We start from the raw sequence: 69550 nt of genomic DNA on the forward strand, positions 1-69550 counted from the left end.
CTCTACCTGATTAAATCATGTAACATTCCCTAAATTATATAGTCTGACACAATACATTTAATATTTATAGTGAAAAGTGACTTTTTTTGTTTTAAGTTGACTCAAAATTGTGTGACCTCGAGTGAATGGAAATGACTTGTTCATATTTGACTTGTATTGTAATTAAGAAGACTGCAGCACTGCAACACACTTGTTCCTGCTCCATGATTATAGCAAAGATATTTGTCAATGATCAAAGCAACAATAATATCAAAATATCAATATGCAGATATTCACAACCTCGCCATAAGCCCATAAGCCCTACTCTTCTGCTCATACGGCCAAAACTACAACATAATAGAAACTTTTTTCAAATGTCAAACATTAACAGATGTTTCCTTTACTCAAAAACACATGAAATAACACTTAATTTCAACATTTACTCTCCATTTCCAGCCGTGTGCAGAACTAACAACGGTGTCTTTAAATAAAACCACATAATTGAACTAATTCTCTTAAAATAAAAGGTAGCCTTTTTTCTTAATTGTATCAGCTTAATCAGTTCCTCAATTAAAGCCTCAAAACTGTTTGTGTCCGTAAAACAAATTAGGAAAATGTATCTCTTGGTTTTATTAATGACATCTTCTCAATATTGTGTTGATGAATCTTCTCTTCAGCAGTTTCTCACCGCAATGATGTCGAGACTTCTGGAGTTCCTCTGTGAGGAAAAACACATTCTGCTTTAATGCATCCAGTGTAAAATCTCATTTATATAATGTTCTCTGTACAGTAAATTAATGAAATATGAATAAAAGTAATATACCATTTAAAATGTTTGCTTTTCCCCCTCTTGCTGTGTTTTCTGTTTCTGGCCTTCTCTTATTCTCCCTTGTCTTGTTTTCTTGTGTTCCTCCGATCTTTCTCTTCACATTATTCCTCCTAGGATTCCCTTTAGTCTTCTGTGTGTTTCAATAAACTTCCCTGATTCTGATCGTGTTTCAACCCAATTTTGTGACAATATTGTTTTCCAGCCTTTTCAAGAATTCAGCACATCTGTCTGTTTAATGACGGATAAAACGGTAGGATAATCTAATCACACATTAACATTAAATTATGAATTTTCATGCATCATAAGTTTGCACAATAAACTGTAACGGGAGTGCTGTATTCAGGCTCTAAGAACATGACAGGAATATGTGACTATTAATGTGTGTTTACAGGACTTTCTTCCTCTGTTTGATTTAGATTGTGCCTTTGTTTTTCATCATTATCTATAATTTAGTCATTTTAAACGGTCTTTCTGCTTTATATCTGTGGACCAGCAAGCTTATATTGACCTACTTTTATATAATATAATATAACATGTAGGCCTGTTTACGGCAGCTTTTTCACACACAATGAAGGTCATAGAAGAATAAATATCATTTTTGTTTTTAATAAACTAAGGAATCTGACTGGCTGGTAATATTAGCAAAGTTTATAGGGACAGTTTCTGAAAAGTGCATTAGTTCAACATTAGGCTTCAGTAATTGGGTAATTTGCATTATTAAGACAACATTAAAAGTGAATTGTTGGATCCTTAAAACCTCGTGTCACTGATGTGTCAAAATCTCCAGCCGAACAAAGCTGGAAACACTGTTGGTTTATGAATAAAATAACTCTATCATTGTTTAATTACGTACTCCTTCATATTTATACACTCTTAGCACCTAGTAGATCTAAATACAATCTAAGATCAAGTACACTGAATGATGTTCCACAAACTAAAACAGAGTTTGGCAAAACTGCTTTTAGTTACAGTGCCCCAACTTCATAATGAGTTGCAAAATCAGCTAAAATTGCAGGTTTTAATTTCACAAATCTGAATTCAAGTCAAATTTATCAACATGTTTGCAATTGTTTTAAAATGTGATTTTCTGTTTTTATTTTGTATGTTCTGTTTGCTACTTGTTGTCTGTGTAAGTGTATCCTCTGCTCTTGCTCACTTGTAAAAGAGATTGTAATCTCAATGTGATTTTATTCTCTGGTAAAATAAAGGCCAATAGCAATAGTTTCAATAGCAAAATTATATCAATTTAAGCTCATCAATGTCTAAAGTTTGTTGTTTTAGATCGAGAAGTTTCTCAGTTTTGGTTCAGAGTTAAAGAGAAATGTTTGGTTTCACATGTAAGGCACAAAATAGTGAAACACGAGATTATGATTATTATATTTTCTGTTGTTCTTGTGAAAAGAAATGGGGCTCTCATTACACAAAGATAAATATTGTCATGGGTCAGAAAACTAGTATTTATAGTATGACTAAAACCACAAAGTCTGTGCAAATATATCAATCAAATATGATGACTATTTAAAGAATTAGTTATGAATTAGTGAGAATGAGTAACATGTGCTTTATTATTTACATTCATTAATTTAGCAGATTATTGTATCCAAAGATAATTATGAAGGAAATACAAAATGCTAGAAATACAAAGTTTCAAACATTGTCCAGAAAGGTACAAGCTAGAACAAGGAGGGAAATTAGAAATAGTGAAAACAAAATAAGTTGTTTTTAAGTCACTTGCTTTAAATGAGAAACTCATTCAGAGCTTTAACACAATCATCATTCACAAGCCGAAAACTGAGAAACAAATGACGATTTACATTTTTATTTACATGATATGATGTACATTAGCGTATGAAAACAAGTTAAAACATTAATACTGTGATCAGACGTATATATTTATGATGATGATGATGATTATAAGGCCAGAGCTGAGAGTCACAGTCAGACTCGGGATGATGTTCTTGTGCTTCAAGCGGCCCAAAACAACATCTGTATCAAAGCCTCCTCACGACCCTCACTGATGCTGATTTCATTAAAGTCTCTATCAGACTGTTAGCTGAACACACAGAGGACGCCTTCAGACTTTTACACACTTTTACAGTAAAACTTTCCATCAAATTTACACGCGGCTTTTCCCCGCGGCTGATGCTCGCCTTGGATTTGATCTGATAGAGTCGAAAGAAACATTTCCTCCTCGCGAATTTTAGTCTCTAATGAAAGTCCAGAACCTCTGCTTGCTGTTCACTTTGTTTTGACTGCGAAAAACCATTTAATCGCTCCAGTTTTAGCTCAAATGTAAGAGAAGAAAACACAAGAGTCCGCGGCTCGTGGACGCGCACAGACACAGAGCGGGCGGGTTGAGTCTACGAGGTTCTCATGTGTTGTTTAAAGGCGCAGCGCCGCGCGAGCGCTGATCATTCACTGCTGAGAGCAGACCGTGTGTGAAACACTGCAGATCATCCGATCAGAGAGAGAGAGATATGGCAGAAATCGCCCCCGCCCCGGCTGCTGCCGCCCCGGCCAAAGCGCCCAAGAAGAAGTCCGCGGCGAAAGCCAAGAAAGCAGGTCCCGGCGTCGGCGAGCTGATCGTCAAAGCGGTGTCCGCGTCCAAGGAGAGGAGCGGCGTGTCCCTCGCCGCGCTGAAGAAAGCGCTCGCTGCCAGCGGCTACGACGTGGAGAAGAACAACTCCCGCGTCAAGATCGCCATCAAGAGCCTGGTGACTAAAGGCACCCTGGTGCAGGTCAAAGGAACCGGCGCCTCGGGCTCCTTCAAGCTCAACAAGCAGCAAGCCGAGAGCAAGAAGAAGCCCGCGGCCAAGAAAGCGGCTCCTAAAGCGAAGAAGCCCGCGGCCAAGAAACCCGCCGCTGCCAAGAAGCCCAAGAGCGCCGCGGCAAAGAAGCCCGCAGCCGCTAAGAAATCGCCCAAGAAGGCCAAGAAACCCGCCGCCAAGCCCGCTAAGAAGGCGACGAAGAGCCCCAAGAAGGCGAAGAAGCCCGCAGCCGCTAAGAAAGCAGCCAAGAGCCCGAAAAAGGCCAAGGCGGCGAAACCGAAGGCGGCAAAGCCTCAAGCCGCCAAGCCTAAAAGGGGACCTCCCAAGAAGAGATAAACATCTACTCTCCCTCCACAACGGCTCTTTTAAGAGCCACCCACTAACTCTGAGTAAAGAGCAAAACTAGTGTATTATAATAATTTGAGTTTTGAAAGCAAATAGCCAAGATGTGACTTTCAGCTTCTTGGACTCATGCAATCTGAACGAACAATAGAAAACACTTTTTGTGTCTAAAATTAGTCACAAAGTTTGGAAAAACTTTAAACCATTTTGTATGCATAAAAATGGCCAAAAGCATATGAGGGTTCGTCAGTGATCAAAGTTAGAATAAGATTGTGTAACAGTACAGAATACATACACATAACACTATATTGGAGAATTGTGACAAGACAAACAACAATAAGCAGTGGTAAAACTCCAGTATTACAATAGGAACATAATTCTGTACAGTATCGGGTCAATGTGCTCAGAATATCAGAATCAAATCAAATCCCTTTATTGTCACACAACCACATACACAAGTGCAACAGAGCAGTCCTGACACGATGGGGCGTATAACAATTTACAGCAAACATCAGATTTACACAATTTACATAATTTACACATCTAATGTGCGCACAATTACTCAGTACCATATACACTAACAAAACAATACATACTATACAATATAAGTATTTATACATACAATAGGTACACATGCGATAAAAAATATATGTATGTAATATACAGTATAGGTTATGTTGTGCTGTGTTGACAATTAGATTGTTTATGGTTATTAACATAAACTATATGTAACTATATGTAATATACAGAGTGTGAAAGGTGTAACAGTTTTATCAAATCCATTTTTGTACCTATTTGAATTTTCGCCCTCAGATATTTCAATGGTTTTATTTCTTCTGTCTGTCAAATACTCGTGCATAAATATTCCCGCCAGAAAGGGGGTTGGGCTTTGGAGCGAAGTTCAGTGATTGGTTTAAATTTTAACAGACTCTAAGCCAATGAGCGACTGGCGCTCTCGCTTAAAGACAGTGTGTGGAAGCGCTGCTCTTCATTCTGTTCTCTTCCACTGTGAAGGTTGTAGAAACTGATCTATAAAATGAGCGGCAGAGGCAAAACCGGCGGCAAAGCCCGAGCGAAGGCCAAGACTCGCTCGTCCAGGGCAGGGCTGCAGTTCCCCGTCGGCCGTGTCCACAGGCTCCTCCGCAAAGGCAACTACGCCGAGCGCGTCGGTGCCGGAGCTCCTGTGTATCTGGCGGCTGTGCTCGAGTATCTGACCGCGGAGATCCTGGAGCTGGCTGGAAACGCCGCTCGGGACAACAAGAAGACCCGCATCATCCCCCGGCACCTGCAGCTGGCGGTGCGCAATGACGAGGAGCTGAACAAGCTTCTGGGCGGAGTGACCATCGCTCAGGGCGGCGTGTTGCCCAACATCCAGGCCGTGCTGCTGCCCAAGAAGACCGAGAAGCCCGCCAAGGCCAAGTAGCGCTCCGGCCCCTCACCGACGACCAACGGCTCTTTTAAGAGCCACTCATTCCGTCTGATAGAGAGCGCTTTTCTCTGTTAATAACCGTAGACCTTGTATACTCGTTAGGTTGTGGACAAAAGTACTTATTTAAGTGTAAGGGACACATATCTTCTAATATTAATGGTTCGCCATATCAACGAAAAAAACATGTTTTTTCCTGCATACAATTGGACACAAACACACTATTAATCTAAACATTTTCATTAATTGATGTAATTTTTAAGTTTGTTCCTACATTGTATCACAATGGATAATTTGAAACCTTTGACTTTTTCATTTAGAAAGTATACATTTATTGAAAACATTTTTTTTAATCAGACACTTTTATTCAGTATATAATAAAAAGTAACATTTCATATCCAGCTGTTGCTCTCAGGCAACAACCATAGAGGAGCACAATTATTACCAAACCATCATATCAAGTTATGATCTTCATCTTCACACTCACTGTCACTATATCCTCCTCTTCCTCATCAGTGTGACTCCTCGTCCTCATCAATGCAGTTTTATACCTTTTTTAGGTGCTATAAAAAATGTGCAATCATTATTTACAGAAAAATAAAACACTTTTTTCATTTTAAATTTTACTTATTAATTCTTAAAAACCATTGCTGCATGTGACAATTGACATGCTAAGTGTAAGCTAGATGTTTTTAGTTAACCAAGAGAATAGCTTAACTGAACAAAACGTCATATGACACTATGATATATTTGTCACACAATATTACATCTTTTTAATGATAAATAAATAAATGTTCAAAACACATTTAATGAATTGCATGGTGACCATTAAATCACCCATACAATAATGAATTCCTTTTCGGTTTCATACTTAATTTTACCATGTTTCACCATGTTTGCCATGCTTTTCATATTAAAAGATGATTTTGTTTGTCTGTTTGAGGCAGAAATGTCGAGTAAAGAGACAGAAATACGGGGAAAGACTCGTGCAGGAGAGAGGAGATCCCGAGGGAAAGAGGGAAACCGTACAGAGATCATGTTCACACTGAAACCTTCTATTGGAATCTGATCTAAATTATTAACTGTCCATATTGAGTATCACAGCTGTTCATATGCAGATTTGTGTCAGATTTGATATCCGACTGGAGCAAAGACCTTTACAGTGAAGGGCGGCTGTTGTTCTCCAGCACCAGTGGGTCCACAGGGGTCCATCCGGGCCCTGGCTTGTTCCATTATCACCTAAAGGATTATTAGCAACACCATACTAATACTGTGTTTCGCCTTCAGAACTGCCTTAATTCTACGTGGCATTGATTCAACAAGGTGCTGAAAGCATTCTTTAGACATGTTGGCCCATATTGATAGGATAGCATCTTGCAGTTGATGGAGATTTGTGGGATGCACATCCAGGGCACGAAGCTCCCGTTCCACCACATCCCAAAGATGCTCTATTGGGTTGAGATCTGGTGACTGTGGGGGCCATTTTAGTACAGTGAACTCATTGTCATGTTCAAGAAACCAATTTGAAATTATTGGAGCTTTGTGACATGGTGCATTATCCTGCTGGAAGTAGCCATCAGAGGATGGGTACATGGTGGCCATAAAGGGATGGACATGGTCAGAAACAATGCTTAGGTAGGCCATGGCATTTAAACGATGCCCAATTGGCACTAAGGGGCCTAAAGTGTGGCAAGAAAACATCCCCCACACCATTACACCACCACCACCAGCCTGCACAGTGGTAACAAGGCATGATGGATCCATGTTCTCATTCGGTTTACGCCAAATTCTGACTCTAACATCTGAATGTCTCAACAGAAATCGAGACTCATCAGACCAGGCAACATTTTTCCAGTTGTCAACTGTCCAATTTTGGTGAGCTCTTGCAAATTGTAGCCTCTTTTCCTATTTGTTGTGGAGATGAGTGGTACCCGGTGGAGTCTTCTGCTGTTGTAGCCCATCCGCCTCAAGGTTGTGCGCGTTGTGGCTTCACAAATTCACTCGTCTCCATACCGGCGTGATTACTTCGACTTCCAACCAGATGGAAATGGATAAATACTCTAAATGTTCCGATCCAATGTGACTTGTAATGCTGCCCGAATCATACACTGTTCGCTCGTTTGCCAGAGGAGAACTGAGTTTTTTTCTCCATTCTGTCCCTGATGGAGTTTTGGTTCCTTGCCACTGTCGCCTTGGCTTTTGGCTTGCTTAGTTGGGGACATTTAATATTCAACAATATTATTGATCTGCCTTAAGGTGAATGTTGATGCAATTTTATTCTAGAAACAAACTTTGTTGTATTATTTTCATGTTGTCACTGTGAAGCTGATTTGATACAATCTGTATTGTAAAAAGCGCTATATAAATAAAGGTGACTTGACTTGACAAATGCTTTGCTGCATACCTCGGTTGTAACGAGTGGTTATTTCAGTCAAAGTTGCTCTTCTATCAGCTTGAATCAGTCGGCCCATTCTCCTCTGACCTCTAGCATCAACAAGGCATTTTCGCCCACAGGACTGCCGCATACTGGATGTTTTTCCCTTTTCACACCATTCTTTGTAAACCCTAGAAATCCCAGTAACTGAGCAGATTGTGAAATACTCAGACCGGCCCGTCTGGCACCAACAACCATGCCACGCTCAAAATTGCTTAAATCACCTTTCTTTCCCATTCTGACATTCAGTTTGGAGTTCAGGAGATTGTCTTGACCAGGACCACACCCCTAAATGCATTGAAGCAACTGCCATGTGATTGGTTGATTAGATAATTGCATTAATGAGAAATTGAACAGGTGTTCCTAATAATCCTTTGAGTGTGCTTCCCTTGGGAATGATTAGTATCATTTTAAATATGGCATTTCTTACCATATATTTGCCTTTAAGACCTAATTGTAATGTTTCTTGTGCAACACTCTGTAGGTTTCTGGTCGTTTTTGATTGTTTTTATTTTTTATGATTGCTTTATTGGGATGTACATCACTTTAGAGTTCCTGTAGCCTATGAAGCGCTCTATAAATAAATAAATACAATATAATATGTGACCCGTGTCGTCTTCTGTAATATCTGCATTGGTTTGGGTATACGCCAAAAACAACAACAGCAACGTGGAGGGATTTGCAATAGAGATTTTCTTTGTCTTATATCAACATGAAGCTGATTCCATTTCCCTTCAAAGTCAGCTAATTCAAAATACGCCCAATGGAAACAAGTCAATTTTGCAAAAACTCCTATTGCAAAAAATAACTATATTCATAGCCTCATATATTTCAGAAGGTCTAAAACACTTGTTCACACTGTCGGTCGATCCGATGACTTCAGTGTCTTCATCATTCCCTTCTCCTCTTCCTCGATCTCTTCTCTCCACATGTTCAAACCACCTCAAATTCATCCACAAATATAAATGGTTTAATGTGAACAATTATCATACAACATTATACATGTTTGATATCATTAGAAATGTCTCCAACATTTGACTAATTATAGATTAATAATATTTTTACTGTTTAACAATCATAATTGTTGTTACAACACACACTCTCTTCTCATTTTAAAATGTTCATGTTGAATGTTCTTGACGTGAGATGTTTGATTTACTGTTTATATTTCTGAGTTTCTTAAATAACATTTTAAAAGTTTTAAAACGATGTTAGTATGTTTGATGATTTTTATTCTTATTAATGTTAACTGAATTGAAGAGATTGAATGTTGAATGCATATAAAATACACTTTTTTTTTGCATTGACAAATTGTGGTCTGCGGTTCATCATAAAGTGTGACACTGTCATTTTTCTGACAAAAAAAATCTTTTTTTTTTTTATAAATCATGAAAAAGTCACTGGAACAACAGAAGAAACATCAGCAAGAGTCACACGCATTTTGACAGATTTATAAGGGGATTTAACATAATTAATCTAAAATATCTGGAAAGGCAGAGGAGAGATGTCTTACTTTGCATAAATAATACAAAATCTTACGAATCTGCACAATTTTTTTTTTACATCTTAAGATAGTAATGATAAAGAGATGTGTGGTGTAGTTAGTAAATTAGTGAGAGTATATACCATTTTAATTTTGTATGCCTAATATATTTGAATAAAATAAATAAATAAATAAATTCCAGCCTAAATGTACCACCCGCGTGCAGAAATACAGTAGTATGTGAATTGCTATTCTTATTAGTGCATTACAAAATGCAAATATACTTAAATAACTCTTTTCCTTACAAATATAATATATCTGTATTAACCCAGTATGCCTGGTATGGCCTTATGATATAATGTTGCCTTGAGGTAACGCACAGTTTTTTGTGATTTCCTCTAAAACATTTGATGATATATAATGTTAAGCTCTTGAAAATACTTCTTTACTAACCAGTGAAGGTGACTCATATTTCTGTGGGTTATTAACTGGATGCAAATGAGTTAAAATATTGAAAATATGGAGGCGTGTGACCTGTGCACATGTGCTGAAACAAGACACAAAAGACAAAACTTTCATTGATTAGTGTTTGAGTTCTTCTCCGCTAGAGGTTTGGCCAATAAATGGGTGTCTCATTTTAATAAAAATAAACTAAAATACACTTGAGGCGACACCATACCATAGAGGAATAAAATAGTTATATGTCTACCAAGCTCTGATAATGTATTGAATATTATAATTGACTATCCAAAATATAAAGCTAAATACACATCAGCTTTAGAGGATTTCTAGTGTAACAGAAACTAATCAATGTTACTGTGGGTCTTTTGCCCTTTAGCTGCTCTACTCAACTATCCGGAGGGCAACAAGCGTGTCTTCATTTCTGGCTGCAGTGCTTTTACACAGACTGTAATGTGATTTTGTTCTGATCCGAGATCTGCACAACCACTGGGAATTAAGGAGAGTATTTCAGAACAAATAAATACAGAAATGTGAGATTTGAGAATAAAGCCTATATAGTTTAGGGTTGAGCAAAGTAGTAAACAGAACAAAGCGTCTTGAGCGGGAAACCCTCCGCTTGTTTGAAAAGAGGAAACGCGCAGTCATTGGCTAACAGTCATAAGCACACGTCACACACTAGCCAATCACAAGCCTCTGCATCATCGTGACACTCTGAGCTCGTGACGGTCCAATGCTATAAAAGCAGGAGGCGTGTAACAGAAACAGCATTTCCAGCACAAGCAGGACCGAGAGAGGAGAAACTGCAGCGATGGCAAGAACCAAGCAGACCGCTCGTAAATCCACCGGTGGCAAAGCCCCGAGGAAGCAGCTCGCGACTAAAGCAGCGCGGAAGAGCGCGCCCGCCACCGGCGGCGTCAAGAAGCCCCATCGGTACCGGCCCGGGACCGTGGCTCTGCGGGAGATCCGCCGCTATCAGAAGTCCACCGAGCTGCTGATCCGCAAACTGCCTTTCCAGCGGCTGGTGAGAGAAATCGCCCAGGACTTCAAGACGGACCTGCGCTTCCAGAGCTCCGCTGTCATGGCCCTGCAGGAGGCCAGCGAGGCTTATCTGGTGGGTCTGTTCGAGGACACCAACCTGTGCGCCATCCACGCCAAGAGAGTCACCATCATGCCCAAGGACATCCAGCTGGCGCGCCGCATCCGCGGAGAGCGCGCTTGAAACCCCCTGTGCACGCGCATCACACCCCAACGGCTCTTTTAAGAGCCACACCACTTACTAAAAACGAGACAATTTCCACTTTAACGCTGATTATAAAGCAACAAGATCCTTTGTCGTGTGTGATATGATATCAGTAAAAGTTAGGTGTGGGCAATTATACTGCTTCCTAAAACATACAACTGTCCACTTCTGTTTCATTTGATCAGAGTTTATAGCATTTGGATCAGACAGCCAGTGATAAGCACAACTAAATGATTTCAATGCGCCTATTTTCATTAAGCAGAAATGAGCACGTTATAAATGTGTTCATTATAAGTGCATAATTTGTCACTAACAAAACCAATATATGCGTGAACATGTGAGAGTGAATCTGAACTGGACAAGGATTTCAGATATTGCAGCCTGTGTGGGGACATTTGTCCTCATAATGTAGGATTCCCGTAAACATTTACATTTTCATTTCAACACACACACACACACACACACACACACACACACACACACACACACACACACACACACACACACACAGAGATGACATTAATATAATATCACAGATGTCGCTATTCACAATTTTACTATATTCAATATTGTGATTTGATGACTTGTGTCCCTCTTTGCTTACTTTGCTGAGCTTGTAGAACAGCGCTGTTCAATATTAACTACTGTAAAAAACATGATCTGATAAATTATTACTTAAATATTTAATATTTAATATAAAACAAGGGAAAGACTCCTGCAGATCGGGTGGCGGTTAAATGTTTCGCGCTCTATATTTTAGGGGAGGGGCGCGCGCATGTGACGGTGCTGGTTTCTGTCAGGTCCTATAAGCAGATGTAAAAGGTCTCCCTTCAACACTCGTCATTCATTCTTCGTCATCCTTTGACCAGTTCTACGATCTTGTAAACATGTCTGGAAGAGGCAAAGGCGGGAAAGGGCTCGGAAAAGGAGGCGCGAAGCGTCACCGTAAAGTTCTGCGCGATAACATCCAGGGAATCACCAAACCCGCCATTCGGCGTCTGGCTCGCCGCGGCGGCGTCAAGCGCATCTCCGGGCTGATCTACGAGGAGACCCGCGGTGTGTTGAAGGTGTTTCTGGAGAACGTGATCCGCGATGCCGTCACCTACACCGAGCACGCCAAGAGAAAGACCGTCACCGCCATGGATGTTGTGTACGCGCTGAAGCGACAGGGACGCACCTTGTACGGCTTCGGGGGATAAACGCCTGAAACCCGGAGAAACTGACGGACCCAACGGCTCTTTTAAGAGCCACACACTCCCGCACTGAAAGAGTCATGATTTAGCTGTGTCAATCAAATTAATTATAATAGGTTTTTAACAAAGTCATTTGACTTTATTAACGATGTTTTTAATATTTATAAATATTTTTCAGATGAGACCTAAAATATTGTGTATTACAAAATTAACAAAAAAGACAATTAGATCAAATAATTCTACAGTAAGCAGAAGTGAAAATGCTGAAAACAAAAGCATGTTTCTTTTTATTATTTAAATGGGTTTTTATGTGCTACTCCTGTAGTTTAAACAGTTCAACGGTTTCATGAATCAATGAAGTTCTGAGGAAAAGCTGTTTTTCAAGGGAGTCTGACCGTTATTGGGTCTCTTTTCTCCAAAACTCATTCTAATGTGCTTAGTTTTAATTACACGATGGTGCAAAATATGTCTAGAACCACTTATTTAATCAGAATTACCAACATCTAAAAATAAAAAGCGGGAAATGAAACAAAGGAAACCGTGTCGTTCAAACACAGGATGGTAGGCGGGGCTATCATTTAACCGCCTGTGATTGGCCCTCATTCCGCTCATGATGCTTTGAGTTGTCCAATGAAACACGAGTTTATGGGTTCGGCCAATGAAAACAGGCAATCAGAAGAACTCCGTGTCTCCTCGTAAATTAGCATAATGCAGTGAATAAAAGCCTCAGTGTCGCTCCTGAGTTCACACTGACTCGTCAGCTCTAGATCATCTCATCATGCCTGAACCAGCCAAGCCCGCGCCTAAGAAGGGCTCCAAGAAGGCCGTCACCAAGAGCGCCGCGAAGGGAGGCAAGAAGCGCCGAAAGTCCAGGAAGGAGAGCTACGCCATCTACGTCTACAAAGTGCTGAAGCAGGTTCACCCTGACACCGGCATCTCCTCCAAGGCGATGGGCATCATGAACTCTTTCGTCAACGACATCTTCGAGCGCATCGCCGGTGAGGCGTCTCGTCTCGCTCACTACAACAAGCGCTCCACCATCACGTCGAGAGAGATCCAGACCGCCGTGCGTCTGCTGCTGCCCGGAGAGCTGGCCAAACACGCCGTGTCTGAGGGCACCAAGGCCGTCACCAAGTACACCAGCTCCAAGTAGAGGCCGGAGCCGCTCACACAAAGGCTCTTTTAAGAGCCACACACTGGCCTGGAAAGAGCTGATCATGCTTGTAGAATCTATTGGAAATCTCATCATCTAAACTTAAAATGTTAACTTTAAGTGTTCAAAAGTTTATTTATAGTAATTGTTTATTTAAAACCATCTTATGATTGTTGATTGGTTACATGATTCATCCAAAGTGACCTGTTTTGCAAAAAATGAAAACTAGTTGAGGCTTTATAGATTAATTATTGGTTGGTTGGATTATTGATTTAAGTAAAATAAATGTAGATTTAAACCAGATGAACTACCACAGTCGATATGAAAATGTGTTTTAGGTGGACATATCAATACAGCGAAAAAATGTATATAAAATATATATATCACAAACGCAAAGAAATATGTATTTCATTTATTTTACAAATTCAATTCCTGCCTCAGGAGATTATAGACCCTTTTTTTTTTTACAATATTTTTTGTATATATATGTATTGTACTGTATAATAGAGAGCAATTTTCACTGACAGCAGCCACAAATAACTTACAAGAGAAGTGTAAATACAAAATACATACTTTATACGTGTTTCTGCTTGTGCTTTCATCACACATCAGCAGGGCTCTCAAGTGTCACGCATTGAGCGTGACAGTCACTCATTTCGGTTTTTTTTTTCACGCTCTCCCGCCACACATTGTATTTCTCACGTTGAAAAACTATTTGTAATATATTTATGACGCAGCGTCCAAAACTCTGGCCGCGCGACCCGCGCCGCTCTCACTGTGGAACCGGCAGGAATCAAGCGCGTCTCCTCTGGTGTTTTTCGTCTGGTGTTGTTAGCCAATCAAAAAATAGCACTATTGTTTCTGGGTAAGATTTAACGCAACAACCAATGACACCCCGTCGGCGTTGTTGTCCGGGTGGAAATCGGGAGAAATTCGGGAGAAAGGTCGGTCCGGGAGATTTTCGGGAGGGGCTTTGAAATTCGGGAGTCTCCCGGAAAAATCGGGAGGGTTGGCATGTATGGCTGCTCACTCCTAACCTAGTCTCAGCCTCAGACGTCACGCCCACGGAACATTGGCTAAACGTCTGATGCATATGGTACACTTAACTGGAAACACTTCAGGAATGTCGAAGTCGTCATCTGATTGGTTGAATTTTATCGGATTTCCGGGGGGGCGCGAGTGTCGCGTTTATTTTCGGTCCGCCGGGAAACAAAGTGCAGACCAAGGGGGTAATCCATCGACCGGAAGTTGAAGCCGGCCGGGTGCCGCCATGTTGTAGCAGAACTTCACTTGCGTTAGCATTTCCATTGACTCCCATTCATTTTTGCGTCACTTTGACAGCGAATAACTTTACATCTGAGGCGTTTAAAGACTCCATTTGTCCATTATTTATTTCTAAAGAAACACGACAATGTATAAAGGGCTCCATTACCTTCTATGTTACACTATGGCCCCGTAGAAACAGATTTAGTAAAAATAGGCTAACGATTGCGTCATAACCACTCGACTCTCTGTCGCGCTGTACAGAAATTACCGTACAGACAGCAGGAGAAGCTCGCAGGCGATCGGGGGGACGTCCCGTCAAGGGAGAAGCCCATAGATAATGAGTCCATAAAAGCAACGGAATACTTACTCCTGCTCACTCACGCCAAAGAACTCTTTGCTCAAGTTCCCCGTCTCTGCAAGATTAACGTTGGCAGTTTTCACGCACAGCTACTAGAAGAGTAACGTCTGTCAGACAGGTTGCTCACGTCATCAAGCTTAGTTTGAGTCGGTCTGAGTCTGCGCGTCAGGAACGGAAGTTCTCAAAAATCGCTAAAAGTGGGCTTCAACTGTCTCAACTGAGTTCCAATGAGATCGCTCTGTCCATTTCTTTTACTGTCTATGGTGCAGACGTGTGATTGCGGAAGAAAAACTGTTGTGTTTACATGAGTGACAATGAGCATTTATCAAGATCAGCTGAACGTAGGATTCTCAAAAGTATGCGAGGTTCACGGCAGACTCTTGAAGTTTTCTTCTCCTTCTTTGATTTTCTATGCTGACTGACTTGTTGCACGCCGGTCTGTTGTGGGGACATTTCCACGCACCGAAACGTGACGCTGAACGAAACGAACTGTAATTGGTTGTTTGACATGTCGATCAAACGGCCTTATGGGAGGGCCTTGGCCAAAGAAAGCTGCTATGAGTTCCAGACCTTCAGCCGTCAGTCTGAAGGTCTGGCTACGCGAGACTACTCCTAACCCTGCACTGCACTGACCTGGTGATGACCTTTACTGTCTATGGTGATGACTAAGGGACACTAATAACAGCTGAATATTACATGGATCCGGTGTTATGAGGCTTTTTAAACCGTACTTCCCTCTGGTTGTGTTTGTTAATCAGTGGAATAAAGCTTAGGTGTTAATGTTGGATGGAAGCTGTAAATCTCTGTGAAAAACAGGCCGATCATTCACATCCAAAAGAAACATAAAATCTGTGCTAAATGAAGGAAAACAAGTTGACAAATATATGATAATAATATATTATATTGAGAGATTTAAAAGCAATTTTATAAGCCGGTTATTTTTTACCCGGAACCACAAGTGCGACTTTGTGCCATTTTGTACAAAATAAAAGTATTTCAAAGCAAACTTCCCGGTTAAACATTAAAGCACTATAATGTGATAAATTGTAGAGAATAATTTAAATTTGTATTCAATTTTGTCAAAATTACCCTTAAACAATGCTTTTTTTTCTTTTCTTTCTTTTCTTTTTTTTTTCAAACCTGAGGTGTGTAAGTTCAGAATAATGAGGCCTGCGTTCAGTAGATCCAGAAAGAAACACAGCACCTGTGCTAATGGACTAAACTGTTTTACAGCGTCGTTTAATATTCCTCAAAAACATGAGCATGAACCACTGAGACTTATGCTGGCTGAGAAAAACAAAAACTAGTCAAAAACGAATTTCCTTTAAATGACAAACAAATACAGTCAGTAAAGATGTGGTCTGTATTTGAACTTTTCTTTATTTTGCAAATTGTGCTGTTCTATATGAACATTCTGCATTTATTTGATATAAAAGTTGAAGTAAAGGGACCCCTTCTGTTCAAAGTTGGGTATTGCATATAATATTGTTAAAGTCCTTATATGATGACATCACAAATGTGAGCCCAGCAGCAAAGAAGAGCATGCGGTCATGGCTATTATTGCTCCTTTATTTAAGTTGTTTTGAAGGCACTTTCGGTATGTAGATGTTGCTACATTATAATTCCTATGCTTATTTAATTGTTATATCTTATATCTCGGATGTAAATTTAGTTTTCTTTGTTTCGTGAATTGCACAATCTGTTTCTGATATAGTGGATGCTAACTATATGCAATGTAAAAGCCTTTGTTGTGCTTATGTGAACATGTAATTGACTGTACATTTAGAATTCTGTATTTTGTATTTTTTCAGTTTTACGTTATTCCTTGGGCAACAGTAAACCTTGGAAACAACCCCTGCGTCTGTTGTCTTTGGGAGGCGTTATCTGACTTCATACTCAAGCAAGGCGTTTGAGATAAAGGGCAGAACACAAATGTATTGGGGATTTTCCCGCCCCAATCACAGACACACTCTTAAAACAAATGTTTGGCCTCAATAAAAACAGCTTGCATCAAACTTTTTGAGTTATGACAGCTTCTAATGAAATTATATTGGAACAACAAACTGAACTGAGCTTGAGGAACTTAATTTTTTGCATGAACACAATTTTTTTTAAGTTGATTACACATAAATTAAGTTCAAACTAGTTTAAAAAATAATAAACTCATAAATGGACTGTTGCCAATTTATTCTTATCTGTTTTAGTTCAAATTAACAGCTGGCATAACACATACTACATATATTATTTAGCTTGTACATTTATTCAACAATATTTTATTTGTCACTGGCATTACATACTGGCATCATTGTTCATAGAACAACAAATATTGTTGAATGATTCGACACTTGGGTTGAAGTTTCACATGCAGCTTTATTGGGACAATCCATAATGGTAATCTATATAACGAGCAAAGACTCAAATACACAGGCAAACAATTCAAATAAGCAACAGGGCAGAAAACTCAGAAAACTGGCAGAGAATAAAACAAACAAGACCCAGGAAAACGCTCAGATGCCGTGTGTAACAACATACAAGACTTCTTCCTCCTCCTCCTCCTCCTCCTCCTCCAGTTTATAATACCAGTTTAGCTCAACCGATTACCAAGCAATGCTTCATGTTGTTCAGTCTGTGTGTAAAAAGAGCATTAGCAATTACAGAAAACACACTTCAGCAAAACATGATCAGCTCAAAGTGGAGGAATCATTTCTGGTCCCAAATGTGTATAAATGTCACTGGTAGTCACTGTGTGAAGAGTTATTGGGTATAATTTGTCACAGTTTACTTTATTCTGCTCTCCTCACTTACATAAATGAACTATAGTGTCCTGCACACACTAGTAAAACAATATCAAATATTATATCTGGTGTCTGAATAATTTTTGTTTTGACTGTATATCATCTACATTTTGAACACAACCGGACTTCACTACTGACAAATGCTTGGCAAATATTTGATTTATGAGTCTGACATATAAAGCATATCCCTCTATTGCATGATATATGAAATAATAGAGAAAAAAAATATTTCCACACATTTTATTACCAGTCATAGAGCACATTAAACAATTCAACACATAATTTACAAAAAAATATATTAATAGGGGTAGATCTAGGTATGTTACTTTGGCGCAACAACATGCAATAATGGGAATAAAAACAAAAAGTGCAGTCTATTTAATATATATCTCTTTATTTCATAACAAAACACATTTTATGAAAGATCTTCAACATCAACTTCATTTAAAAAAAACATTTGTGCTGAAAAAGTAATACAGTTAAATCCAGTTACCATCTTAGTGGGGTTTGTTACCTAGGAGTAACAATGCACAACAAAGGAGTATTATTTTTATGCATTCATGCTCATTAAATCACGTGGAACAACCAAAACAGTGTCCACTGCCTGACTCCTCTTTCTGCCATAGAATGTTGTTATGTTCATTGTCACTGAAAAAGATAATTACACAATTATTATATGTATCTGGAAATATTGTAGGCAGATTGAACATTTGGTGCACACACACGCACGCACACACACACACACACACACATCTGAGCTTACAAAGCTACAAATTCTAGGCTATGCATACTTATGGCTAAACTGTCATCATAAATATTGTTATTGTTAAAGTATTTTAAAATAAAGTATTTGTCAGTATGTGCCTTGTTTTTATTTTTAAGTCTTGGTATCCTTCCATCTGTGTGAAATGTTATATTGCTGATAATATTGTATTGCTAACTTGCATGAAAACAGGGAATTCTCATTCCACTGTTGCATATTGTTGCTTTGAGGCAACATAGCTATTTTACCCATTTACAAAATAAATATTCAATGAAAACATAATCAACAGAGTGAAATTAAATCAGAACTTACCCAAAATTGTGAAAATATTTTTTATTTCATGGAAATCCTAAGGAAAATGTCACTTTTTCAAAGTTTTGTGGAGCTGAAAAAACATGGCTGCCGCATGTGAGTGCAGGTGAGGAAAAGACATTGAAAAGGGGGTTGGACAAGTCATTTGATCAAATACAAGCATTCTATTAGCTTTTCATACTTCCTCCAGATTAAAATAAGCTTTTTTTTTGGTGTATGATTTTGTAAGCCTGAGAATATGAGGGAAAATGGGTATGTTACCCTGAAGCAACACTATGCAATAGAGGGATATACTCACAGTTGTGATATGTGATGTTGAAGGCGACAGGTCCTCTGATTGTGAAGCCGAGGTAGAAAGACACGCGTCCTTGTTTGCTAACTTTGGCCTGTTTGTGGGCGTTGACTTCAATCTGTTGCCCGTTTCTAACAGCAAACACTCGATGATCCTCCACCTTCCCTTCGATTCGCTGAAGACATTCAACTTCTACACTTTCATATCCTTCAGCGAGGAGCTCCAGATCCCTTTGGTGCAGTCTTGAGTGAACCGGTCTCTCCAAGCCTGTCTGATGTGGTTTTAAGGCATGAACGAGTCTCTGCAAGCCTTCTCCTTTCCCGTAGAAGAACAGAGGAACCAGGAAGCGACGGTGAAGATGTTTCTGATAGGTCCTCTCGTATGACTGACTCATATATTGCACACAGTCTCCAAGGTTTGGAGGGTTTGGCTTTGCTTCATCGGGCCAAAAGAGCAAAAGGACCAAGAGGTAAAACTCTGGGCTTCTGCCTTCAGCTTCGGTCGACCAAAGTTTCTGTAACATGTCCTGAAGCTCTTCTGTTGCTCCCGCCGGTTCACCCGCCTGACTCAAGATGAGGTTGGCAAGAATGTAGAGGATGGTTTGGGTTTCATCTTCGGACTGGGGTTTTTCAATCGCACTCAAATTCTGTTTAAGCACATTGATGTCAGATTTGAGGAAATTAAGCATTCCTGCAAAAGTCTTCTGTTTTCTCTCATTCAGGGTCTCTTCTTCAGTCTGCGTTTCCTGTGTAAAGTATAGCTTGTAGCAATCCTCAACATCTCTACGGACGTATTCTGGTTCCTCTTTTTTGCTGCTTAGGCTTGAGAATGTCAGGTACCATTCAAAGAAATCATACTTGGACTCAACTTTACCTCTGAGACCATTGATGAAATCATGGTATTGTTGTTCAAGAGGATTCTTTGGACTGATTAAATCATAAATCTCCTTGCAAACCTGTAGAAAACCAAAGTGGCCCCAGATATTGAATTTGGTGTCGTCATCTAACTCGTCTTCAGCTGCTTTCTCTTCATCTTCAAATGCTTTAATGGCAGACTCTGCAACGCGCAAACGCGTATCTGTAAATGGTTTATTCACGTTAACCCATATACTTCCAGTCCAGATCCTCGACAGGTGGTTTTTGTGAACTTGCCCCAATGTGTCCCTAATATGAGATTTTTTGGGGTCTCTTTCAATTGCCTCTTTTGCCCATTTCTCTGCCTCACGGTATTTTCTTTTCTCAGTAACCTTGATGTAATACAAACGTGAAAGTGCTTGAGGATAAAACGGGTCTGTGGAGAACAAACGTGAAGCCCTCTCCAACAAACCAATGCATTCGATAGTAGTACCTTCCCTCATGATGTCAAGAATCAGTCTGGAAAATATCTCCTTTCCTGTCAGACCCTGAGGTCTTGTGAATAACAATCTCTTGCAGATTTGCTCATAATCACTCTCATTTCCTTTCACCATCTTGTTCAAAAAGTCAAGAGTAATGTCAAATCTTGTCAGATTGTTCTTAATGACCATTTTCAGACATGCATCAGCAATCATCTGATGTTTCAGACGTATGCAGTTGGCTTTTCCGTCAGAGAAAATGACTATGAGATCCATGAAAGGCTTCATTATCTCTTCCACCGAAGGTTTTCCATCAGTGAATTTCTCGCACAAAGACTTCGACAAGTGTGAACCCGGGACATATGAATTTATCAAAGCCAAAAAACTGAGAAGTTTTGTGCTGCTGGACGTTTTGTCCTTTTCAATGAGATTGACCATTTCTCCTGTGATCACTTTCTCTGCGTCCTCTCTCTGGAAACCTCCCCGCATTATGTTAAAGGCATGAAACGTTTTTGACATTTCCTTGTGTTTTTTTTCAATCTCCAGGCTTTTCTGAGCAAACCTCTCCTTCTCCTCTGGTAAGAGCTCCAGTTTCAGCTTCACAAAGACTCTCCCTCGAACAAGACTCTTCCTAACAACATTAATAATGACGAATGCAGGACCGTCGGTCTGATCTTGCTGAAGCTTTGACTGCAGTTTCTTTAATAAGTAACGGAGTGGCTCGTCATCACTGTGATCCAACAGGAGAAGCACAGGTTTTTTATGGGTTTTATATTTTCCTATCAGTGCATCGGTCATATTTTCAATCTCTCTTGTAATCTCTGTTCTTAACGGGTCTTTCCAGGTTCCACATGTGAACTTGTCGCTCAACTCCTGCAGTATCTCTCTGGCTAGTGCTGATCCGCCGCTGTCTTCATCGCACAACAGATTTATGGTTGTAACTTTCCACTGGCTTTTTCTCTGTAGTCGGATCTGTTGCAGAAGTTTTTCCTTCAATTGTTTGATTTTCTCTTCAGAGGGTTTGGAAGCAAGAATCAGTGTGTCGTTTAGACTTAAGTCTTCAGTGTTCCAGTCCAGTAGGATCACGACTGGAGTTTGAGTGTTAATGCCCCTATTATGGATTTCTTTAATCAGGTTTCCCCAGAGCTCATCCTTGATAGGCAGATCATTGTCCCGCTTTCCCTTGGTGTCTAGTAGCAGCAGCACAGTTTTCTGATCTTGTTCTGCATGTTCTTCATTATAAAGCAGAAAAAGGTCCAGCACTTGTTTCGACAGCTCTTTGGTGTCTATGTCAGAATCGATGGCTCTGGCACATCTGAGATCTCTCCGGAAGTGCCAAAGCACCTGCATGCCGAGGGTTGATCCTCCACTGCCAGGCTGGTATCGTAAAGAAACATCACTGATAAGACAGATTTTTTCTTTTTGCCTCTCGATTACCTGTATTAAATCATTAAAGCCGTCCCTTTCGACCAATGGTAAGTTTACCGATGTGTAAAAATTCAGCCAAGTTGGTGGGGCTCCTTGGAGAAAGTCGAGCTCTTGCTGTCTGTCTCTGTCCGGGTTTATCTCTACAGCCTCAAACATATCGGACCATACAATGTCGAGGCATGATAGTGAATCTCTAAGTTCAGGTGGAATTGAGATTGTTTCACCCGCATTGCATGAAGGTAATTGGTACATCATCAATCCTGTTTTATTTTCACAGCTATCTCAAAATTGTTGATATGTTCCTGCGTGTCCTTATTCCAGTGCCGAGATGGGAATCAAGAAGAACAGGATGGGTATAGTTCTTAGCAATGGCTAAATAAACACAAAATAACAAAGATAAAGGATTACTGGAAGATGTGCAGAGTGGGAACAAAAGAAACATCCATGGCATAGACATAAGACAAAAATCACATTACCATGATTCCACACCTAACAAGAAATGCTAGGATTTGCTTGTTAGTACACGTTATTATTTGTAGCTTCATTCAAATATAACTTACTTTAAATTAACTCAATTAAATCATGGTTCCATGTACTATTGGAATCACTGTGGACCCTGTTCACGTTTGAGTGAGTATTAAAGTTATAAAGCGCCTCAGCACATAGGAAATATGGCAAGGTGATTCCTTCCCTCTTCAGGGAACTCGCGCTGCGTCGATTGAGGCCGAGGGAATGTCTATACCGACGCCATCATAGCGACAAGTGTCTGTCCAGTGTGAAATCGCGAGGAGCAGAAAGTAAATAAAGTAAATATCAAAATCAAAAGTAAATATCATTACTGCAATTGTGTTTACTGGTCCCTGGAGCGTACGATCACACCGGTGTGATTAGACTGGCCAGTGCATCACGTGATCAACTGCTAAATTCATTCATTTAGAGTTTGTAAAATATACACTTATGGCTATGGAAACGGCAATAATAATCATTTCCATTATAATTAGACGATACATATTGTATAAGTAACTTTCAAGTATAAAGGTGTTTAAACAACAAAACATCCACTTGCACATATTTGACAATCGGAGTATCAGATATTTCCTGCTATAGCTAACAAATTTGTGTATATCTTGAATAAGAAAGGAAAATTAAATAAAAGCAGATCATCAATCATTCAGATGTGGCTGCGGTGTGTCACATGACAAGCAATGACGTGTCACCATGGAAACCATAAAGTGATATGATCTAACTCGCTAATGGGTCAGACAGAATATTTTAAAATTACGTGTATGAAAAGGTTAAGTAAGGCATACATTTAAATGTGTCGTTGTTTTGTTTTGAGTGTATGGTCAATAAATAAAGGAATTAATAGAGATGGGCACAAAAATGACCAAATTGCCTCCCGTTTGTCGCGCCCCACTTGTCATGTCTCTATTACCCACCAGTGTGACGAGCCCCACACTTTGAGAAACGCTGGCTTAGATAGAAGGGCCCCTTTGTTAAGGGCCTGAAACACACGAACAACTGTTCAGACAACCGCTCACATTAGTGGGGACTTTAGGAACATTGCCTGGTCTAGGGTGAAGAAATACTTTGACCATACCAGGTGAAACCGACAATTCTTGCAAATATCCTATTCTTTTAAGAGAAGTGATAGCGAGAAGGATCAAAGCTTTTAAGGTCAGAAACGTGTCCGGACGCTCCTCAATGGGCTCGAAGGGAACCAGGGAAAGGCCTTGAAGGACAATGGCCAGATCCCATGTCGGCACCCTGGTACGAGCTGCAGGCCTCAGCCTCAGAGCACCACGGAGGAAACAAGACACCAATGGGGTCTTTACCCAAAGACATTCCACCCAAAGGAATGTGGTAAGCACCTATGGCCGCCACATAAACCTTTAAAGTGGACGGGGATAGACCTGCAGTGAACCTGCTCCTGCACTGTAACAACCAGGAAGTTAACTGAGTCTAACTGACGGTCACTACACCATGAAGTGAAGACTCTCCACTTCAGAGCATAAAGTTTCCTCGTGGAGGGAGCTCTGGAGTGTAGAATGGTCTCCACAACCTCAGTTGAGAGACCTGTCCCTATGAGCTGGGTCCCCTCAGAGGTTCCACAGTTCTGGACGGGGGTGAACAATCGAGCCCCATGCTTGGGACCGAAGGTCCCTCCTGACGGGTAACTCCAGCGGAGGTCCGTTCGAGGAGAGACACTAGATCGGGGAACCATACTCTGCCCGGCCACTGCGCGGCTATAAGAAGTAGGCGTACATGGTCCCTGCAAACTCTCTCCAGAACTCCCAGAAGCAGAGCGTTCGGGGGAAAAGCATATAAACGTAGCCACGGCTGTACCATATATATCCAGTCCCAGAGGAGTTGGATGCTTGAGGGAGAACCAGAGTGGACAGTGAGACGTCTCTCGCGACGCAAACAGATCCACTTGTGGCTGGCCGAACACCCTCCATATCTGCTCCACACCCTCGGGGTGGAGCCTCCATTCCCAGGCCTGGGCCCTGCCTCGACAGCATGTCTGCTCCTATATTCTGACCACAGAGGGATTAGGCGCACCAGTTTGCAGAGTGGACGCAAGCGCAAACCCCCATGGTGATTTATATAGGCCACCACATGATGGCCCCTGAGATTTGTATGGAAGTTCTTCAGAGCAAGGAAAACAGCCATCATCTGCAGTCGGTGGATGTGCCATGAGAGATGATGGTCCCTCCACAGACCCTGAGTCGAGCGTCCTGCTAGGATCGCTATCCAGCCCGTGAGAGAGGCATCTGTCATTAGCGTCTTGCGACTACAAGAAGCTCCCAATACAGGACCCTGGGACAGGCACCAAGGTTTCTTCCACATAACTAGGGCATATAAGCATCGCCACGTGATCCTGATCTTGCGAAAGTAGTTGACCCTCGGGGAAAACCCTTTGGTCCTGAGCCACCACTGCAGGGTCTCATGTAAAACAGGCCAAAAGGTATCACGTTGGACCCAACAGTCTGCTGCCATCAGACCCAACAGCCTCTGAAACTGTTTAACAGTGAGTGACTGGTCTAGCGTTATTCTTTTCACAGCTAAAAGGATGGACTCTATGCGTGCCGGTGAGAGGCGTGCCTGCATCAACATTGAGTCCCAACGCCTAGAAAGGTGGTCCTCTGTAATGGAGAAAGCACACTCTTGTTGGCGTTTAGTCGTAACCCCAACTCTTTCATGTGGGCGAGGACGACATCTTGATGCCGAACCGCCAACTGATGCGACTGAGCCAGAATCAACCAATCGTCGATGTAGTTCATGATGCGAATACCCTGCAGACGCAGAGGAGCCAGAGCTGCATCTACGCATTTCGTGAAGGTGTGGGGTGATAGTGCTAGGCCGAACGGAAGAACTCGATATTGGTCAGCTTTGCCCCTGAAAGCAAACCTCAGGACCTTCCTGTGATGTGCAAGGATGAATATATATGAAAGTAAGCGTCCTTGAGATCTATCGTGACAAGCCAGTCCTCGGATCTGATCTGTGGCACGATTTGTGTCAATGTTAACATTTAGAATTTAGAATTTAGAATCTTAGAATTTTAACATTTAGAATTTTAGTTGCATGACTGACTTGTTCAGAACTCTCAGATCCAAAATGGAACAAATACATATTGTGCTCAAGTTTTATTAACTAAGTCACGAACACATAACTAACATACGAACAATTACAGATACATGGGTAGATGGTAAATGACAGAATTAAACCGGAAATGAAATGAAGCTACGGAAAAGATTCATTGAACATGAAAAGAACCATCAGCTTATAATTTTTAGAGCACCTCATTAAATGTATACTTGCATGGCCTTTGCAGTGAAAACATTTCATGAAGTTCCTGAAAAAGAGTTTTGATGGTTCTGTGAGTGTCAAACGTTGAAGTTGCAATCATTCTCTTCTCCGTTGGAGGAAGAAGATATGAAGAACTTGCATGGTTAGTTCGACTCTGTTCTGGTCGAAAGTTCTCTCTCTCTATCCATGAGTCAAGTCAAGTCACCTTTATTTATATAGCGCTTTTTACAATACAGATTGTATCAAAGCAGCTTCACAGTGATAACATGAAAATAATACAACAAAGTTTGTTTCTAGAAGAAAATTGCGTCAACGTCCACCTTAAGTAAGGCAGATCAATAATATTGTTGAATATTAAATGTCCCCAACTAAGCAAGCCAAAAGCCAAGGCGACAGTGGCAAGGAACCCAAACTCCATCAGGGACAGAATGGAGAATTAACCTTGGGAGAACCCAGACTCAGTCGGAGGACCAGTTCTCCTCTGGCCAACGAAGGAACAGTGTATGATGCGGGCAGCATTACAAGTCAAATTGGATCGGAACGTTTAAAGTATTTATCTATTTCCATCTGTTTGGAAGTCGAAGTAATCACGCTCATGAGCTCATGGCTGGTTGTGAGTTAAGGCCTGCAAAGGCCACGCAGGACAGCACCGCACTCAGGACGTACCGAGAAGGCCAAGAGAGTGAAGGGCTTGTGTATTGGCCATTTAAAGCCTGAGAAAGGTCCCACCTTTCAGGGTTGGCTCAACCATAAGAAAGGGGGAATTTCTAAGCAGGAGATTCCTCTGTTGGGAGGATTTATGACTCTATCTCAAGTGTGGTTAGACATTGGCCTTGCCGTTTGTGTCCATTTATACTCAGATAGATATAACAAACACACACTGCATTCAATGTAACCCCACAATACAGGTGGGGTTACATTGACCGTTGGTTGTATAATAAAATACATACGGTAGTATCAAAGACATAATAGTACATAAGACAGTAAATCATTCACACAGACTCCTAGGGTGCATGTTCATTTATAGATCAGTTCGTCCATAAATTGATGCAAAGTCTGTTTTAAGGGCTGTGGGTCTTTTCTATGGCCTCTGCTTTTTCCACTTGACCACTTTTTTAACAGCAATAAAACCAACTCATCTCATCGTAGTCATGGTAACCAATACCCTTCTCGCCCTTGTTGGGGGAATGGGACCATAGATCCCAGAGTGAGTTTTAAAGATTGTTTGTTAAATATAACTGTTTTTCTCAGTCGTTACAACCCATTCTCAAAAAAATATCCACTGATTATTACCGTTATTGTGCACCAAATATTGAAGTCTCTGTCATCGGTTGGTACTTCATTATTACCTATATTGTGTATGTTGTCTTACAAAGTGTAACACAAACAATGAAGCACTAAATTACAGTAACCAACAGTAGATTTTGAGTTCAATGTAAAACAGCATTGCAAAGGAAACTTCAAATAAGAAACTATTACTTATTGTTTTTTTCTGTGTTGGTCAGAAGAGAGAAAGTATCTCTCTCTCTCTCTCTCTCTCTCTCTCTCTCTCTCTCTCTCTCTCTCTCTCTCTCTCTCTCTCTCTCTCTCTCTCGTTCGTCATTTAATGCCAAGGTTATAAAACAAAATAAATATATGCTTATTTTTAGGTTTTTTTAGATTTGCAATGTTAATAATCGTGGAAACGCATCATCACAGTCTGTGAAAAACAATGTATTTGCCACAGTTAAATAATAAATATATGTGAAATGTGTGTCTCACCGATCTGCAATAGTCCGCTGTTGTTCAGTGTTCAGTAACATGAGGAAACACAAGCTTTTATTGAGTGAGATATCACATGCATTGTGTGTCATAAACCTGTTACACCTGAAGTGTTTTCAATCTTGTGAGAAATTAATGACTCATTTACAAAGAATGTTTATGTATGTTTATGTTTGATCTTATACCATAAATGACACTGACATTAATATTGTTGCATTTTGGATACATGACAAGTTAATATATTTATCAAGCCATTAATAGTAAGTCTACACTAATATGGGTACAGCACATGCATATATTTATGCACATATTTGTTTTCCATTTTCTTGTATAGATAGTCAAGTCACCTTTATTTATACAGCACTTTTACAGTATATTGTTTCAAAGCAGCTTTACAGTGATAAAACAATGCAACTCAGTTTTGGCCTCATCGGGTCGTGCTGCTCATCATCGAGGAGATTCGCCCTCATATGAAGCGCTTTGAGTTACTCTATACATGCAACACATTATTATTGTTATTCTTTTGTGATTTAGGGAATATGATGGAGATTTTAAAGAGGAATAGCACTAATGTAATATGTGTAGTTTGAGGGAGAAATTTAACGGATTTACACATTATGCATCAAATTATAATGTCAAACACAATATATATACACTACTACTCAAAACTGTTGATTAGATTTAGCAATATATACAGTATGTTGTATATAGTACAGCTTATATACTAACCTTTATTTCAAGTGAAGCTGAGAAAACATGATTGAGGAACAGGAAAATTAATTGTCAAGTTCTTAAATTATTTTTTTAATTATTGTAATTCTTAGGTACTAATGTTATGATTTATTTATTTGTTTTTTGTTTGTTTGTTAATAGGGTCTTTACACGGAAAACCATGTGCATGAAAGTTGATTAACATTTTATGTAAAATATGCAGTATTGTATAAATCCCCCGGACTGAAGGAATGACCCGCTTGCATTTACTCCAGAAAGTGTCTTTTTAAATTAAACATGATGAAAAGCATAGAAATGTATTTACTGGGAAAAGGTCAGGGTTTTTTTTTTTTTACCTGAAACAATACTCATTAAAGTCATTTCATTTCTGTGAACATGAAAGTTATGACACAATAACACCTCAGTAGTCCTCAGTAAAGTAAATATTGAACAAAAACTTAAATTAATTTATATCACACTAAATGCAGTGCAGATGCTTTTCTGTAGATTCATATTTCCATCAGTTTTCAGTTCAGCAATGTTGGAACAGGTTGAATTTCAACTTTAATTGAAACTCTATTAAACAGGACAGAAGCAGGTTGACGATCTGCATTAATCTATGTTTATATTTATGCATTTTTAAAGTATTTTCACTCAAAGATTATTTAAATCTGTTAATAACCAGATTTTTCCTGTAAAACTAAAGTTAACCTGATTATAAGAAGTTAAAACATCAAACTCTCAGAGAATGTCAGGAATCTGAAATGTTCTCGGTTTAGATTAACAATCTGCCTTTGACTGAATGTATTGAGGTTTCATTTACTTTCATTTCTCTCTCAGCAAACGTGAGAAAGCATTTGTTCCGAAAGAGGCGTTGGATGCACACACGTTCAGTTTCAGATTCGCTTTCTTGGAACTTCAGTTGCTCTCCATTGTTGCATAGGTTTCCCTTTGATTGTCATGAACATTTGAAGAATATTAGGCAGAGATGGGGGACTCGAGTCGCAAATTTAAGGACTTGAGACTTGCTTGACTAAATTAAGAAAATGACTCGACTTGACTTTGACTTGAGATCCAATGACTTGAGACTTGACTTGACTTGAACTGTATGACTAGAGAATGACTTGATATACATTTTTATATAAATCATCACATTCACAACATCAATTGATAAACAAACTGAAAGCAACGGAACCATTGACGTCAGTCATCAGATTCTGCGCGATTGCGTGACGCTGCACAAGCCCAGAAATAGCCTATACATCGCGGTGAGCGCGCTAAATACAAAAACATCTCCCTGCATCGTATCTTTTTGGATATAAACACTAGAAAATGACCATATTCATGCAAGCAGATTTGTTGTACGCATAATAACTGGCAAGGGATATCGGACGACCATCACAACCTCGAACAGTCGAACTTCATTCACCACGTCTAAAAGTAAGCTATGGCTTGTTTAACCTGTTTGTTATAGTTAATTTGACTATCTTTAAATCTAGAGAGAATAATATTGGTCAAAACAGCATGCCTCTTTATACACAATTATGTTTTCAAATGTAGCTTAATATTGTCAATATTCAAATGATAATTAATGATGGTATATGTTTTGTATAACATTTGCCACATTTCTTTTTAAATCATGCTTTAGAGCCAAAAATGTTGTTCTTTCCAATGACGAAAAACAATATAGAAAACTGTTAGTTTTGTCGTTTATGTTTCTCTTAATGTTATCAGGGGGTTGGTGGCAAAAAATGCCAGCAGAATTAATATGCACCCAAAATTCAAAATGTGGTGGAAAAATGGCCCTAGTATGAGTTATTTTCATAATTATAACATATATTAAAAAAATATTTCCAGATTATTGGCGCGATTGCAAATGTGATGATTTTATAAAACAGTTCAGTAAACAAAGAGTGAATTTGTGATGTGACATTTTAGACATAATATTCCAAATATTTTCTGTTTTTGCTCTATTTCTCCAATGACAATAGTTCCAAACAAGCCACAGAAAGAGTTATGCGTATTTGTGATTCAGTGACCTAGTTGCTTAGTTCCAGAACGAATCTGTCATTTTGAACAAATCAGTTGACTGCTTCTATGACTCGTACATTAAGACGGTGATTTGGCGCCACCTATTGGCGGTTTTAACTTCATAATAGGCTAAATGCCAACGGCTGTTATATAACTTATATAAAGGGGATGCCAGTTTGAAGAATGCCATTTGGTGGCATAGGAACCATTATACTTGAATTGTGAATTGTTTAATAGCTTTTAAAGGTCTTCTGCAATGTTTGAGGCATATTTATTTTTTCATGCTTTAATGTTGGCCTAATTTCAGTTACATTCACATTTTAGGCTATGTAGTTTGAAATTGTATTTATTTTTTATTTTTTAGATTTTTATTGTAGTAACCACTCAGCTGTATGTGGAAATGCATATTTAAAAAAAAAAATATGTTGCAAATAAAACCATAGTCCACAACTTATGTAGTTTTAACTTATTTTAATATATAAATTCAGTGAAATCATCAAACGTTTGTATGACTTGCCAGTGACTTGTGACCCAAGCTACGACTTGACTTGACTTGCTTGACATAAGGCAGTGACTTGACTTGACTTGCTTGACATAAGGCAGTGACTTGACTTGACTTGCTTTTATAAAAAATTGACTTGGACTTGCTTGAGACTCGAAGGTTAAGACTTGAGACTTGCTTGTGACTTGCACATGTGTGACTTACTCCCACCTCTGCTATTGAGTAGTATGAAGCAGCAGACTCGGAGACCTGCATCTACAGTCCCCCTGCACCCAGAGTCCCGCATTCTCAGACCCCTCGTTTTTCGAGACAGCGCCTCCTATCAAATTGTATCGGATAAACATGTGAAGAACATGTGAAGAACTTAAGGCAAAACGTGAGTAGGCTATCTTCAATTTTATTTAGCGAATCGTAGTAGCCTACTCGTTCGATTTATTTTTTAATAAAACTAATTTAGCTCATCGATACAACATATGAATAGTCCATTTAATATTTGTAAAGATAGTTTGTAACAAGATTTGAGCCGTTAATGTATGTTTTTTCGCCCTCTTCCCCCCGAAAATATTTTGATAGCTAACGTTAGCCTTTAACCTTGGACTTTTTGTTGATATGTCATAAATGCTGCAGTGATTTTCACTGCCCATTTTGTGCCCCCATATATTTCAAACCCACAAAGTTGTCCAAAGTTCAAAAACATCTCAAGGGACACTTCAACAGAGCACTGCAACATGAAGGTAACATTTGCAAACATCTTGTTTCTTTTTTTTCTTTCTTTCTTTTTGAAACATCATAAGACATGTGCTATCGGGCCTATACTGTTGTGGGCTATTCCAGGGTACATCGATCACCCCTGCCGAACCCAGCAACATATCATTTTATGATTATGCAAAGCGACTTATAAATTAGTTTTTTAATGCAATTGAAGACGAAAAGTAAAGTCACGAACACAGTTTTTTCTTCCTTTTTTCTTTACAGCAAGATGATGTTTAGGTGATCATTAAATAAAGTACAGAATTGTTTATTATTGGTGTTTTGTCTATTCTGATTTGTTTTGCTTCGCATTCAAAATATAAAAAAAAACAGATTTTGTAATGTTAGCATGGTAATGTTAATTAGACCATTATAGGTTTGAACTGAAAGAAAAATTGGAATTTGAATAAAAAAAATAAAAATAAAACATTGTAGCAATATAATATCACATACTATTTTTCAGAAGATAGTTCAATCTGTAATTGTATCCCTTCCATCGCAATGAGGTTTTTTTGGCACATGCATTAAGCAGGGAACGCAAATATGTATTGGATCATTTTTTTGGAGACCGTAATATTGCATCCAATTGTTTTTAATTGCATTTGGATAAGCGTGCGCTGTACTCTGTGTGCGGGTGTTATACGATCTTTCGAACAGCAGGAGGCGCTGTGTTTGAAAAACGAGGGGTCTGAGAATGCGGGACTCTCCGTGGGGGACTGTAGATGCAGGCTCCGAGTCTGCAGCTTCATAATATTGGCTGATATTAGGCATGACAGCAGGGAACAAAGGGCTCAGTAAACATGCATACACACACACACACACACACACACACACACACACACACACACACACACACACACATAACCTGGTCTCACAGAATTCCGTGAAATGAACACGGACCCTTAACTCAAAATCTGTGGCAGTTTCACGGAATCGCCGAAAATTCCGTGATGGGCCCACGGAAATGATGCCTATGTAAGTCAATGACAGGCAGCATCCGTGGTCCACACACGGATTCCCTGTTCGGACCTGCGCTCCCCCAATTGACGTCGTTTTATAATTTGGAAACGTATCGCTTCATTCTGGGTTTACTTTAAAAAGTTCTTCACTTTAATTATTTATTTTGAAAGTGATTTTAACTTGATATTGCATTGTTCTGTCGTCGTTTGATCGCTATGATAACTTCTGGTCAGTGGTCTGTTCCGTGACGGTACCACGTAATATTCAGTCTCACTGCAGTTCGTGATATGGTCACGTAATTTAGTATATTGATTCTTGACACGGACACGCTAATTTAGTTATTTTCGTGATATCAGCACGTTTTTTAAACTAATGTATTTCAATAGGAAGCATCTTTCGTGATCACAGCACGATTCTTTCTGCCTGTCGGGCTGCAGCAGAGAAACTGTTTAATCAACATTTATTCACGAGATTTTATCATGGTTTATTTATTTTAATATTATTTCGGTCTTATTGCCAGGGAAGCTGGATTGCTATGCTGTTTATTTTATTAAATGATATTTTATTAGTAGGAAATCGCGCTGAAGAAGTCTCGTCCCGAACACATCGCGATATTTGGCACCAGTTCACGACACGTGTGCCAGATGTTGGTAAGTAGTTGTAAATACGCTGTCATTAATAATGTTTGATATAATGTATTTTCTGTTTGTCGATATTATTCAGATTAGCTCATGTTCAGTCACTGCATTATATCTGTCATCTCTCCACGGAGGCTTTGCGTTTCATTGCTGTTTCATTCTCTGTTCCGGTGGTCTCTGTTCCCGTGGTCCCGAGCCCGGTGGTGTCTGTTCCGGTGGTCCCAGTTCCGGTGGTCGCAGTTTCGATGGTCCCAGTTCCGGTGGTCCCGAGTCCGGTGGTCCGGAGACGGAGGAGGAGGAGAAAGGTCTCCTCAACGACTTGTCCGGTGGCCCCTAACCCAGAGACCATCCCGGAGGTGACTGCCATCCCTGACGCGCCGCCCAGGCGACTTGCTCTGCCCGCGCCGCCCAGGCATCCTGCTCTGCCGGCCCCGCCCGAGCTGCTCGCCCTGCCGGCGCCACCCCGGCGGACCGTCACGTCTGCCGAGCCAGAGACTGTTCACATCACGTCTGTTGAGCCAGAGACTGTTCACGTCACATCTGGCGAGCCAGAGACTGTTCACGTCAGTCCTGTCACGGCCAAGCGGGCTGTCTTCACGTTTTATGTAGTGGCTGTCATGCGGGCCTGGGCAACACACACCTCAAGGATGGCTGCTTCCAGTCCGGTGTCTGTTGCTGTTCCTGAGCCGGGTTCTGTTCCTGTGCCGTGGCCGCCCGAGGGGTCGTCTCCGCCGTGGCCGCCCGATGGGTCGTCTCCGCCGTGGCCGCCCGAGGGAAAGTCTCCGCCGTGGCCGCCCGAGGGAAAGTCTCCGCCGTGGCCGCCCGAGGGAAAGTCTCCGCCGTGGCCGCCCGAGGGAAAGTCTCCGCCGTGGCCGCCCGATGGGTCGTCTCCGCCGTGGCCGCCCGAGGGAAAGTCTCCGCCCTGGCCGCCCGAGGGAAAGTCTCCGCCGTGGCCGCCCGAGGGAAAGTCTCCGCCGTGGCCGCCCGAGGGAAAGTCTCCGCTGTGGCCGCCCGAGGGAAAGTCTCCGCCGTGGCCGCCCGAGGGAAAGTCTCCGCCCTGGCCGCCCGAGGGAAAGTCTCCGCCCTGGCCGCCCGAGGGAAAGTCTCCGCCCTGGCCGCCCGATGGACTGTCGTCTCCGCCATGGCCGTCCGGTCGACTGTCGCCTGCTTCGCCCTGGCCGCCCGATGGTCTGTCGTCTCCGTCTTGGCTGCCCGATGAGCCGTCTGTTTTGCCCTGGCTGTCCGTTAAGCCGTCAACTCCTGTTTCTGTTCCATTCCATGGACCTGGCCCCCCATCCCTCCCCCTGATCCTCCTTTTCACCTCCCTCCTGGACTCTTGTTTGGTTTGTTTTTTGTGGGTCTTGGAGCGTCTGGTAGCCGCTCCATAGAGGGGAGGTTATGTCACAGTGTCTGGGTGATGTCCCCTGGGTAGCCACTAGAGGTCCCCTCCCCCCACAGGTGTCAGTCACTATTGGACTACAATCCCCATCACCCTTGTCGGACTCATTATTCATTATCACACTCAGCTGTTCCCACTCACCTTGTTAGTGTCTGTCTATTTATACCCTGTCTGTTTAATCACTTGTTCTGGAATCCTTGTTTGATGTCACCCGCTTCCCAGAGTCTGTCTTGATTTGGTTTAGTGTTTATTTCTTGTTTTTGGACTGCTTACATGGACCTTGACCTCTTGCCTGTTCCTGGATTTGTGATTACGGATTACCCAATAAAACTGCACTTGGACTATCACCCTTTTTGTGTGCGTGTCGTGACAATACGCTGTTTTCCTCATGGGGACCGCTGGCTGGGCCCCACAATGTAGGTGATTTCAGGTTTTACTATACTTGTGGGGTCATTTGGTCCTCACAATGTAATATAAACAGAAACACACACACACACACACACACAAAAGGAAAGCAAATTTAATCACACCCAAGCAACAGGCCTCCAGACGGTCAGACGCACCCGATCTGAACTTAATGCATCTATAATAAAATTACAAGTGAAACAATCAGACGAACTCTCCACAATTTACTAAATTTACACAATTTACAACTTAAGGGATTTATCTCATCCCTGGTTAGAATACTCTCAATCGAAAGATGCAGCTTTCTGTTTTGGTGTAGGCATTTTCCCCTCCGCGATCTGATGCTCCAGGGACCGTTTTCACCTCATTCGAGGGTTATCTGGAAAAAGGCTACAATGAAGGACAGTGGTTTCTGTTCTCATGCCAGATCTGAAGGCCATGTAAATGCAATGTTTGCATGGGCAGAAAACAAGAAAATTATGGATAAAAATACCTCACTGTTTGGACTAATGGATGAGCAAAAAAAGAATCAGGTGGCTGAAAATTAAAACATTAGCTAAGATTTTAGTTCTAACAGCCACAGAAAACACAGCACAGCGGGGTCACAGTCTCTCGGAGGTGCTGTTCTGTCTATGTTAGACCTGCTGGCTAACCAGAACCCCATCATTACAAAAAGGCTTGAACAACAAGCTAAACATGCAAAATACACGAGTAAACCAATACAGAATGAAATACTTGAGTGCTTGGCTGCAATGGTCAAAGAAGAAACCCCGCGCAGGCCAGGGCTACGACGAGGACAGAAACCCCGCGCAGGCCAGGGCTACGACGAGGACAGAAACCCCGCGCAGGCCAGGGCTACGACGAGGACAGAAACCCCGCGCAGGCCAAGGCTACGACGAGGACAGAAACCCCGCGCAGGCCAGGGCTACGACGAGGACAGAAACCCAGCGCAGGCCAGGGCTACGACGAGGACAGAAACCCCCCGCAGGCCAGGGCTACGACGAGGACAAGAAACCCCGCGCAGGCCAGGGCTACGACGAGGACAGAAACCCCGCGCAGGCCAGGGCTACGACGAGGACAGAAACCCAGCGCAGGCCAGGGCTACGACGAGGACAGAAACCCCCCGCAGGCCAGGGCTACGACGAGGACAGAAACCCAGCGCAGGCCAGGGCTACGACGAGGACAGAAACCCCCCGCAGGCCAGGGCTACGACGAGGACAGAAACCCCGCGCAGGCCAGGGCTACGACGAGGACAGAAACCCCGCGCAGGCCAAGGCTACGACGAGGACAGAAACCCCGCGCAGGCCAGGGCTACGACGAGGACAGAAACCCAGCGCAGGCCAGGGCTACGACGAGGACAGAAACCCCGCGCAGGCCAGGGCTACGACGAGGACAAGAAACCCCGCGCAGGCCAGGGTTACGACGAGGACAGAAACCCCGCGCAGGCCAGGGCTACGACTAAGCTAACGTTTAGTGTAGCCTTTAGTTATCCTTACTAGCCTACTATCTGTCTGACATGAAAAACACTTCAAGGACCACACCAGCCTTCATACAAGTGTAATTCCAATGATTTCTCGCTCCAAACGTATCCCTGTAGCAGCATTTATTCTCATATCTATTTCTTTACCTAACAAGTCTAACTAAATTTTCTCAACTTCCGGTCGAAGCAGAGTGGACATATAGGACACATACCTCTCTTAGAGCATAAGATTCTGAGCATAAAAAAAAAAGTAAGTCTCTACCCCATACCTGTGAGGAGTTATGGCCGTTTAACCCTCTGGGGTCGGCGGTCTCGCCGGCGATACCAGCTCACTTTTTTCCTAATCAGTGCAAAAGAGACTCAAATTACTCTGTTGATTTTGATCTTACATATAAGTGTTGTACATCATTCGATCCTGTTAAGTTTGTATTTTTTTTATGGATACTCACAATAAAAACAAAGTGTTGTGCTTTTCACCAAATAAAGAAAAACAAACATGATGCGAGTTCTGCGTTCTTTCTGTCAGTGAAGTCCATTCTGAAACGCGTCCTAAGATTAACTGTAACTCCGCGAATACTTGTCACACAGGCACGAGAGATTTTTCTTTATGAAGCTTGAATTCTCTTCTTTTAAATGAAGTAATTTATATAAAAAAACAAATATTCTCAGTTTATGCAATCTGTATGAAAAGAGAGTGCTGTCAGTATTTTTTCCCCAGCTCATTACACTTCATTACGCGTTAATCTGCCAAGCCATGACAATGCCCACATCAGCCGTTCCACCGCGGCGGTAAAATGTGTGGTGTATTTGCTGCCTTTCACCGCTAAGAGGTGCTACAATCATAGACTCTGAAAAGTGTTAGTTTATTCCGGTTTATTCTCTCTAATGCGTAATCTGCTACCGCGCCGCGGCTGATTCAGAGCGATTGAAAGCTGGTAGCAGATGAATTCAACAAGTGAAACGTAGTTAAAATAATTCATAATCACAATACTGAAATTAGGCTACTGAAATGTAATTGAATAAATAATGAAAACATTTCAACATAAAACATTGCAATAAAAACATTTAGGCTACATGAATGAGGCTTTACAACTTTAACAGCGTACAGACGGTAGCTCAGTGATCAACGCAACAACACGAGCTTTGAGGAGCTTCAATCGACCCGAGATCGAATCTCAATGTAGCATAGGCCTACATGTTGTTAACCGATGTTGGCCTACAGCGTTTATATTTTACCACCTTGATGCTTAAATATGTAACTGTTTATAACTGTTTACTTATTTAAAGTCAAGAGTTTTGTTTAATTATCATTACAACATAAATTTGCTACATTCCTTTAGAACCGCAGCCGCTGCACAAACGACAAAAACTGAGGAAGGAAGATTGTCAGCCGATTGCATCAGAAAATGAAAATGAAACGAAACGAAAATTGTCCAAAGAAACATAATTAAATTAAAAATATGCGTTTCTCTTTGCCTCTCTTGCGCTGGATCTCTTTTTAACAAGTTTATTTAGTCTCCCTCGCTGCGCGTGTTACATGTGTGTCCTGTGTTTCGGTTCAGTCCGGTATCTCAGTTTTCCCGCTCCTCGTTTGTGTTCAGTTCCTTCACCTGTTTCTAGTTAATTTGCCCCAGCTGTGTCTTGTTCCCATGATCCGTTCTCTGTGTATGTAAACCCTGTGTTCTCCCTCACTCCTTGTCGGTTCTCGTTTGTGTATGGTATGTTTTTGGATAGTGTCTTTTGTTATTAAATCCTGTTTCCTGTATTCCTCGTCTCCTCGTGCTTCTTGGTACCACGCACCCGTAACAGAAGAACCGACCTAAAACAGAGATGGACTTGGCTGAAGACAAACTCTTCAACATTCAGCAGAATGGCCGTTCGTTGGAGAGGTATGTTGAGGAGTTCCTGGATGTTTCCCATCTAGTGAACTGGGGTAATTCCACTATTAATGCCTGCTTCCGGATGGGACTGGATGATGATAATTTATTCCATTTCATCTCCGTGGATAATTGTTATAAGTCCGTCCCGGACTTTATTAATTATGTCCTTGAATTACATGGTTTTGATTTCCTCGTTGACTATGCAGAAGATAGTCAAAATCATCGTTCAGTTCCTATCCGGAAGTATGTAGGCGCCCCAGTTCACCTCGATCCGGAACCCTCTGCATACCTCTCCAAGAACTCCGTGTCCCTTACTTCACCCAAGATGGCCGAGCCTTCGCCGCTGGTCCCGTCCAGCACAGATCCCGAACCAGAGCTTCCGCCGCTGGTCCCGTCCAGCCCAACCGACCCTTCATCACTGGTTCCGTCCAGCCCAGCCAAGCCTGCACCACTGGTTCTGTTCAGCCCAGCCTTCACTGCTGGTTCTGTCCAGCCCAGCCAAGCCTGCACCACTGGTTCTGTCCAGCCCAGCCAAGCCTGCACCACTGGTTCTGTCCAGCCCAGCCAAGCCCGCACCACTGGTTCTGTCCAGCCCAGCCAAGCCCTCACCGCTGGTTCCGTCCAGCCCAGCCAAGCCTGCACAGCAGCTTCACGTCGCCTGCCCGCCAGCGCCCCACTGCAGCCCTGCCGAGCCTGAGCTTCCCTGCAGCCCTACCGAGCCTGAGCTTCCCTGCACGCCTGCCGAGCCTGAGCTTCCCTGCACGCCTGCCGGGCCTGAGCTTCCCTGCACGCCTGCCGGGCCTGAGCTTCCCTGCACGCCTGCCGGGCCTGAGCTTCCCTGCACGCCTGCCGGGCCTGAGCTTCCCTGCACGCCTGCCGGGCCTGAGCTTCCCTGCACGCCTGCCGGGCCTGAGCTTCCCTGCACGCCTGCCGGGCCTGAGCTTCCCTGCACGCCTGCCGGGCCTGAGCTTCCCTGCACGCCTGCCGGGCCTGAGCTTCCCTGCACGCCTGCCGGGCCTGAGCTTCCCTGCACGCCTGCCGGGCCTGAGCTTCCCTGCACGCCTGCCGGGCCTGAGCTTCCCTGCACGCCTGCCGGGCCTGAGCTTCCCTGCACGCCTGCCGGGCCTGAGCTTCCCTGCACGCCTGCCGGGCCTGAGCTTCCCTGCACGCCTGCCGGGCCTGAGCTTCCCTGCACGCCTGCCGGGCCTGAGCTTCCCTGCACGCCTGCCGGGCCTGAGCTTCCCTGCACGCCTGCCGGGCCTGAGCTTCCCTGCACGCCTGCCGGGCCTGAGCTTCCCTGCACGCCTGCCGGGCCTGAGCTTCCCTGCACGCCTGCCGGGCCTGAGCTTCCCTGCACGCCTGCCGGGCCTGAGCTTCCCTGCACGCCTGCCGGGCCTGAGCTTACCTGCACGCCTGCCGGGCCGGAGCTTCGCGTCACGCCGGCCGAGCCAGAGCCTTCTCCGCTGGTCCCGTCCAGCCCTTCAGAGCCTTCTCCGCTGGTCCCGTCCAGCCCTTCTGAGCCTTCACCGCTGGTCCCGTCCAGCCCTTCTGAGCCTTCACCACTGGTTCCATCCGGCATAGCCGAGCCTTCACCGCTAGCCCAGCCAGAGACTTTCCACGTCCCGTCTGCCCACCCAGAGACTGTCCACGTCCCAGAGCCTGTCCCAGAGCCTGTGATTCCCCCCCAAGAAAGTTTTGGGGGGGATATAGGCCACCTGAAGGTGCGTCTCCGCCATGGCCACCCCAAGGAGATTTTCCGCCATGGCCGCCCGAAGGTGCGTCTCCGCCATGGCCGCCCGAAGGGGATTCTTCGACATGGCCGCCCGAAGGGGATTCTCTGACATGGCCGCCCGAAGGGGATTCTCCGCCATGGCCGCCAGAGGGGTGGTCTCCTACTCCGCCATGGCCCCCTGACCAGCCTGCTCCGCCCTGGAGGCTTCTTGCTCAGGGTAGGCCACACCCTCGTCAGCCTCCAGGGCCCCCCCACCCCTATTGAAGTTATACGGCGCGAGGACGCGCCTTTTTGGAGGGGGCGTTATGTTACATGTGTGTCCTGTGTTTCCCCCTGCATTGTGTTTTGGTTCAGTCCTGTATCTCAGTTTTCCCGCTCCTCGTTTGTGTTCAGTTCCTTCACCTGTTTCTAGTTAATTTGCCCCAGCTGTGTCTTGTTCCCATGATCCGTTCTCTGTGTATGTAAACCCTGTGTTCTCCCTCACTCCTTGTCGGTTCTCGTTTGTGTATGGTACGTTTTTGGATAGTGTCTTTTGTTATTAAATCCTGTTTCCTGTATTCCTCGTCTCCTCGTGCTTCTTGGTACCACGCACCCGTAACAGCGCGTGCCGGGTCTCTCTCGAAATTAAACATTTCAGGGTAAAAACACATCATACAGCTGATAATACTGTATATGTCGCTGCGTGTCAGCCATACAAATCACGAAAAAATTATTTAGCCTTTAATTGTTGCTTCAAAGACACAGCATGCCTTGTTGAATTCACCTTACAATAACTTCAATTGAAATTTTGTGTGAAAAAAAACTTTAAATAGGCTACAATAAATAAATTACAATATTTATAATTTAATAAAATATGGGGCCTACATTTGGACACAGATTTATCCTTACAATAATTTTGCCTGCTCATCAGGCTGGCTATCCGACACTCTCCATATGAAAGTGGACCATTAACACCTTTGTCCAGCAACTGTCCCTCCAACCCCCCACAGGCTATCGGAGTCTGAGGCTGACTTAACACAAAGAGAAGTCGCAATTCACACTTGAATCGCTATTCTAGACAGTGTTGATAATGAAGGAATTAAATGATTTAAGTTACATGTATAGCCTAGTGATATTTCTGTCATAAAAGTTTATTACTAAATATTTCATTATTTCAATAATTGATGAAATAAAACTGGTTTGGGCCAGGTTTTTCCAAGAAAAACTAAATATAATCTGAAAAAACGCATGTTAATTTGTTGTCATGAACAAAATGTTCAACTCAATATTAAAGTCTACAGGGATCTTTGGATCCTTACAACCAGGCATGCAATTTGTGAATTAAGTTTTTATTTTATTTTGTATTATTCAAATAAATATCGAAACACGGTGCTTCGTGGCAATGCTGCTAAATTAAATAACATTTATAGAATTATTATGAACTTAAATTAAACAATATCGCAACATTTCGACAAATACATTATTTGATCTGTTTTTACATTTTAATTCAGGGCGATTTAGCCTACATTTAATTAGAGCGAGATTTTCACCCTTGTCTTGTCATTTTCTCATTGGGAAGCGCTTACATTACATGTTTGAGTAGATCCTCTGTACCTCTCGTTTTCATATGGATTAGCCTACATAATCAGATAACATTTATTAGCCTAAATATTTAGACATTTAAAGGCTTTAGACATAGCCGATTTCTTATCGTGACTGAGCTGAATTGGCTTTCGGTTCATTTTTGTGACGCGCAGTTCCCGGAGACAGATACGACAGATATACTGTTTTTGTCGTTAGCCTAATATGAATACAAGTTTACAGTTTTGAACGATGTAAGCTACTCTACTCTTATCTGTATGACCAAAAAATTATGGAGTCGCCTATTAAGTTATTTTAGCTGTAATAATGAGAAACATAAATTAATCTAAATGAACGCGCCGCCGTGTTTGTCGAACACTAACTCACCATGCCAGAATAAAACCCGACTTTAGAAAAATGCATAGGGCCACTCGGCGTGGTGTCCCAGAACACTTAATTATAAACTTCAATATTTCATTCAAAATAATCTCAACACGCTTTGTGAAATTTTGAAAAGCCGTGCATGCATTAAGGCCACTGGAACTAATGAACAACTGAAACGCTGGTTTTGATTTTATTGTTTGTCGTTTAAACGTGCCTGTTGCATATCTCTATTTTATATATTTGATATTGGTGAAGTAGCCTATAGGCTAGCATTGATTAGCTGTGGGGGGAGGGGTGTGGGGATTAAAATAATTCTGCAGAAGCAGGGATGTTTAGACCAGAAGGAAATCCCAATCCCCCCTGGCAAATCACACTTTACTTCAAACCATGTTTTTAAAAACTCTAGGTTGTAGGGAACAGACCTCTCTGCCATGCACGCGCACGCGGTTTGGAGCACAATATCTGTCTCGCATGCACGCTCGCTCTAGATAGATTACGGGATATTTTTACTAATTTGCGGTATAATAACTAGTCGATCACGAGTGGCTCAACAGGTAGATCTATAGATAAACTATATCTTTCAGGAATTTGACCGACGGGTTGACACATGTTTGTGCGGGATTTGAACCCGTGTCATCTTGATGATGAACCGTAAGTTCTACCGCTCGGCTCACTGAGAAATACCCAAACGTTTTTTTCTCACATGAGCGAGAAAACGTTTTGTCTTTAGCCTGTGAGTGTAGGCCTACTTTAGCCTTTTACAGTTTTAAAAGATTATATCTAATCTGTATGACCAACAATTTGTTGTAGGCTTATTTGGAAATTACCATAACTTGTAGTATTTCATCCTTAGGCTACAGACATTAGCCCCACTTACGTTTTGCTAAATGTCCCTTTGCGCCACCTGGCGGTCATTTCGCGTACGACTTTGAAATGCGACTGGTTTATTTTTACCGCGGTGGATGGCTAAAAATGGTATGTGGATGGCTAAAAGGTATGACTAAAAATAAAATTCATTTATATTTTGATTGTTTGTATATATATATATATATATATATATATATGTGTGTGTGTGTGTGTGTGTGTATATAAATATTTATTTATTTATATATATAGTCCTTGCATTCTTTCTTGTGTGTCACCCCTGAATGAAAGGCTCATTAGTATGCAGTCTGCTCAGGTGAGAACTGCCTAATTATTCATGAGGGGGTTGGGCCGTTCCGCCCATCCGCATATTGCCTTTGTTAAAGTGTGGTATTTCCATATAAAACACGAGTCCGTATTCTTTGAACTGGCCCAACGGGGTCTCTATTTATTTGTTCCAAGTTCCTCAAACACTGTCCCACACTAGACTCATTCCACTCTCACTCTCTGGCTCTCTCCCTAGGAGTGGCCTTGTTCGCCCCCTATCGGCTGGTATAGTCTGAACAAACATTATAACAATTAGATATTGTTACATCCTTTCTCTTTTAGAAAGTTTTTTGTTCTCCCTGAAACACATGCAAACATTACATGCACATAAGAATGTACTTTCAAATGTACGAACAGCATACATGCCATTAGCCAAACTACCAAACTGGCTTTAACATCTCAAAACACATTTTTTTCCTTTTTTTTTTTTTTTTTTTTAAATCCCCTAAATGACAGTTTAAGTAGTAAAGTCCTTGTAGCGTTGAGGCTGACGAACAACTCTACCACATCTAGTTGTCTTCGGCCCATCCCTGTCACAGGTATCGCTCTGAGTTTGAGGGCTCTGCTGGGATAGTACAGTGTCTATATGGGTTCCCGGAGTGTTTACTGTCTCTATATCAACAACCTCTGTTTGAGGAACCACATGGGCCCGTCTGAGGTGTCTACGGTTCCTCCTGAGAACTGCACCCGAATCCATTTCAACCTCATAGGATCTAGGGTCAACTGGTCTTTTCACCTTGCCCAGCTTCCATTTAGTGTGAGGCTCAAATGGCTGCACTCTGACTGTGTCACCTGGTCGTAGGGCATCTAGATCCCTGGCTGATCGGTTGTAGTACGCACATTGACGCTGTTGGTTGTTAAGCAGTGCCTGCTCCGCTTGAACCACTTTAGGCTGGAGAAGGCTGTTTTTCGCCGGTAACAGAGATCTCGTTCGACGGCTCAGCAGTCTTTGAGCTGGGCTGCTCTCCAGTCCTTGTGACGGTGTGTTACGATGGTCCAAGAGCGCGAGATATGGGTCTTGTCCCGAAGCTTTGGCTTTGTGTAACAGTCTCTTTGCAGTTTTAACAGCAGACTCTGCCTTGCCGTTACTCTGTGGGTAACCTGGCGATGAGGTTTTGTGGTCAAATTCCCACAGTTGGCTGAATCTTTGGAACTCTTGAGATGAATATTGCGGTCCGTTGTCTGAGACTACTGTGTTGGGAATGCCGTATCTAGCAAACTGTGCTTTTAGCTTTTTTATCACTGTCGTCGCTTTTCTGTCTGGCAAAAAATCAATTTCCCAAAAATTGGAATAGTAGTCGACTGTTACATGATAGTTTTTGTTATCAAAGTGAAAGAGGTCAACGTCTACTTTGGCCCATGGCCTGATTGGCACATTGTGTGGGTTGAGCGTTTCTCTGTGCTGTTTGTCATCCACTGACCTGCAGATGTCACAGCGAGCTATGTGTGTCTTTATGTGGTCGTTCATGCCAATCCAGTAGACACATTCTCTGGCCCTTCGGAGACATCCTTCTGCTCCGAGATGTGAGGAGTGCAGGCGGTGGGTGATGTCTTTCTGCAGTGATACTGGAATAACAGCACGTTCACCTCGAAACACAATGCCGTCCTGATAACTTAATTCCTCCTGGAATGAGAAGTAGGGTTTAATTTCCTGAGGCACGGCCCTTTTGTCCGATGGCCAACCCTGCTTCATCAGTCGGATCACAGTTTGTAGAGTTGTGTCATCCTTTGTAGCTGTCCTGATCTGGCTTAGACTGTCACCTGAAATGGGTAAGTGTTGCACCATATTAACCGTCTCTATTTCAGCTTCCACAGAGCTCAGAGATGGGCATTCTGGGAGATATGCTCTGCTTAAGGTGTCTGCAAGTAACATGTCTTTGCCAGGAACATACACTACAGTCAGGTCGTATTTCTGAATACGTAGCATCATTCTTTGTAGCCTCTTGGGCGCACTCAAAAGAGGTTTCCTCACTATGGATTCTAACGGCTTATGGTCAGATTGGACCGTAACTTTGCGACCATACGTGTACTGATGAAACTTCTCTACACTAAACACCATGGCTAGAAACTCTTTCTCTATCTGGGCATAACCCCGCTCCGTCTGTGTGAGTGCTCTGCTTGCATAGGCGATGGGCTTACCCTTTTGCATGAGTGCTGCTCCCAAACCTGTGTCCGATGCATCACATTGCACTACAAGGTCCTCCTCTGGGCAGTAGTACTTCAGTATAGGAGCATCGGCAATAGACTTTTTTAGTTGCACAAAAGCATTCTCATGCTGCTCCGACCAGTCCCAGTCTGTGTCTTTGTGTGTCAACTGCCGCAACACGGCACACTGGTCTGAAAGGTGTGGGCAAAACTTAGCCAAGTAGTTTATCATACCTAACAGTCTCTGTACTGCTTTCAAATCTGTAGGTCTCGGCATGTGTTCAATAGCACGAACCTTGTCTGGATCTACTTTCAGTCCGTTTGCTGTTAAGCGGTGCCCAATGTATGTACACTCCCTCTTCCTTAGCTTGAATTTGTCTGGGTTCAGTTTAATGTTCTTTTGCCTGCACCGCTCCAGGAACAGTTTCAGCTTCACATGATGGTCTCCTTCTGCCGCTTCCTGCGTCTCTCCCTGACCTGTAATGAGCACATCATCCGCAATAATGTATAGGCCCGGTAACCCGTCCAGTGCTTGGGTCAGTTTTCGCTGGAAAACTTCCGGTGCCGGACTTATTCCCATGGGCATCCTTAGCCATCTGAAACGGCCAAATGGGGTGGAAAACATAGTCAGATAACTGGATTTCTCTTTAAGCTTGACATGCCAAAACCCGCTTTTGACGTCACATACCGTGAACACTTTAGCTTTAGACATATCTGGAAGTACATCCTCAATGTTTTGTAGTGGGAAGTGGCTGCGCTTGAGTGCCTTGTTGAGGGGCTTTGGATCAATGCATACTCTAGGTTTACCGTTTTGCTTTTGTACCACCACCATGCTACTGATCCAGTCCGTGCTACAGTCTACTGGTGTGATAATACCTCTGTGCTCAAGATCCTGAAGCTCCTCTTTCAGCGGTTTCATCATGGCGACCGGAACACGTCGCTTTGGGAGTTGCACAGGTTTCACACTCTCATCTACTTCCATTTTGTATTCTCCTTCCAGACAGCCGTCTCCTGTGAACACATCTGCAAAATCTGTCTGTATTTGTTTCCATGTCCATTGTCTTTTTGGGTCTATCCCTGTTGTCACAATACTGTCACTAGCCATAATGTTTTCATAGCGTACTTTTATGAGTTTCATAGCCTCACTGGCTCTCTTACCAATCAGTGGTACAGTACAACCTTTGTCCACAACCTGGAACTCTAGCTGCTACAGTTTTTTGTTTCTGGGGTTTCTTAATTTCACTTTGCATCGACCCAGTGGTTTCACTTTGCTTCCATTGTACATCACCAACACAGAATTTGTATCCTCCAGCTTAGCATCTGTGTTCAGCATGTTAATAGGGAAAACATTACATGTGGCTCCACAATCGATCTGAAATTTTATAATATCTTTTCCTAGGAGCATGCCTGCAAACAACTGGGAGTCATTACTTTTGTTAGAGTCAACAGCATTCACATTTTCACTTTCTGCTACATCGCTAACACACAGTATGTCCTCATATTCACTTTCACATTCAGTAACCTTATGCACCGATTTCATCTTCTTTGGTTCAATGCGGGCTTTACACTTAACCGCAAAGTGGTTTTCCTTACCACACTTTGTGCATTTCTTTCCAAATGCTGGACATTTCTGTTTGCTCCTCTCATGTGTCTTGCCGCAAAACTTGCAATCCACGGTGCTTTCTTTCTGTTGTAGTCGCGAAGCTCCTTGCACTATGTGAACTTCCTCCACTGTGTGTCCCGCTATGGCCTTGCAGTTTTCCCGCGACCACTCTGCAGCTCTGCAAAGTTGAATGCACGTGTCCAATGTCATGTCTTTCTCCCGTAATAGTCTCTCTCGCATGTTGCTGCTGTTAATCCCACACAAAATCCTGTCACGGATGAGGGAGTCTCGTAATGTCCCGAAATTGCATGTTTTTGCTAACAACTTGAGTTCAGTTACATAGCCATCTATGGATTCACTGGTACCTTGATTTCTTGTGAAGAATTTGTACCGCTCCACGGTCTCGTTCACTTTAGGACTGCAGTAGTTATCAAACTTTTCAATGACGTCCTTAATCGTCCAGTCCGACTTTGCTGTGTCTCCCATTAACGTATCCAGTAGCTCCCTGCCACTCTCACCGACCAGATAACTGAAAAGCCTAACCTTTTTTTTCTCGTCGTCCTCGGTAACAGTTAATCCAATGTACAGTTCAAACTCGTCTCTCCAAGACTTCCACGTTTTAGACAGGTTGCTGGAGTCCAGACACAACGTCTGTGGGGGTCTAAGTCCGTCCATGCCGATAGCGTTAGCTTGTTTACTTCGATGCTAATCCACGCTACACGTTAACGTTAGCACTTTACCGTCTTCGGAATTCGCCCGCGCCTCCTCCGCAAACCACTAAGAACTTGGGCAAAAATCCACTGCCGCTGCCACCATGTTAAAGTGTGGTATTTCCATATAAAACACGAGTCCGTATTCTTTGAACTGGCCCAACGGGGTCTCTATTTATTTGTTCCAAGTTCCTCAAACACTGTCCCACACTAGACTCATTCCACTCTCACTCTCTGGCTCTCTCCCTAGGAGTGGCCTTGTTCGCCCCCTATCGGCTGGTATAGTCTGAACAAACATTATAACAATTAGATATTGTTACAGCCTTTGCAAACAAAAAAATGTTTTTCACAATTTAAAACAATCTATTGTTTTATGTGAATGATTAGGCAGAATGATTTTCAGATCAATTTGAAGCAAAAACTCTAGGCGACAACATCCATTAGTCAAAAGTCTTGTGGACAGATATTTAGTATGTTATTTGTGGCCTTATATTAGAAACTTTATTTTTTAGTTTTTTCAATAACCACGCATAAACAATATTCTCTCAAAGTACATACAATGTACATACATGTTGCTCACATATTATGGTAGCCCTGTGTGTGCTATATAGAGTGTAATTTCACCTGTGCCATTAATATGTTTATAAGCAACTGAAAAAAGCACAAATGTCAGAGCATGCAAAAACATCTCAAGGACCCCGAAAACACCTCAGACCCCAGAGGGTTAAAGAAACCACCAAAATTAGCTAAAACGGCTAAAGCTAGCTAAGTAAACTAGTAGAGAATGAATGCTGCTGCTACAGGGATACGTTTGAGATGAGGAATCATCAGAAATATACTTGTTTGAAGACTGGCGTGGTCCTTTCAGTTAATTACCATTACAATATCCATATTACCATTCTTTTCCCGAAACGCTGGGGCAGACCTACCGGTATTCACTAAAGTCACTGTCACTTACCACAGACAATGATGAGTAGCTTCGACAAGCGTTGGCAAGCGTTGGTTGGTTGTTCTAAACTCATTAAAACTACTAAGGTCATGTGTGTGTGTGTGTGTGTGTGTGTGTGTGTAAGTGTACCATGATGCTAAATATCCAGCATGTTTTTAAGAATTTTGAGAGTAGTCTAAAATTCTGTTGAAGTTCTGAGCCTGTTGATCGCCAACTAGTAGTGAAATCATCCCAGATCCATTGATTTTGGTTGGATTTTTTTTTTTTTTTTTTTTTTTTTTGGAATGAGTATAGAGTTTGGTGAAAAGAATGGCATATTGACTGATGTCATAACTTAGGGGAATAGTTGATTGCCAATAAAGTAAAGATGAAAATATTGGAAAAAAGTGAGAAAACGCCTAATTTTTTTTTTTTTTTTTGCATAAAATTGATGCAAAATCATGTAGAAATGTGTTTTAAGAGTTTTTTTTTTTCAGTGGATGTTGTCAGCACATGTGTTCTGAGTATCTGGAATGCATTTATTGACAGCCTACCCAACCCACTAAGGATTTGATGAAAAAAATATTTTTTCACATTTTTCTGATAAAAAATAAAGGGTGCATACACTAAAATGGCCAACAAAAAAAATTCACGATATTTCCGGCAGAGCAGACCCTCCAATTATTGGTTCTTAGGGTCAAAGTTAACAGAAAAAACACAAATTAAAAGTATAGCAGACCATGTCAGGTTCAACCCATTTTTGAGACTTTGGCTCCCCGACTAGCAACATGGAAATCGCCGCATTCGGCTGTTATAGGCATGAGGACTTCATGTTACGCTCACTGGCGAACCTTTACAAAGCTGTTAAAATGATGACCTCCACAGAATCTGTACTTTAAACTTCTGTGTTTATCTTTAATTTGGCAACTGAGAACCTTTAATAAAACCAAAAGTGTGAGAAACAAGTTTAAAATGTGACACTGGTGTAAATCCTGCTGAACATGAAGCAGTGTTATTTTTTTTTATTTTTTTTTATGTTTCTTCTTTTGTATATAAAACTGTCCAGAAACGGCCTGTATGAACCAACTCACAAAATGTTTTTGTACTTTTTTAGTCTGGGAGCAAAATGTATTATGTGACTTCTTTTCAAGTTTGTGGAGATTTTGATGTAATATACCCTTTGTAACTCTGTGAGCCTTTGTTGATTTGATACAGCAGCTCATATTTACATGTATGAAAAGTCCCTTTCATGGCGCCTTAACTGCTGTGAATATTGTATACTGTACTGTATTTCTTATCACTTTTTCAGTAAAGATCTCATCTGTCAAAAAAATTGTGACAAACGGGGAGAATGTGTGTTCCAAGTAAACAATAAAAGCAATATCCAGTACCTTGTTTGAATGCCGTGACCCATTTATTTCCAGTGTATCTATGCTCACTTTAGTACAGATCAGTCCATAGATGTCTCAAAACATGATCAAAACATTTGCAGATTGACCCATTCACTATCATCCAAACTGTAACCAAGAATACATTCACATAAAAGTCCCCCAAAAAATAACAATCTCAAATACGTACATTAAGTTATTGGGTTATGGTAAGTTCTAGAAACTACGGTTAAATTTTTCCAACCCCTATAAGCATGATCAGCTCTTTCCAGGGACAGTGTGTGTGGCTCTTAAAAGAGCCTTTGTGTGAGCGGCTCCGGCCTCTACTTGGAGCTGGTGTACTTGGTGACGGCCTTGGTGCCCTCAGACACGGCGTGTTTGGCCAGCTCTCCGGGCAGCAGCAGACGCACGGCGGTCTGGATCTCTCTCGACGTGATGGTGGAGCGCTTGTTGTAGTGAGCGAGACGAGACGCCTCACCGGCGATGCGCTCGAAGATGTCGTTGACGAAAGAGTTCATAATGCCCATCGCCTTGGAGGAGATGCCGGTGTCAGGGTGAACCTGCTTCAGCACTTTGTAGACGTAGATGGCGTAGCTCTCCTTCCTGGACTTTCGGCGCTTCTTGCCTCCCTTCGCGGCGCTCTTGGTGACGGCCTTCTTGGAGCCCTTCTTAGGCGCGGGCTTGGCTGGTTCAGGCATGATGAGATGATCGCAGAGCTGACGAGTCAGTGTGAACTCAGCAGCGACACTGAGGCTTTTATTCACTGCACTATGCTAATTTACGAGGAGATGCTGGGTCTGCTGATTGCCTGTTTTCATTGGCCGAACCCATAAACTCGTGTTTCATTGGAGAACTCAAAGCATCACGAGCGGAACGAGGGCCAATCACAGGCGGTTAAATGATAGCCCCGCCCACCATCCTGTGTTTGAACGACATGGTTTCCTTTGTTTCATTTCCCGCTTTTTATTTTTAGATTTTAGTAATATTCTGATAAATTAAGCGGCTCTAGACACATATTCTGCACCATCGTGTAATGTTAAAACTCCATATAAACACATTTGAAGGAGTTTTGCAGAAAAGAGACCAATAACGGTCGGACTCCCTTTAAAAATCCCTGACAGCATTCAAAAGACAACTGAAAACTCATCTCTTCCGTGAGCACTTAACGTAAAAAATATATATATATTGTTTTCCTTTTCTTTAAATCCTTGCTTATCTGGCTTATGCTACTCCGAGCAATGTCTTAACTTTGTATTTTTAGCACTTCTTGCGTTATTTTTGTCTATTCACGATGACTCGCTTGGTTTAGTCCTCAGTTGTAAGTCGCTTTGGATAAAAGCGTCCGCTAAATGACTAAATGTAAAAACAGCTTTTCCTCAGAACATTGATTCATGAAACCGTTTAAATGTTTAAACTACAGGAGTAGCACATAGAAGCCCATTTGAATAATAACTAAATTAACATGTTTTTGTTTTCTGCACTTTAGTTTAATTTTTGATCCAATTATCTTTTTTGTTCATTTTGTATTTTAGGTATTTTAAGTTGGGTAGAAAGGTTAAACAATATTTTATTAATCTCCATAAATTACTGTAAAGTTAAATTTAGAATGTAATTAAGTCCAAAGACTATTACAAGCCTATTATAATTAATTTGATGATTGACACAGCTAAATCATGACTCTTTCAGTGCGGGAGTGTGTGGCTCTTAAAAGAGCCGTTGGGTCCGTCAGTTTCTCCGGGTTTCAGGCGTTTATCCCCCGAAGCCGTACAAGGTGCGTCCCTGTCGCTTCAGCGCGTACACAACATCCATGGCGGTGACGGTCTTTCTCTTGGCGTGCTCGGTGTAGGTGACGGCATCGCGGATCACGTTCTCCAGAAACACCTTCAACACACCGCGGGTCTCCTCGTAGATCAGCCCGGAGATGCGCTTGACGCCGCCGCGGCGAGCCAGACGCCGAATGGCGGGTTTGGTGATTCCCTGGATGTTATCGCGTAGAACTTTACGGTGACGCTTCGCGCCTCCTTTTCCGAGCCCTTTCCCGCCTTTGCCTCTTCCAGACATGTTTACAAGATCGTAGAACTGGTCAAACGATGACGAAGAATGAATAACGAGTCTTGAAGTGAGGCCTTTTACATCTGCTTACAGGACCTGACAGAAACCAGCACCGTCACATGCGCGCGCCCCTCCCCCAAAATATAGAGCGCGAAACATTTAACCGCCACCCCGGTCTGCAGGAGTCTTTCCCTTGTTTTATATTAAATATTTAAGTAATAATTTATCAGATCATGTTATTTACAGTGGTACAGGTTAATATTGAACAGCGCTGTTCTACAAGCTCAGCAAAGTAAACAGAGAGAGACACAAGTCATCAAATCACAATATTGAATATTGTAAAATTGTGAATAGCGACATCTGTGATATTATATTTATATATATTTACGTGAATCCTACATTATCATAGTCCCGTTCAGATTCACTCTCACATGTTCACGCATATATTGGTTTTGTTAGTGATAATATGAGCTTATAATGAAAACATTTATAACGTGCTTTTTCTGCTTAATGAAAATATGTGCACTGGAATCATTTAGTTGTGTTAATCACTGGCTGTCTGATACACATGCCATTAAACTGAAACTCTGATCAAATCAAACAGAAGTGGCCAATTGTATGTTTTAGGAAACGGTAAAATCGCATGCCTTTCCCCCTCATAGTTGCCCAGACCAATCTTTAACTGATAACACACTCCATTTGATCTTGTTGCTTTATATTCAGCGTTAAAGTGGAAATCGTCTCGTTTATAGTAAGTGGTGTGGCTCTTAAAAGAGCCGTTGGGGTGTGATGCGCGTGCACAGGGGGTTTCAAGCGCGCTCTCCGCGGATGCGGCGCGCCAGCTGGATGTCCTTGGGCATGATGGTGACTCTCTTGGCGTGGATGGCGCACAGGTTGGTGTCCTCGAACAGACCCACCAGATAAGCCTCGCTGGCCTCCTGCAGGGCCATGACAGCGGAGCTCTGGAAGCGCAGGTCCGTCTTGAAGTCCTGGGCGATTTCTCTCACCAGCCGCTGGAAAGGCAGTTTGCGGATCAGCAGCTCGGTGGACTTCTGATAGCGGCGGATCTCCCGCAGAGCCACGGTCCCGGGCCGGTACCGATGGGGCTTCTTGACGCCGCCGGTGGCGGGCGCGCTCTTCCGCGCTGCTTTAGTCGCGAGCTGCTTCCTCGGGGCTTTGCCACCGGTGGATTTACGAGCGGTCTGCTTGGTTCTTGCCATCGCTGCAGTTTCTCCTCTCTCGGTCCTGCTTGTGCTGGAAATGCTGTTTCTGTTACACGCCTCCTGCTTTTATAGCATTGGACCGTCACGATGATGCAGAGGCTTGTGATTGGCTAGTGTGTGACGTGTGCTTATGACTGATAGCCAATGACTGCACGTTTCCTCTTTTCAAACAAGCGGAGGGTTTCCCGCTCAAGACGCTTTGTTCTGTTTACTACTTTGTTCAACCCTAAACTATATAGGCTTTATTCTCAAATCTCACATTTCTGTATTTATTTGTTCTGAAATACTCGTCTTGTTTCCCAGTGGTTGTGCAGATCTCGGATCAGACACGCTTGTTGCCCTCCGGATAGTTGAGTAGAGCAGCTAAAGGGCAAAAGACCCACAGTAACATTGATTAGTTTCTGTTACACTAGAAATCCTCTAAAGCTGATGTGTATTTAGCTTTATATTTTGGATAGTCAATTATAATATTCAATACATTATCAGAGCTTGGTAGACATATAACTATTTTATCCCTCTATGGTATGGTGTCGCCTCAAGTGTATTTTAGTTTATTTTTATTAAAATGAGACACCCATTTATTGGCCAAACCTCTAGCGGAGAAGAACTCAAACACTAATTAACGAAAGTTTTGTCTTTTGTGTCTTGTTTCAGCACATGTGCACAGGTCACACGCCTCCATATTGTCAATATTTTCACTCATTTGCATCCAGTTAATAACCCACAGAAATATGAGTCACCTTCACTGGTTAGTAAAGAAGTATTTTCAAGAGCTTAACATTATATATCATCAAATGTTTTAGAGGAAATCACAAAAAACTGTGCGTTACCTCAAGGCAACATTATATCATAAGGCCATACTGTATGGAGGACCAACTCTACCATATTTAAAAATAAATACAGAAATAAATAAATGCTCAATAAATAAATAAGCAAACAATTAATTGCCCCAAAAAATACAATAAACAAATAAATGTAGGTAGAAATTAAATTATACAGTGAGACATAAATGTATATATCTCTTTTAATTAGCTTCTTTATTTATTCACCTTTGTAATAATTACCTTATTTATTTATTGTCCGTTATAATCTTCAACTTTATTTATTAATTACTTATTTTTTGAAGTTTTTATTTATGTGCATGTTATAATATTTTTTGTCTGTTTTATTCTTCCTTTGTATTTTTTTACCCTATTTATTTCTTCAATGCTATTTATTTCTGCCTGTCGTTTTTACATTTCTGTGATGTAAATGTAATTATTGATATCAAAAATGAACATTCTTACTAGTAGCAATTCAATTGTTGATATCAAGAATAGACATTTCAACTAGTAACAATTTAATTATTGATATCAGGAATTCGCATTTTTACTAGTAACAATTGCATTCTTGATATCAACAATTGATTTTGAATGGCAGCCTATGGTGAAAATACAATTACAGATATCAAGAATTCAATTGTTGATATCAACAATTACATTTTTGATATCAAGAATTCAATTGTTTATATCAAGATTTCAATTGTTGATATCAAGAATGCAATTGTTGATATCAAGAATACATATCCTGGAAATGAATAAAAGTTAAAACGGCTTGCCATAATAGTGTGTGTGCAGTCTGGCACAAAACACTCAGGCATGACGGCGTAACGTTACGATTATAACGTAAGACTATAGAACAAATGACAGACGTTAGCTTCAGTAAAGTTAGCTTCATTCATTGAGAGAAAATGTGCGACGTTTGGGTTTGTAGTCTTTTTAATTACGTATTTTCACAGTCTTATACCTCAACAGTTTTACATCAAACTGCGACTTTCTTGACTTTAAAATGTATCTTTTAAATTGACAATCAGGGATGAGTTCCCTAATGAATATTAATGAGTCTTCCCCTACCACCCTGCAAAAAAAAAAATATCGCGGCCGGTGGCATGTAGATTCGACCGATACAGTAAAATGCTAACCAACCAATGGGCAGAAGTTGACCCCTTAAGACACAGCCCCTCCTCATTTGCATAATGAGGCAGAAATGCATACAGAAATGTAAAAACGACAGGCAGAAATAAATAGCATTGAAGAAATAAATAGGGTAAAAAAATACAAAGGAAGAATAAAACAGACAAAAATATTATAACATGCACATAAATAAATACTTAAAAAAATAAGTAATTAATAAATAAAGTTGAAGATTATAACGGACAATAAATAAATAAGGTAATTATTACAAAGGTGAATAAATAAAGAAGCTAATTAAAAGAGGTATATACATTTATGTCTCACTGTATAATTTAATTTCTACCTACATTTATTTGTTTATTGTATTTTTTGGGGCAATTAATTGTATGCTTATTTATTTATTGAGCATTTATTTATTTCTGTATTTATTTTTAAATATGGTAGAGTTGGTCCTCCATAATACTGGGGTGGAAAATAAATATATTATATTTGTAAGGAAAAGAGTTAGAATTCTTTAAGTATATTTGCATTTTGTAAAGCACTAATAAAAATAGCAATTCACATATTACTGTATTTCTGCAAGCGGGTGGCACATTTAGGCTGGAATTTATTTATTTTATTCAAATATATTAGGCATAAAAAATTTAAATGGTATATACTCTCACTAATTTACTAACTACACCACACATCTCTTTATCATTACTGAAGATGTAACATTTTTGTGCAGATTCGTAAGATTTTGTATTATTTCTGCAAAGTACGACATCTCTCCTCTGCCTTTCCAGATATTTTAGATTAAATCCCCTTATAAATCTGTCAAAATGCGTGTGACTCTTGCTGATGTTTCTTCTGTTGTTCCAGTGACTTTTTTCATGATTTATAACAAAAAAAAAATATTTTTACTGTCAGAAATCTCAATGTCGCACCAAATGACAGTGTCACACTTTATGATGAACCGCAGCGCCACAATTTCTCAATGCAAAAAAGTGTGTTTATATGCATTCAACATTCAATCTCTTCATTTCAGTTAACATTAATAAGAATAAAAATCAAACATCAAACATACTAACATCGTTTAAAAACTTTTAAAATGTTATTTAAGAAACTCAGAAATATAAACAGTAAATCAAACATCTCACGTCAAGAACATTCAACATGAACATTTTAAAATGAGAATAGAGTGTGTGTTGTAACAACAATTATGATCGTTAAACAGTAAAAATATTATCAATCTATAATTAGTCAAATGTTGGAGACATTTCTAATGATATCAAACATGTATAATGGTGTATGATAATTGTTCACATTAAACCATTTATATTTGTGGATGAATTTGAGGTGGTTTGAACATGTGGAGAGAAGAGATCGAGGAAGAGGAGAAGGGAATGATGAAGACACTGAAGTCATCGGATCGACCGACAGTGTGAACAAGTGTTTTAGACCTTCTGAAATATATGAGGCTATGAATATAGTTATTTTTTACCCAGAAACCAATGCAGATATTACAGAAGACGACACGGGTCACACATTATATTGTATTTATTTATTTATAGAGCGCTTCATAGGCTACAGGAACTCTAAAGTGATGTACATCCCAATAAAGCAAACATAAAAAATAAAAACAATCAAAAACGACCAGAAACCTACAGAGTGTTGCACAAGAAACATTACAATTAGGTCTTAAAGGCAAATATATGGTAAGAAATACCATATTTAAATGATAATAATCATTCCCAAGGGAAGCATCTATAATGGAACAAGCCAGGGCCCGGATGGACCCCTGTGGACCCACTGGTGCTGGAGAACAACAGCCGCCCTTCACTGTAAAGGTCTTTGCTCCAGTCGGATATCAAATCTGACACAAATCTGCATATGAACAGCTGTGATACTCAATATGGACAGTTAATAATTTAGATCAGATTCCAATAGAAGGTTTCAGTGTGAACATGATCTCTGTACGGTTTCCCTCTTTCCCTCGGGATCTCCTCTCTCCTGCACGAGTCTTTCCCCGTATTTCTGTCTCTTTACTCGACATTTCTGCCTCAAACAGACAAACAAAATCATCTTTTAATATGAAAAGCATGGCAAACACGGTGAAACATGGTGAAATTAAGTATGAAACCGAAAAGGAATTCATTATTGTATGGGTGATTTAATGGTCACCATGAAATTCATTAAATAGGTTTTGAACATTTATTTATTTATCATTAAAAAGATGTAATATTGTGTGACAAATATATCGTAGTGTCATATGACGTTTTGTTCAGTTAAGCTATTCTCTTGGTTAACTAAAAACATCTAGCTTACACTTAGCATGTCAATTGCCACATGCAGCAATGATTTTTTTCAGAATTAATAAGTAAAAAAAAAAAAGTGTTTTATTTTTCTGTAAATAATGATCGCACATTTTCTATAGCACCTAAAAAACTGCATTGATGAGGACGAGGAGTCACACTGATGAGGAAGAGGAGGATATAGTGACAGTGAGTGTTGAAGATGATGGAGATCATAACTTGATATGATGGTTTGGTAATAATTGTGCTCCTCTATGGTTGTTGCCTAATAAATGTATACTTTCTAAATTAAAAAGTCAAATGTTTCAATTTATCCATTGTGGTACAATGTAGCAAGAAACTTAAAAATTACATCAATTAATGAAAATGTTTAGATTGATAGTGTGTTTTTGTCCAATTGTATGCAGGAAAAAAAATTGTTTCCTCATTGATCATATTGTTGACCATAGAGGATTAATATTAGAATATATGTGTCCCTAGGTTTACACTTAAAGGCATTTGTATCCACAACCTAACGAGTATACGATGTCTACGGTTATTACCAGAGAAAAGCGCTCTCTATCAGACGGAATGAGTGGCTCTTAAACGAGCCGTTGGTCGTCGGTGAGGGGCCGGAGCGCTACTTGGCCTTGGCGGGCTTCTCGGTCTTCTTGGGCAGCAGCACGGCCTGGATGTTGGGCAACACGCCGCCCTGAGCGATGGTCACTCCGCCCAGAAGCTTGTTCAGCTCCTCGTCATTGCGCACCGCCAGCTGCAGGTGCCGGGGGATGATGCGGGTCTTCTTGTTGTCCCGAGCGGCGTTTCCAGCCAGCTCCAGGATCTCCGCGGTCAGATACTCGAGCACAGCCGCCAGATACACAGGAGCTCCGGCACCGACGCGCTCGGCGTAGTTGCCTTTGCGGAGGAGCCTGTGGACACGGCCGACGGGGAACTGCAGCCCTGCCCTGGACGAGCGAGTCTTGGCCTTCGCTCGGGCTTTGCCGCCGGTTTTGCCTCTGCCGCTCATTTTATAGATCAGTTTCTACAACCTTCACAGTGGAAGAGAACAGATTGAAGAGCAGCGCTTCCACACATTGTCTTTAATCGAGAGTGCCAGTCGCTCATTGGCTTAGAGTCTGTTAACATTTAAACCAATCACTGAACTTCCTTCCAAAGCCCAACCCCCTTTCTGGCGGGAATAACTATGCACGAGTATTTGACAGACAGAAGAATAAAACCATTGAAATATTTGTGGGCGAAAATTCAAATATGGATTTTATAAAACTGTTACACCTTTTACACACTGTATATTACATATAGTTTATGTTAATAACCATAAACAATCTAATTGTCAACACAGCACAACATAACCTACTGTAGCATACGTATATTTTTATCGCATGTGTATCTATTGTATGTATAAATACTTATATTGTATAGTATGTATTGTTTTGTTAGTGTATATGGTACTGTGAGTAATTTGCACATTAGATGTGTAAATTATGTAAATCTGATGTTTGCTGTAAATTGTTATACGCCCCATCGTGTCAGGACTGCTCTGTTGCACTTGTGTATGTGGTTGTGTGACAATAAAGGGATTTTATTTAATTCTGATATTCTGAGCACATTGACCCGATACTGTACAGAATTATGTTCTTATTGTAATATTGGAGTTTTACCACTGCTTATTGTTGTTTGTCTTGTCACAATTCTCCAATATAGTGTTATGTGTATATATTCTGTACTGTTACACAATCTTATTCTAACTTTGATCACTGACGAACCCTCATATGCTTTTGGCCATTTTTATGCATACAAAATGGTTTAAAGTTTTTCAAAACTTTGTGACTAATTTTAGACACAAAAATTTCAGATTGCATGAGTCAAAGAAGCTGTAAGTCATATCTTGGCTATTTGCTTTCAAAACTAACACATTATTATAATACACGAGTTTTGCTCTTTTCTCAGAGTTAGTGGGTGGCTCTTAAAAGAGCCGTTGTGGGGGGAGAGCAGATGTTTATCTCTTCTTGGGAGGTCCCCTTTTAGGCTTGGCGGCTTGAGGCTTTGCCGCCTTCGGTTTCGCCGCCTTGGCCTTTTTCGGGCTCTTGGCTGCTTTCTTAGCGGCTGCGGGCTTCTTCGCCTTCTTGGGGCTCTTCGTCGCCTTCTTAGCGGGCTTGGCGGCGGGTTGCTTGGCCTTCTTGGGCGATTTCTTAGCGGCTGCGGGCTTCTTTGCCGCGGCGCTCTTGGGCTTCTTGGCAGCGGCGGGTTTCTTGGCCGCGGGCTTCTTCGCTTTAGGAGCCGCTTTCTTGGCCGCGGGCTTCTTCTTGCTCTCGGCTTGCTGCTTGTTGAGCTTGAAGGAGCCCGAGGCGCCGGTTCCTTTGACCTGCACCAGGGTGCCTTTAGTCACCAGGCTCTTGATGGCGATCTTGACGCGGGAGTTGTTCTTCTCCACGTCGTAGCCGCTGGCAGCGAGCGCTTTCTTCAGCGCGGCGAGGGACACGCCGCTCCTCTCCTTGGACGCGGACACCGCTTTGACGATCAGCTCGCCGACGCCGGGACCTGCTTTCTTGGCTTTCGCCGCGGACTTCTTCTTGGGCGCTTTGGCCGGGGCGGCAGCAGCCGGGGCGGGGGCGGTTTCTGCCATATCTCTTTCTCTCTGATCGGATGATCTGCAGTGTTTCACACACGGTCTGCTCTCAGCAGTGAATGATCAGCGCCCGCGCGGCGCTGCGGCTTTAAACAACACATGAGAACCTCGTAGACTCAACCCGCCCGCTCTGTGTCTGTGCGCGTCCACGAGCCGCGGACTCTTGTGTTTTCTTCTCTTACATTTGAGCTAAAACTGGAGCGATTTAATTGTTTTTCTCAGTCAAAACAAAGTGAACAGCAAGCAGAGGTTCTGGGCTTTCATTAGAGACTAAAATTCGCGAGGAGGAAATGTTTCTTTCGACTCTATCAGATCAAATCCAAGGCGAGCATCAGCCGCGGGGAAAAGCCGCGTGTAAATTTGATGGAAAGTTTTACTGTAAAAGTGTGTAAAAGTCTGAAGGCGTCCTCTGTGTGTTCAGCTAACAGTCTGATAGAGACTTTAATGAAATCAGCATCAGTGAGGGTCGTGAGGAGGCTTTGATACAGATGTTGTTTTGGGCCGCTTGAAGCACAAGAACATCATCCCGAGTCTGACTGTGACTCTCAGCTCTGGCCTTATAATCATCATCATCATCATAAATATATACGTCTGATCACAGTATTAATGTTTTAACTTGTTTTCATACGCTAATGTACATCATATCATGTAAATAAAAATGTAAATCGTCATTTGTTTCTCAGTTTTCGGCTTGTGAATGATGATTGTGTTAAAGCTCTTGTGTTTCTCATTTAAAGCAAGTGACTTAAAAACAACTTATTTTTATCACTATTTCTTATTTCCCTCCTTGTTCTAGCTTGTACCTTTCTGGACAATATTTGAAACTTTGTATTTCTAGCATTTTGTATTTCCTTCATAATTATCTTTGGATACAATACTCTGCTAAATTAATGAATGTAAATAATAAAGCACATGTTACTCATTCTCACTAATTCATAACTAATTCTTTAACTAGTCATCATATTTGATTGATATATTTGCACAGACTTTGGGGTTTTAGTCATACTATAAATACTAGTTTTCTGACCCATGACAATATTTATCTTTGTGTAATGAGAGCCCCATTTCTTTTCACAAGAACAACAGAAAGTATAATAATCATAATCTCGTGTTTCACTATTTTGTGCCTTACATGTGAAACCAAACACTTCTCTTTAACTCTGAACCAAAACTGAGAAACTTCTCGATCTAAAACAACAAACTTTAGACATTGATGAGCTTAAATTGATATAATTTTGCTATTGAAACTATTGCTATTGGCCTTTATTTTACCAGAGAATAAAATCACATTGAGATTACAATCTCTTTTACAAGAGCAGAGGATACACTTACACAGACAACAAGTAGCAAACAGAATATACAAAATAAAAACAGAAAATCACATTTTAAAACAATTGCAAACATGTTGATACATTTGACTTGAATTCAGATTTGTGAAATTAAAACCTGCAATTTTAGCTGATTTTGCAACTCATTATGAAGTTGGGGCACTGTAACTAAAAGCAGTTTTGCCAAACTCTGTTTTAGTTTGTGGAACATCATTCAGTGTACTTGATCTTAGATTGTATTTAGATCTACTAGGTGCTAAGAGTGTATAAATATGAAGGAGTACGTAATTAAACAATGATAGAGTTATTTTATTCATAAACCAACAGTGTTTCCGGCTTTGTTCGGCTGGAGATTTTGACACATCAGTGACACGAGGTTTTAAGGATCCAACAATTCACTTTTAATGTTGTCTTAATAATGCAAATTACCCAATTACTGAAGCCTAATGTTGAACTAATGCACTTTTCAGAAACTGTCCCTATAAACTTTGCTTATATTACCAGCCAGTCAGATTCCTTAGTTTATTAAAAACAAAAATATGTATTCTTCTATGACCTTCATTGTGTGTGAAAACGCTGCAGTAAACAGGCCTACATGTTATATTATATAAAAGTAGGTCAATATAAGCTTGCTGGTCCACAGATATAAAGCAGAAAGACAGTTTAAAATGACTAAATTATAGAGAATAATGAAAAACAAAGGCACAATCTAAAGCAAACAGAGGAAGAAAGTCCTGTAAAACACACATTAATAGTCACATATTCCTGTATTGTTCTTAGAGCTTTTATTCATATTTCAATCAATATAATTGTACAGAGAACATTATATAAATGAGATTTTACACTGGATGCATTAAAGCAGAATGTGTTTTTCCTCACAGAGGAACTCCTGAAGTCTCGACATCATTGCGGTGAGAAACTGCTGAAGAGAAGATTCATGAACACAAAATTGAGAAGATGTCATTAATAAAACCAAGAGATATATTTTCCTAATTTGTTTTACAGACACAAACAGGCTTTAATTGAGGAACTGATTAAGCTGATACAATTAAGAAAAAAGGCTACCTTTTATTTTAAGAGAATTAGTTCAATTATGTGGTTTTATTTAAAGACACCGTTGTTAGTTCTGCACACGGCTGGAAATGGAGAGTAAATGTTGAAATTAAGTGTTATTTCATGTGTTTTTGAGTAAAGGAAACATCTGTTAATGTTTGACATTTGAAAGAGTTTCTATTATGTTGTAGTTTTGGCCGTATGAGCAGAAGAGTAGGGCTTATGGGCTTATGGCGAGGTTGTGAATAACTGCATATTGATATTTTGATATTATTGTTGCTTTGATCATTGACAAATATCTTTGCTATAATCATAGAGCAGGAACAAGTGTGTTGCAGTGCTGCAGTCTTTTTAATTACAATACAAGTCAAATATGAACAAGTCATTTCCATTCACTCGAGGTCACACAATTATGAGTCAACTTAAAATAAAAAAGACATGTTCCACTAAAAATATTAAATGTATTGTGTCAGACTACATAATTTAGGGAATGTTACATGATTTAATCAGGTAGAGTCCATGAAAGAAATCAAACCCTTCAATACTCAAATATATGTGTAATATTTGTTATCATAAATTAAGTAGCACTTAAGTTTTATTTTTTTACAGTGTATGCACCTCTAATATTAAATGTTGAAAACGAATTTCATTATGCAAAAGATTAAAAAAAAGAAACAGCTGGGATTGAGACAACAAAAGCTACAACTTTGTACTCTATCTATAAGCACCATCAACTCTTTCCAGGCCAGTGTGTGTGGCTCTTAAAAGAGCCTTTGTGTGAGCGGCTCCGGCCTCTACTTGGAGCTGGTGTACTTGGTGACGGCCTTGGTGCCCTCAGACACGGCGTGTTTGGCCAGCTCTCCGGGCAGCAGCAGACGCACGGCGGTCTGGATCTCTCTCGACGTGATGGTGGAGCGCTTGTTGTAGTGAGCGAGACGAGACGCCTCACCGGCGATGCGCTCGAAGATGTCGTTGACGAAAGAGTTCATGATGCCCATCGCCTTGGAGGAGATGCCGGTGTCAGGGTGAACCTGCTTCAGCACTTTGTAGACGTAGATGGCGTAGCTCTCCTTCCTGGACTTTCTGCGCTTCTTGCCTCCCTTCGCGGCGCTCTTGGTGACGGCCTTCTTGGAGCCCTTCTTAGGCGCGGGCTTGGCTGGTTCAGGCATGATGAGATGATCGCAGAGCTGACGAGTCAGTGTGAACTCAGCAGCGACACTGAGGCTTTTATTCACTGCACTATGCTAATTTACGAGGAGATGCTGGTTTTTCTGATTGCCTGTTTTCATTGGCCGAACCCATAAACTCGTGTTTCATTGGAGAACTCAAAGCATCACGAGCGGAACGAGGGCCAATCACAAACGGTTAAATGGAAGACGGTTAAATGTTTGAAAGACGCTGTTTCCTTTGTTTCATTTCCCGCTCTTTCTGTTAGTAGTAATAAGCGGTTCTAGACAAATATTGTGCACCATCGTGTAATTAAAACATCTTATAAACTCATGGAGGGAGCTTGGACGAAAGAGACCAATAACAGTCACACTCCCTTTAAAAACCTCGGAGTTTTTTTTATTGATCAATGAAACAGTTTAAACTACAGGAATAGTAAATAAAACCCCATTTTAATACGATGATATTTTTTAATTTTCTCCATTTTCACTTCTGCTAACTTTGGTATCAATCTTATCTAATTTTCTTTTTGTAAACCACATTTTAGCATCAGAGAATAGATAAGATTGTGTAATACAAATATAATATTGTAGGTATCATCTGTTGGGTAAAGAGAATCAAAAGATGCTTAAAGTCTTGATACATTATGAGTCTTTATGAGCTCATTAATAAGTCTATTCTCGATCCAGAAAACAAAGTCCTTTTTAATTAATCTTTTCATGCATGAAATATGATAACCTCAGTCAGGATTTTTTTTCTATGTGTTTTTATTGCTCTTGGGGTAATGATTTTTTTTTAAAACACATTTTTAAAGAGACTTTCAGATGTCCACTTGATTGCACAGTATGCCTTTTGGCTTTAACTGAAGAGATTCTGAATTAAACATAATACAGTAATAACACAGTAATAGTGTGTGTATTTAACAAACCAATCAATACAATTATATAAAATCATGTGAAAACTATAAAATATATATAACAAATATATATATTGTTATTAAAGGTTATATACCGCATGACAAGTAACGTGCATTGAGTAATCAATTACTTTTTTGATGTAACAAGTAAAGTAATGCATTACAAATTAACATACATTACTTGTAACGTACATTATGTATTCAACCGCATTACTTTTTTGATGTTAATACAAATTACATTCTAATAACACAAATACATTTATTTACAGTCAGAACGGTATATAAAAAATACAGTATGAGCTGTAGCTGAAATATAGATCATGCATGATCTCCAATTTAGTGGACAGATGATTAATCAGAATTTCCTCCCAATCTAAAAACAATACTTGGAAAATGTAACTGTGATATGACTTATTAGATATTCCTTGATGGTACATTGTTTTTTACTGTAAAGTGTGTGAAAGTCTCAGGCGTCTCTGTGTTCAGCTCTGCTTTAGATGTTGTTTTGGGCCGCTTGAAACACGAACATCATCCCGATAAATATATACGTCTGATCACACAGTATTAATGTTTTAACTCATTAAACACGCATTTAACTGTTCATCACGACATTAAACTGGTCAATCTTTTTGTACAGGTGTACTTGTGCACGCATGGCCCTCGAGAGAAAATATATGTTGCAGGGAAATACCACAGGTATTTCATAAGTACACTGGATAGAAATGTGTTCAACCTATGTGTGTGCTTTCTGCTATTTCCAAAGTATGAAAGATTACTGTAAATAACAGTGCCATTATGATTTTTTTTCTTTTGCAGGTCACTAGAAGAACGAGACAAGTGCCTAATACGATATCATGCATGACAGACCATCCTGGCCTTGAACCTGTGTGCCTCATATATATACATATATATATATATATATGTTATAAAAGAAGAAACATGCAATAATGACAGATACTTATTGATGTGACACTTTTATTGTGTCTCAGCATCAGCGTACATACATGACCCATAATGACCTGTGAACAAAATAAACAGTAAAACACACAATGTTTGTGTCTCTGCAGGCAGCGCAGACACTTGTCCTACAGTCAGCCGGTGCTGGGGTTTCCCTGGTCGAAGTGTACGTGTGGTCTTCAGTGTCCCGATGCATGCCGGCTTCAGACCCCCCCTTCACTGAAGCGTCTGTCGTGCCGAGAAGAGCGGCCCGGACGCACGGGAATCTGCTGTAAGCCATCCAGATACGGCAGGGGATCACGGACCACCTCTTCAAAAACAGTATTCATCAAGTCGATGACATAGCCTGTAAAGTATTGTTGTGGAAATTTTAATAGTCATTGATCCCTTACAGATATCATAAGAGAGAGAACCTATTCAATGTGTAAAATATATGTGTGTACGTGCTTGTGCGTGACGTTTCAGGAACATCTGGGACAGGACAACTGAGCGGATGGCCAGTTTATTTCAGTACTAGTTTGTGTCTTTACAGGGGCGGACTTAACCATTAGGCAAAGGTCGGCAATTGCCTTGGGCCCCGAGCTACCTAGGGGCCCCCAAAATGCCCCATTAAATTATGCTTAAAGTTTTGTTTTGTTTTTTACTTTTCGCAAATTATATATTTCTAAAAAACATTTGCGAAAAAAGGCATCAAATCATTAGTGTAGTGAGGTGTACAGAGTAGTAGACAGAGTAAAAATGAAGCGAAGCTACCCAAGCGGTGCTGAAAGAGCAGGAAGCGGGAGGAAAGCAAAACGTTTTTAGCAAAATTGCAGAAGGTAACAATACATAGTAGTAGAAGAAGAAGAAGAAGGTCAGTTCTCGCGCATGCGTCGTGGAAATCTCTTGAACTCTCGTCTCAGGCCCCCAAGGAAGCAATGGAATAGTCGAATAAAGTCGTTAGTTTTGTTTTTTTCCGCACAAAAAGTATTCTCGTCGCTTGATAAACTTATAGTTGAGCCACTGTAGGCACATGGAATATTTAAACATTTTCTTTAATGACTTTCAAGGGCCGTCAAGTGTCATTCCCTTAGGCAGCCTATGGAGGAGTGATCCAGCTCTCAGATTTAATCAAAAATATCTTCATTTGTGTTCCGAAGATGAACGAAGGTCTTACGGGGTTGGTACAGCATGGGGGTGAGTGATTAATGACTTAATTTTCATTTTTGGGTGAACTAACCCTTTAAGTAGAGACTGAACAGCAGTGAGGACCTTATCTGGGTGGGTGAAAGGTACAGCGGGTGAAGAGGAACCTTGAAAAAAAGCATAAAGGCGGTGTCATATCTTCCTCACTCCACAGGGTCACTGCTGTGTTGGCGACTGGGCCTATTCTTGCAAGAATAAATACTTCTCTTTTAATAATTTGATTCCGAGTTGTCTCTTACGCAGTGATGATGTTTAACAGAATTTTTGCCACAAAGTTATTTTTTATTTATTTGAATATTCATTTTATTTGCTCATTTGTAAGTACCGGTATTGTTTAAAATAAATATTTTTTGGAAAAGCTTACAAAATGTTGGCTCTGGTTTGACTGCGTGTCCTCCCGGTTTGGGCTTTGGAAAGAGAGGCTCGTACACGCGTTTCCCTTTAGATGTCGTCACTTGTGTCCGGACAGCATTCTCATTGAAGTGCATCGCTGCGAGATACAGCCTAAAGGAGAAGACAAACAAACACAAAAAATGTTCATATTGGCATAGTGAATAAATCAACTATTTTATTTATCATTAAAATTATGAAAATATTAAAAATAGCACTTATATACTTATAAATCTACACCATTCTGTAAACTGTAGTCTCTAACTGAAAGGCACTACACTGCATTTGGTTTGCCTAGACAGAAAACAATAGTATGCCCCTTTCAAACGTATCTGTTTATGTGTTGTGTTGTGTCTGACCCATGTTCGAGTCGTGAGGGAGAAGACAAACCTGCAGAGCCTCCCAATGAAGGGGAAGACAACATGTTTCGGTGCAAAGTGCGAGATGACTTTGTGAAATGACTCCACAGTTGATGTCTGGTAATGTGGACTCAGCTTCTCTACATCTGAAAGCACTCTCTTGTTCATCAGGACCCTATGAAGCTTATCCAGTGCTGTTGAACCTTGGGGGAAATCAGTGTGAGGTTCTTTATAAAACACATGAATATTGTAGGATTAACATAACTTGCTTTTTACGGTTTACTTGGCAAATAACACATTGAGGTTACACACCTGGATGAAACCACTTGCTATGGTCCTTAGACACCCTTTGCTCATGTTGACAGCGAGGGAACGCTGGGTCAGAATGTGTGTGGATGTCTTGAATGTGGTTCATGATGGAGGTCCATTTGGCGACCCTCTCGGGTCCCGAATCAGCGCCGCTGGCGGACCAGCACAGGTGGTTGGTGATGCTCTTACGCCACTTCTTCACCAAACTACAGTCCTTCTCTCTGGAAATTTTCTCCAGCTTCTTTGACAATCCTGATGAAGTCAAATTTACAGGCAAAACATATCAGATTTTTTATTTATTTGATGCAGTAAGCTTTTTCAGAAATATGGATAGCACTAATACCATGAATATTTGAAATCTATTTTCTTTCAAAGACGCAAGCATTACCTTTCACCATGTGCCAGACGTCATAATAGTGGTTAATTTTACGATCCTTTAAAAACTTTCGTATCTGAGGGTGACGGTCAGTAACAACGCAGTCCAACTTCACGCCGCTTTCCTCCAGGAGGTCCAGGCTTCTTCTTAGGCCCTCCTCCTCCATGTGGCGGCGTCCCCCTACCTCGCTGCTCTTAGCAGAAACACACAACCATATGTAATATCTCCATAAATTACATATTTAGTAAGAAGTGTGCATGAAAAATATAAGTCTCTTCTTCTCTATGTAAAAATTGCTGTGTATGTTATGTATGCTGTATTTTATCTCTGAAATTTGCACAGATTTGTTAAAAAATTATACTAAAGACAAAGGTGTCAAATGTCAAAAAGTTTTACGTAGTTATACATAAGAAGAGTATATTAGCCGTAGTCTGCAGTTGAAGTACCTGCACCAGCTGAATGTCTATTATGTTGTTGGTCTGCAAGTCCATCATAGTGTAGCTCCCATATTTTGCCGAATGTCCTGCAATTAAAAAAAAAAGAAGTCATTAAAGGGGTCATATAATGGTACATGCACTTTTACAAGTTGATTGTACTGAAATGTGTGTTGGCAGTGCCTGTACACAACCATCATATGATGATAAAAATCCATCCAGTGTTTTTGTTTTAATCTCCTTATATGTTTTCCCCTGCCTCAAATCGAGCCGTTCGAGCCTGTGACATCACACGCTCGGAAGCCCCGCCCACAATTGTTGATTGACAGGAGCGTTTCAACACAGACCCGCCCTCGCTCGTGAGCCAGCTGTCAATAATAGTCTGCGCGGACCGGCGCGGTCATTGTTGATATGCTGGAGCACTGTCTATGAGCAGAATGGCGTCTAAGCGATTGTGGTGTTCTGTTCTTGGGTGTAATAACGAACACAGTCATTTTAATGTTCCTGAATCGTCGGTTTACACTCAGGGTACATTACGGCATGTTTTCTATGTATGACGTTCTCAATATAATTCATAATCCCACGTCTATACTGAACAACGCGTTATGGTTATTGTGTTATTGAGTTACGGTGTACGCACAGAACAGAGAGGCGGAGTCAGCACAGCTCATTATCATTTAAAGTCATATGCACTGAAACGGCGTGCTGAACACAGAGCTGTTTTTGACCAGGTAAAATAACTGTTCTCTTACAATACTAATGAGAATTTTTAATTAAAGTACATTACAAACTTTTAATTTAGACCCTAAAGAATCATATTAGCTTGTACAAAAATGGCATTATATGACCCCTTTAATCATTTTTAAATAATGCAGAGGTATTATCAGCACATAATCTTAATATTTACAATTACAGGTGAAACTCGAAAGATTAGAATATCGTGCAAAAGTTAATTTATTTCAGTAATTCAACTTAAAAGGTGAAACTAATATATTATATAGACTCATTACATGCAAAGTGAGATATTTCAAGCCTTTATTTGTTATAATTTTGATGATTATGGCTTACAGCTATGAAAACCTTTTCACAATATTCACATTTTGAA

At 41.2% G+C, this 69550-nt stretch overlaps 14 protein-coding genes across 14 annotated transcripts in view; 5 read left to right on the forward strand and 9 right to left on the reverse strand.

Annotated features, from left to right (window-relative positions):
- Positions 1-3225: 3225 nt before the first annotated feature.
- Positions 3226-3920, forward strand: LOC130079565 (histone H1-like). Its single transcript, XM_056244876.1, has one exon. It carries the CDS (start codon positions 3286-3288, stop codon positions 3910-3912), a length of 627 nt encoding a protein of 208 aa, XP_056100851.1. The 5' UTR covers positions 3226-3285; the 3' UTR covers positions 3913-3920.
- Positions 3921-4936: 1016 nt separating this feature from the next.
- LOC130079572 (histone H2A) lies at positions 4937-5419 on the forward strand. The gene has a single exon (XM_056244884.1). It carries the CDS (start codon positions 4955-4957, stop codon positions 5339-5341), a length of 387 nt encoding a protein of 128 aa, XP_056100859.1. The 5' UTR covers positions 4937-4954; the 3' UTR covers positions 5342-5419.
- A 5046-nt stretch (positions 5420-10465) lies between these two features.
- LOC130079569 (histone H3) lies at positions 10466-10964 on the forward strand. The gene has a single exon (XM_056244880.1). The coding sequence runs from the start codon at positions 10532-10534 to the stop codon at positions 10940-10942; it is 411 nt and encodes a 136-aa protein (XP_056100855.1). The 5' UTR covers positions 10466-10531; the 3' UTR covers positions 10943-10964.
- An 844-nt stretch (positions 10965-11808) lies between these two features.
- LOC130079580 (histone H4) lies at positions 11809-12239 on the forward strand. Its single transcript, XM_056244893.1, has one exon. The coding sequence runs from the start codon at positions 11851-11853 to the stop codon at positions 12160-12162; it is 312 nt and encodes a 103-aa protein (XP_056100868.1). The 5' UTR covers positions 11809-11850; the 3' UTR covers positions 12163-12239.
- Positions 12240-12927: 688 nt separating this feature from the next.
- LOC130079578 (histone H2B-like) lies at positions 12928-13360 on the forward strand. The gene has a single exon (XM_056244891.1). The coding sequence runs from the start codon at positions 12935-12937 to the stop codon at positions 13307-13309; it is 375 nt and encodes a 124-aa protein (XP_056100866.1). The 5' UTR covers positions 12928-12934; the 3' UTR covers positions 13310-13360.
- A 5700-nt stretch (positions 13361-19060) lies between these two features.
- On the reverse strand, positions 19061-22205 carry LOC130079561 (sterile alpha motif domain-containing protein 9-like). Its single transcript, XM_056244871.1, has one exon. It carries the CDS (start codon positions 22109-22111, stop codon positions 19061-19063), a length of 3051 nt encoding a protein of 1016 aa, XP_056100846.1. The 5' UTR covers positions 22112-22205.
- A 21302-nt stretch (positions 22206-43507) lies between these two features.
- On the reverse strand, positions 43508-46300 carry LOC130079562 (uncharacterized protein K02A2.6-like). Its single transcript, XM_056244872.1, has one exon. The coding sequence runs from the start codon at positions 46298-46300 to the stop codon at positions 43508-43510; it is 2793 nt and encodes a 930-aa protein (XP_056100847.1).
- Positions 46301-50106: 3806 nt separating this feature from the next.
- LOC130079579 (histone H2B-like) lies at positions 50107-50597 on the reverse strand. The gene has a single exon (XM_056244892.1). It carries the CDS (start codon positions 50520-50522, stop codon positions 50148-50150), a length of 375 nt encoding a protein of 124 aa, XP_056100867.1. The 5' UTR covers positions 50523-50597; the 3' UTR covers positions 50107-50147.
- Positions 50598-51496: 899 nt separating this feature from the next.
- Positions 51497-51893, reverse strand: LOC130079583 (histone H4). Its single transcript, XM_056244896.1, has one exon. The coding sequence runs from the start codon at positions 51883-51885 to the stop codon at positions 51574-51576; it is 312 nt and encodes a 103-aa protein (XP_056100871.1). The 5' UTR covers positions 51886-51893; the 3' UTR covers positions 51497-51573.
- Positions 51894-52666: 773 nt separating this feature from the next.
- LOC130079570 (histone H3) lies at positions 52667-53162 on the reverse strand. The gene has a single exon (XM_056244881.1). It carries the CDS (start codon positions 53094-53096, stop codon positions 52686-52688), a length of 411 nt encoding a protein of 136 aa, XP_056100856.1. The 5' UTR covers positions 53097-53162; the 3' UTR covers positions 52667-52685.
- Positions 53163-57940: 4778 nt separating this feature from the next.
- Positions 57941-58369, reverse strand: LOC130079574 (histone H2A). The gene has a single exon (XM_056244886.1). It carries the CDS (start codon positions 58349-58351, stop codon positions 57965-57967), a length of 387 nt encoding a protein of 128 aa, XP_056100861.1. The 5' UTR covers positions 58352-58369; the 3' UTR covers positions 57941-57964.
- Positions 58370-59309: 940 nt separating this feature from the next.
- LOC130079566 (histone H1-like) lies at positions 59310-60004 on the reverse strand. Its single transcript, XM_056244877.1, has one exon. It carries the CDS (start codon positions 59966-59968, stop codon positions 59342-59344), a length of 627 nt encoding a protein of 208 aa, XP_056100852.1. The 5' UTR covers positions 59969-60004; the 3' UTR covers positions 59310-59341.
- Positions 60005-63107: 3103 nt separating this feature from the next.
- LOC130079575 (histone H2B-like) lies at positions 63108-63571 on the reverse strand. The gene has a single exon (XM_056244887.1). The coding sequence runs from the start codon at positions 63519-63521 to the stop codon at positions 63147-63149; it is 375 nt and encodes a 124-aa protein (XP_056100862.1). The 5' UTR covers positions 63522-63571; the 3' UTR covers positions 63108-63146.
- Positions 63572-65595: 2024 nt separating this feature from the next.
- The window catches only part of LOC130079563 (uncharacterized), a 4945-nt gene continuing 990 nt past the window's right edge, over positions 65596-69550 (reverse strand). Inside the window, exons 4-9 of the mRNA XM_056244873.1 lie at positions 68458-68534; positions 68024-68204; positions 67639-67887; positions 67358-67529; positions 66942-67081; positions 65596-65738 (exon numbers count right to left, since the gene is read on the reverse strand). Of these exons, the coding sequence (XP_056100848.1) occupies positions 65596-65738; positions 66942-67081; positions 67358-67529; positions 67639-67887; positions 68024-68204; positions 68458-68534 (962 nt within the window). The remainder of the gene's footprint in view (positions 65739-66941; positions 67082-67357; positions 67530-67638; positions 67888-68023; positions 68205-68457; positions 68535-69550) is intronic.

Source organism: Rhinichthys klamathensis, unplaced genomic scaffold, assembly GCF_029890125.1.
Source record: "Rhinichthys klamathensis goyatoka isolate OS25496 unplaced genomic scaffold, OSU_Roscu_1.1 h1tg001143l_1, whole genome shotgun sequence".
NCBI classification, from domain to species: domain Eukaryota; kingdom Metazoa; phylum Chordata; class Actinopteri; order Cypriniformes; family Leuciscidae; genus Rhinichthys; species Rhinichthys klamathensis.

Excerpts from the sequence above, each read along its gene's own strand:
- LOC130079565 (XM_056244876.1), top strand. The coding sequence starts at position 3,286 with ATGGCAGAAATCGCCCCCGCCCCGGCTGCTGCCGCCCCGGCCAAAGCG.
- LOC130079572 (XM_056244884.1), top strand. The coding sequence starts at position 4,955 with ATGAGCGGCAGAGGCAAAACCGGCGGCAAAGCCCGAGCGAAGGCCAAG.
- LOC130079569 (XM_056244880.1), top strand. The coding sequence starts at position 10,532 with ATGGCAAGAACCAAGCAGACCGCTCGTAAATCCACCGGTGGCAAAGCC.
- LOC130079580 (XM_056244893.1), top strand. The coding sequence starts at position 11,851 with ATGTCTGGAAGAGGCAAAGGCGGGAAAGGGCTCGGAAAAGGAGGCGCG.
- LOC130079578 (XM_056244891.1), top strand. The coding sequence starts at position 12,935 with ATGCCTGAACCAGCCAAGCCCGCGCCTAAGAAGGGCTCCAAGAAGGCC.
- LOC130079561 (XM_056244871.1), bottom strand. The coding sequence starts at position 22,111 with ATGATGTACCAATTACCTTCATGCAATGCGGGTGAAACAATCTCAATT.
- LOC130079562 (XM_056244872.1), bottom strand. The coding sequence starts at position 46,300 with ATGGCTAGTGACAGTATTGTGACAACAGGGATAGACCCAAAAAGACAA.
- LOC130079579 (XM_056244892.1), bottom strand. The coding sequence starts at position 50,522 with ATGCCTGAACCAGCCAAGCCCGCGCCTAAGAAGGGCTCCAAGAAGGCC.
- LOC130079583 (XM_056244896.1), bottom strand. The coding sequence starts at position 51,885 with ATGTCTGGAAGAGGCAAAGGCGGGAAAGGGCTCGGAAAAGGAGGCGCG.
- LOC130079570 (XM_056244881.1), bottom strand. The coding sequence starts at position 53,096 with ATGGCAAGAACCAAGCAGACCGCTCGTAAATCCACCGGTGGCAAAGCC.
- LOC130079574 (XM_056244886.1), bottom strand. The coding sequence starts at position 58,351 with ATGAGCGGCAGAGGCAAAACCGGCGGCAAAGCCCGAGCGAAGGCCAAG.
- LOC130079566 (XM_056244877.1), bottom strand. The coding sequence starts at position 59,968 with ATGGCAGAAACCGCCCCCGCCCCGGCTGCTGCCGCCCCGGCCAAAGCG.
- LOC130079575 (XM_056244887.1), bottom strand. The coding sequence starts at position 63,521 with ATGCCTGAACCAGCCAAGCCCGCGCCTAAGAAGGGCTCCAAGAAGGCC.